Source organism: Macrotis lagotis, chromosome X (assembly GCF_037893015.1).
Source record: "Macrotis lagotis isolate mMagLag1 chromosome X, bilby.v1.9.chrom.fasta, whole genome shotgun sequence".
In the NCBI taxonomy this organism is placed as follows: Eukaryota; Metazoa; Chordata; class Mammalia; order Peramelemorphia; family Peramelidae; genus Macrotis; species Macrotis lagotis.
This window is the reverse complement of record NC_133666.1, coordinates 492,419,746-492,491,834: the sequence shown is the minus strand read 5'-3', so window position 1 is coordinate 492,491,834 and position 72,089 is coordinate 492,419,746.

The window sequence follows — 72,089 nt, the reverse complement described above, 5'->3', positions numbered from 1 at the left end:
AGATCCAAAAATACTGGCTCTCCTACAGAAGATTTATGGACTTGAGTTTGACAGGATCAGAAAGTCTGGATGAATTGTGATTATGCCCATTGGAGAGAATATTCAAATGGATTAACTCAAGAATCCATTAAAACATTCCATTTTCTAAATATTGTCTGAGGTCCTCAACATCACTTCAGAGAATCCATGAGGTCAAAACTCTTTTTATAATAGCATTAATATTTTAATAAGGAAATATTAATATTCCCCTCATAAACAAAAACTTTTGGGGGGAGATCCTTGGAAATTTTAAGGACATAAAATTTTCCTTAAATAGAAAAATGGTTGAACTATTACTCTATAAAGTATTAAGTATTAAAGTTTATCTGCAAATTTGCTGCACATGCCACTCATTAATGACTTCATCTATGATAAAAATGCTGGCCAAAATAGGATCAAGGGAAGTATCCAAACTAGACTCCCCTCAGAATTGTCATGTGTTCATTAATTATTCTTTCAGTTCTTCCAATCAACAAAGTCTGGTTTTATTTAACTGTGCCAGCTTCCATTCTATGTTGCTTCACTTTTTCCATAATAACCTCATGAGAAATATATTAAAATTCAGATATGGGGGCAGTTTAGTGACAGAATGGATAGCACACTGACTTTAGACAAGTAGAAGCTCAAATCTAACCTCAGACACTTACTAGCTGTGTGACTGGGCAAATCATTGAACCCCAATTACCAATGCCCCCTTCCCACCCTGCAAAAAATTCAGATACATTATGGCCAGAGAATTTCCTTGATTTTCTAAATTTGGTAATAAATATAAGAAATGAGGTTAGTCTGATATGACGTGTTCTTTTCTTTTTTGTTTTATTTATTTTACTTTGGGTTTTTGCAAAGCAATGGGATTATGATTTGCCCAAGGTCACAGAGCTATGTAATTCTTAAGTGTCTAAGGTCAGATTTGAAGTCAGGTCCTTCTGACTCCAAGTCTGGTGCTCTATCCACTGTACCCCCTAGCTGACCCAACATGACTTGTTTTTAATGAAAGCACATTGAATTTTATTGTTCTCTTGCACTATAAAATGTTCACAGATATTCCCTTAAATGATTGGTTGGTTGGTAGTTGTCCTTCATTCTAGAAGAGAACCAAAATGATATCACTAGTTTTGCGGTGTGGCTGCTTGTGATTGATCGGATCAATATAAGCTTAGAATGTTCTACCATGAGTTGGGCATAAATATTCCATGTAATGATGATGTTTGTCATTTGTTCTCAAAGAAACTCATGACATCAGGGAGGTGATACCATGACAAGTACATGAATTGGATTTGAGTGAGAGGGTGCTGTGGTAGGTCACCAACCTCATGTTCTCCTCTAGAGCCATATATGGATCAGGATGACTGGAGATGGCCCTGTATGAGAGGCAATCAGGGTTGAGTGACTTGCCCAAGATCACACAGCTAGTAAGTTTCTGAGCCAGTATTTGAACTCAGGTCCTCTTGACTTAGGGCTAGTGCTTAGGGCTACCACTACTGTGGTAGCTGCTATATAGTTAGTCCATGTGATTATCTGGGGTGAACACCTAGGATTCTCTTAAACTTATGCATCTTACATTTCCATTCAACTTTTTCTTCTCATGGAACCCAGAACCCTCTCTGATGAGGGTTCATCATGCTGGGAGGTCTAGTGTTAGTGTCTCCAATGTTACCTAATCAATTCCAATGTTCTTAAGAGAGATCGTAAGAGTTCTGAGTGCTCTATGGGTGTTGTCCCTGTGTGAGTTCTTTAAAGGCAAGTGTGCATTTTGCATTTAAACAATGTGACCAGCCTGCTATATTTGTGCTTTCTATAGAAGAGTTTGGATTCTTGACAGTTTAATTGATCTTCAGAATCTTCCTAAGACAATTCAAATACAAGTGATTCAGTTTCCTGGCAAGGCACTGGTAGACTGTACAGGTTCACAAGGAATACAACAATGAGATCAGCACAATGGCTCAGTATACCTTCAGTTTTGTAGTCTGCCTAACCTTTCTTCTATCTCACACTTTCCTGGCCTAGGTCTGGCAATGTATATGTCAACCTCATTATCAATGTGTACATCCTTGGCAAGTATACTGCCAAGGTAAGTGAACTTGTTCAAAATTGGTTTCACATATGATGATGTGGTGTTGACTGGTGGAGCATCTGTATTTTCTTGATGTTAATTATTAGGCCAAAATTCACATAAGTAACAGAGAATCAATCTGTACTTTGCTGTGTCTCAGCTTCAGAGGCTATACTGAGTGCACAATCATCTGTAAATTGAAAATCATACACCAATACTCCCTCCACTTTAGTCTTTGTAATCTTTTCAAGTTGAAGAATTCACCATCAATGATTGTAAAATAGTAGGGGTCCGATATCTTTTGATTCGTACATAAACTGGATTTAAATGAGGCAGACTTGAATGAAGTTGTCAACCTCACTTTCTCTTCCAGAGTCATCACAGGCCAGTGGCAAAAGAGAGTCAGGATAACTGTTGATGGTTTGAGATACAGTGGATGACTTTGGATTCTTCAATGTCTGATCAAGCTCTTGGCACTCTATAATGCTTTGGCTAATTTCATGACCATTGGAACAAATTGTTTTTATTCATCTATTCCACCAGGGGAATTCTTCACATGGTTAGGTTAGATATGCCCTACCCCAACTGCCCAACAGGTTCGAGACTTCTCACTTATCTCAACCCAGTTTAGCCCATATGCTAGGATGTTACTACTGTGCATGCTATAGATTCTTAGAACCACAGCTGAGAGTTGGGTGGTAATTTTCATACTAGAGGTACTAGTCTTCCCTGAACACACCCTGCACCCCATTCCTTAAATAATATTTTCTATAATATGGTCATGAATTGAAATGCCAGATTCCTGGAGTTGGAAGTTGCTTCATATATATATTACCTATTTCAATTTGGGCAGCTAAGTGGTTCAGTGGCATCAGTAGGACTGGAGTTCAAATCCAACCTCATAAATGTGACAATTACTAGATGTGTGACTTTGGGCAAATCACTTCACACTGATTGCCTCACATCATGGGCCATCTCTAGTTGTCCTGGTTCATATTGGGCCACTGAACCCAATTGGCTCTAGAGTAGAAGGTGATCCTGGTGACTTAGCACAATAGCCCCCTCGCTCAAATCTAATTCATGTGCTTGCCATGGTATCACTTCCTTAATTATTATTTCAGTTTCTAGTTGAACAGTAACCTTGTACATAATACCTCCAACAATGTGATGCAGTGATGGGTAGCCTACTACACCTTAAGGCATAAATAGTTTATGATTTTTAAACTGCCTTAATGGTGATGGCAATTTTCCTTTCTGATCAAAATTTATTTTCATGCAATGTTCATTGATTATTCTTAGTTCTGTCCTCTAGGTTTTAATGGAACATATCCAAAACTTTTGCATAGTGTTCTTCAAATACTTAAGGATAGAATTCATATTCCACTTTAAGTCTTCCTGTGTCTAAACTAACCATCTCAAATTATAGTCTTAAATCTTAAATAGTATGACTTAAATCTTAAATAGATTATGGGTAGCTTCTTGGAAAGTACTCCAGTTGATCATTGTCACTTGCACAATATGGCACCTCGACCTGAAAATAGCATGGCAGATGCTGTTTGACAAGTCAGAATATAGTAAGGCCATTGCATCCCTCACTGCGAACATAAAAGATTTCCACAGCATCCAATTTGCTGAGAAAATATGGTCTTCTAGCTCACCCTTCCCTTTCTCTTCCATCTTTTGCATCCCACTTTCACATGTGAAGAACCAAAGATTAAAAGCGGTTAAATCAATTACCCAAGTTCACAAAGCTGCTAAGTGCTAGCTAGAATCTATAGTCAGAAAATGGAGGTATGTTTTTGAATCTAATGTTCTTTCCACCACAGAACCTTATGTCTATTCATTACACACTTTTCCTTACTGTTCATTAGACTGACTGAACTCCCTACTATTTCCATTTACCATTGTTATCGAGGTATATCAGGTTAAGTTGTACTCTAGAATGTCTTTGAAATATTTCTTTGGCAAATTATGCTCACCTGATTCAATTTTATTGCTTGGATAAATTCTATACTGATAACGTATTGAGCAATAGAACCAAAGCAGTGGATTAAATATATAAATGGATAATGGATGAACACTCCAATGTAAATGAGCTTATCTTACTGTTTAAGCTGAAAGTGAATGAAATTGTCTGATGGATCTACAATTCTCAAAATAGCTTAGAAATTGGAAGGGATCACTAGGGCATGAAGTTAGTTTAACTTCTGAAGGTTGTATTGCCTTTGATTCTATGTGAATGACTGAGAACAAATCATTTAATCCCTTTGAGAATTACTTTTAAATAACTGAATTGAATTATATGGTTTCTGGTTCTTTCTAGTGCTAGACACATGACTCTATCATTATAGCATATTATTATTGTTGCTGTTTGTCCTTCATTCTTTTATTTTCATCCATATGCATATGTATAATTTTAAGTTACAGAATTTCCTTCCACCCTCCCTTCCCATCCCCCTCCCCTCAATGGTGGCCAGGTTAGCATTGTACGTCCATATTTTGACAAACATGTTTCCAAATTAGTAATTTTCAGTATGAGGAACTAGGATTAAAGGAAAGAGATGCATAGGAGATTATTTTTATAAAGTGTTCATCAGATTTTGAAGAATTGAGTTTATTTGTGTGTTTTGTTTTGTTTTTCTTCCTCTGGATGGGGATAATATAGTCCATAGCCAGTCAAGTAGAGTTGTCTTAGCTCAATGGACTGCTTCCATTAAGGTTATTCATCTCACAATGCTGTTATTAAGGGGTACATTGTTCTCTTGGTTCTGCTCCCTTTTTTTCAGCATCAGATCTGTAACTCATTCCATGCTTCTCTAGAGTCTGACCATTTATGGATTCTTATAGAACAATAGTATTCCACAGTATTCTTGTACCATTATCCTCTATTCTTGAGAAAGCCCATGACATCAGGGAGGTGAGTTGGATTTGAGTGAAGGGGTGCTGTCACCAGCTTCACTTTCTCCTCTAGAACCATCTGGGTCCAGTGGTCAGATATGGATTAGGATGACTGGAGATGGGCTTGGATGTGTTGAGGGAACTTGGCTTTTGAAAGCCAGGTCATAGTTTGACTGAAGTTGCCTCCATTCAGTCATTAATGATAGGGAAGATAAAGATGAGGCAAGGAGGCCAAGAATGACCACTCCAAGAAAATCACACTCTCCACGGACATACACAGAGACAACATATATGTAAGATGGGTAACTTTTAAAGAATAGAATAATGAGGGCAGAGAAAGAATAAACATTTATTTAGGCCTGACTTTCTGAGAGCTTTGAATTTTTTTTTTATCAAATATTCTCATCTGATCCTCACCACACCACAATGTATTACACGTCCCAATCTTTGGCTACATTCATTGAGCAACTAAAAGTATTTTGATCATCCACTTGCACTAATTTACTGACAAAACGCACGCTCCTAAGGATAATTTTGCTGTTAAAGATGTTTTAATTGTTAAATTTCCTCTTGGTTTGAGAAGGAATCTATATATCAATTTTGGTTGTAAAAAATTTTTCTGCAGAGGAGTTAAAACACTTAGAGTTTCTCCTGGAAACTGCAACCCAACCTTAACTATATAGCATGAATGAGTGACTGTAATAGTGATGCACGTGTTCTAACAAGAAGGGTATTTAAAATGAGATTTAATGTAGCTTGAGAAACTAGATTTAACCTTGCATAACAGACAGTTTTTAAAAGGGTATGAGGTAATGATGCTTATAAAAGCCTCTGGACAATAATAGACACAATGGGAAAGCTGAGATTCTAACAGGCGGTGAGGAAGTAATGTAATTCCATATTTCTCATGGTGGTTGTACAAGTTAATATCTAGCATTTTGCCAAAGGCTTTAATCATTGATAACTGAAATCTAGGAGAATCCCTTACTGCCTCATCAAAAGGAAAATTGAAGCGTTAGGACAATGTTTAAAAAAAAGTAGGAGTAGTGATCATCAGCAGAAGTAAATGATATTTATTTGAAAAACTGACTCTGCAAAATAACCAGGTAGTAGTAGATTGCCACTCCTTTTAGTATCCTTTTTTTGTGATCAACAACAAATTATTCAACTGACACCTTAGTCCCTATGTAAACAACATGAGACATCCTGAAAGACACTATTTCTTATTGCCTGTTCAGAAATAGCAGAAATGGACTGAATGTTCCTGTTGCTGTTTGCAATTGAGAAATAGGGAGAGAATGGCCCCTAATGACCCTGATGTTTCTTTGGTCCATTTCAAATCTATTAGACAAATGAAAACATAACAGTATGACCTTGCTGGGATATTTGATTGACATTGAACAATATAATTCTTCTTGATTTTTCTCTTCTTTTGTTAGTCTTTTAATTGCTTAGAATTTTTTTAAAGAAAAAATCCAACTTTATATTAATTTGCATAAACTCTAAATAAGGTTCATTTCTCTTCTTGGGGTCAAGATAAATGTAATGGTTGTGAAGAAAAACATGATAGGACTTTCAAAAAAGGAAATAGATTCCAAAGTTCCCTGTCCCTGACAGAGTGAAATTATGGGCAAATCCAATTCTTGAAATTAATGTTCTTCGCTCCTATGGTCAGCAATACTTAACATTAAGAATTTTTAAGAATTTCCCCTGTAACAGAAGAGAATGTTTCCCAAAAATCCTGATTTCTCTTGGAATATTCTTGCAGCTTTAATTAAATAGAAGTCAGCAAGATTGAGGCCAGGATGTACAGCAGATGTTCAGTCAGAAACACAAAAGAGTGAAAAGGACACTGAAAATTGTTACAAGAATGAATTCCTAAATTAGAGGAAAAGTATTGCCTGAATTTCTACCTGATAGGCTGAGGCTGGAATTGAGTTTGACATTCTTACTTCTTAGGTAATTGTAGAAGAATTAAGAAGCTGAATTAGTGGGAGACATTTTCTGGAGACATTGTTCTCAGCTCAGTGCATTACCTGTATTAGCAATAATGGGAGTTAAGTGTGAGCATTGAGGCAAGTCTATATTGCTGTACCTGTAGCAGCATTCGGATTTTGAGATGATTTTCATAAGCTCCTTTTCTCAAATAATGAAAGAACCTGTTTTTTTTTTTTTAATTCTTTGTTTTCATTTTTGTCTTTGTTTGTTACCTAGGGATCTGAGCTCTGACTATCCACATAATACTTGTTTTGTTTGTTTGCTTTCTCTGAATAGATTGTGAGCATATTCTGAGGATGAAGCATACTTTGTTATATATATTTTTAATTTCAATAATATGATTATCCAATATGTACAATTAATACAAAGGTCTACAAAGAAATTTTGTCCATTAAGACTTTACTAAACAAGTCAATTCAATTCCACTGATTTTTTTTAAAAATTAAGTTTGATAATTTAGATTGTAAATATTTATTTAGATTCAAATGAATGGCCCCATTTCCCTTTTCTGACAATGAATAAAGTGAAACATTGAATGTTTTGCAGAAAAATGAGCTTTACAAATGCACAAACAGAGATTGGTCTTAAATTCTCCTGTCTTTTAAGGATGTTGTATCTTCAGACACATAATTAATTACCATCATGAAATACAATATAAATAATGCACATTCACATCCTTCATTTTGTGAAATGCAAGTGGAGACATGTTTGACTCATTCTACCTGACAGCTCCAAACTGTCCAAATCAAATATAGTACTTTTATTATAGAGTAATCAAATCTCTAATTAGGACTGACATTTCACTCATCATTTTCCTATCATTACGATTGCAGCTTGTGCTTTTTGACAGCCTAAAAAAATCTGGATGAGAAAAATACCAGGAGAAAAAGTAGCTATTTTAAAACAATCTTCTGAGGTAGAAGAGTAAGTACCAAAGTTCTAATTCATACCAATAATATCCGTACAGGCACATACATTTGCTGAATAGCAGATATGTAAATTATATATGTACCATAAGACCATCTGATAATAGGACATCTGACAATATGTTGATTGACTTGAATAATATTTTAGTGTTGCAAAAGATTAGTAGGATAAATAAAAATGCCTCATACTTACATTTCAAATGGTTAAAATTGTGCTAATAGAAATATATTTATACATGTATGTACAACTCTATATGTTTAAATAGAACATTCTAAGTTCATATTGATCCGATCAGCCAGAGATGGACACACTGTAATTTGTCTCTAACAAAGTATGCCATTTTGGTCTTTTTTGATAATGAAAGAAATGAACCTACCATGTTTATATGAATGTATAACTATATACATATTGTACATGTGTATTTATACATAAATGTGTTAATAAACATCTATTGCTGTGTACTTGTCAGAATATGTGTATTAGGATCTATTAAGCAAAGATTAGAAATGGTGCTGAAATGAAATGGTTCCTATTTCTTTTCAGTTTAACACTGCTCTATTAATTTGCGTGTGTCACTTCACCTTGATGAGCCTCAGTTTCTTCCTTGAATGAAGGGAAAGATTAAGAAGGTTACCTGGTGCAGTGGAAAGACTGCCACTACTGGAGGTCAGAAGATCAGGATTCAAAGACCATCTCTGATTCAGATTCCCTGAGTGACCTTAGCCAAGCCACTTTTGCTTCCGAGACCTCAATTTTATTATCTAAAAATGAGACATTTGGACAAAATATCTTCTGAGGTCCCTTTTTCCTCTAGATACAAGATTTTTGTGGTTACATAACTTTTTGACTCCAGTCCAGTATTTTTTTTTTTACATCATGTATCAATTGTTATACTTCAAATCAAGACCTGAGGTTCAATGTGACCTGAAACACTTATTGGCGGTGCAATTCCAGTCAAGTCATTTTAAATTTAACCTCAGTTTCCTTATTTATAAAATGGGAAGAATAAAAAAAGAAACAAAAAATGAGATAATAAAAGTATGTTTTGCAAACCTTACCTTAGCATCTATATATATATATACTGTTGTTGTTACTGTTAGTATACTTTGCTTAGTTAATAGGTCTCCATCTTCTGTGAACAACACAGAGGAAAAATACTTTAAGGAAATTGAAGTGAATCCCACATTTTAATCTAAATTAGTTCACTTTATGTTGTGTTTATACTGTGTGAAGTTTCATAGATCATTGCGCTTCTCATTGCCTCAATTTCTCATTAATGTAATGCAGAGAATCTTTTAAGACTGTAAATAGATGCCATTTATTTTCTATGCATTATCATACCTAAATCTTTGTTAAACAGGGGAGGCTAAAGTGACAAGCTTTATGTTCTGTCTTGATTGACCATAGAAATTTATTCACTCTGTGTGGAGTAAGTTGGGCAGCTATTTTTGAAAGAATCTATTCTTTCCCCGACTTTCATTTTCAATATTTGCTAAATATATGAGCCATTACTAAAATTAAAGTTCCAGAGATTGCCTCTCAAGTGGTATAACTCTCCACCGTTTTTCTTGTCAATGCCATTAATATAGAGAGGGAGAGCCAAGCAGGCACTCAGTTGAACCCTGAGATTCCAAGCAATCCATCATCACACACAGAATGGACCTGATTGCTTTTCTGCATGAGACAGAATAGAACTGCAATCATTAGACCAACATTTACCAACCAGTAGGTAAAATCAATAAATCTTTTGATTGTTTATGACTTGTTTTTTTATATACATAGTGAGATGTGAAACAGAAAGAAGTTGGAACATGCTCTTAGCTTTTAGTAGTTGAAATTTAGTGTTGGCTAATATGAATCATAATGAATGTTTTAAATAACTCCTGAGTGAGGCTACATGGAAGCTACAAAGGTGCTATTTTCTACCATGAGGTACAGGATTCATAAGTATCAAACATCTGATGCTGGATTTAAATTAAGGTCCTTCTGACTCCAGGGCCACTGGCAACTGTCACAAAGTAGTTCCTTAATAAATGCTGATTGGCTTTATATGTCTAATGCAAAGAATTGACTAATGCAACCAGCTCATCGGGATCATCCCCAAGCATTGAGATGGTGAAGTGACAATTGGTGAATTAATGGGCATGCCAATACTCTTCATTAGGAGATGAACCTCTCAGTCACCTCACCTAGTTAATCAATGAGTTACTTCTCATATATACTTTCATTTACTTATCTGAGTTCATACTGTATCTAGAAGAATGTAAGATCATTAAGAGCAGGATTCATTTTGCTTTCCATCTATAGTCCTTAGCAGAGTATCCGACATAGTAGGGGCTTAATAAACAGTTGCTGAATTTAATAGGTTATTACTATTTCCTTATTGTCTTACTTTCTTCTGATTATTTTGTTATATGAGATGAAAATTGTGGGACCAGATGTTTTTTTTTGTAATTTGATATCATTTCAGAAGTTATTTTCCTCAACAAGATGAAGTATTCCCTTTTACTTCAAGTTTTCAAAAATTATTAAGCTAATTATATCCTAATCAAAGACCTCAGCAATTTCTTCTGTATCTCAACCAATCAATCAATAAAGATTTATTTTCCTAGAAACTTCTATTTTCTATCCCCTTGTTATTTATTGTGGTGACCTGACCCAATCTCTTTCCAAACACACACACACACACACACACACACACACACACACACACACACACATGCAAACAGACACACATACACATACATTTTACATGATATCAGAATTCTAGCAATCACAATTCAAGAAATTGTAAACAAATGGAGAAGACTTCTGAACATCAACCAATAGTGCAAAAGTCACTTCATTCAAGAAACATTTAAATGCAAGTCATTGAGTTCGGCATGAGGGATATACAAGGATAAATGAGATTCCTTTCTCATGAATCTTATAATCTAGAATGACCAAAACACATGCACATATTCTAATTCAAAATATAATTTCCTATAGATATAAAAGAGGCATGAGTATAGTGATCTTTTCTGAGAATGGAGATAAGAGTTAACTTTCAGGTTCTTTCGAGACAATTGTGTGAAAAATAAACAACAGATTTCTTATGTGAACACACAGACCATGGAGTAATAGCTGACAGCAATGGGAGTAAGTAGAATCAGAATTATGACACCCCAGCAATCTTGGGACATTAAACATAAAATCTAATTGCCCTACACACCTCAATTGCTCCTGATGACATAATTGTTTGTATATTATAATGATTTATTTTCCATATGATAGCTCTCAACTATCAAGAAAACCCTCAATTAGAAGTGGTCAAGACAGTACTGGAAGTAAGAGTCATGAGTTGAGCATTTTGTGGAGCTGCTATGGGAAAGGGCCTTAATATACAATTGTACCTGAGTTTCCCCATGTATAAAATAACAGAGCTGAAATACAGAATAATCCAGAAATCTTAGAGTAGTTTAAAAAAAACCTTTGGGAAACCCTATTATGTTTTCCATGAGATATATTCCAGATATATATAATGATTTTAATTGTAGTACTGAACACCCCTAGTGAGGGCAAGTACTCACAACTTCTTGACTTCTGAAATTTGGAGCCCTGAGAAATTTGGAGACTGAGAAACATTCAGGACTAAAGGAGAGAGAAAGCACTAGAGAGGGGGTGGTGGCAGAATTTCTTCTTTCCTTTAATTATTTGTACAAATATCTCAATGACAGCAACAATTCAGATAATCTGCATTTTCTTCCATCTTCCAAATCCATTGGTGGGGAGGAAGAGAAGGAGAGATGACAGCTAAACAAGCAATTAAAACTATGGCTGTTTTACTTTAATTAAAGTCATGTGACTGAAAGGCTTAGTTAAAGAAAAACAACAAATAAACAAAAATGGAACAGATACTTGTGGGAAATACTAAGGAAGAGGTGATCACATTCCCCTTCCTCTGCCTTACATCAGTTTCTATGTCCAAATCTATTTTATTCTGTTAAGAAGACAACTGTCTTTTGCCTCTTTTTGTATCCCCAGGACTTAGCAAATTCTCATTAAATGATGCTTTACTGATTAATCCAGTCTAAACTAATTTCTCATAAACAGGCATAGTTGTTGTGTCCTTTACATTTCCTTGTGTCTCTTTGTTCTGGAACTCAGAAAAAATATGCAAGGACACTCTTTGGAATTGATTATACGACATGGGAGATATTTGCACTGGTCTGCTCAGCATGACATGCCCTTCTTAGAAAAGGTACTGTACTCTATGAGCAAAGCCGAATTGAAATAACTCAAAAGAGACATGAGATATGCAATTTTAGAGAATCCACTCCAAATGTTCACATGAATTACTTCTGGCCAATCTGTGGAAGAGCATTCTCAACTCATATTGGTCTGAACAGTCACAGTAGGATACACTGTAACTTAACTCTAACATAGGGATATCATTTTCGTCCTCTTCAAAGGACCTGCAAAGGGCAACAACCACCACCATCTTTTGGGGATATGGGAGTGGGATAACTTCAGGAATCATACAAGGGGTAAGCTTCTCTATCAAGTGTAGAAGTGGGAACCTTGACCCACTAATTCATTGCTAGAGAGCTTTAGATCTCAATCTGGAGGCATAATCACAAGTCATTCATAACTTTCATAATCATTTCTTTTTTTAGGGTTTTTTTTTGCAAGGCAGGCAAATGGAGTTAAGTGGCTTGCCCAAGGCCACACAGCTAGCTAATTAAGTGTCTGAGGCCAGATTTGAACCGCGGTACTCCTGACTCCAGGGCTGGTGATTTATCCACTGCTCCACCTAGCTGCCCCTCATAATCATATTTCAAAGAGCAAAATGACTATGAACTTTGGTATTTCAATTTGCCCCAACAAGATGTATTCATTAAGTATTTTATTCTATAGTGATCATGCCAAATGCATTCCTTTACAAAGGAATATATTTACTTCTAAAAGTTATCACCACAAATAATATAAACAAATTCTCTCCATATATGGAAGTCATAATCTCTCTTCCTCCCTGTACCACCTCGGGAAGTAGAAGAGTATTAGCATCATAGCTTAGTTTGGTTCCTTTACAGCATATCCCCAGGTTCAAAACCTTTTTGGGATGGAAGTACAAGTTTCCTGGCTTTTCAGGGTTTCTATGTCTCATTGGCTACAATACCTCACTTATAATACTGTTTCCAGTGTCACCATAATTCTGTTTCTCAAGTATCATCTCTAGCTCCTGACACTGAGGAGAAATAGTAAAATAACAAAAACATATACCTTTAGTCTCATTTCTTAGAGCTTAGGTAAAACAAGAGGACCTATTAATTCCCGGAGTTCATGCTGGGAGCAGCAACTAAGAGGCCAGTCAAAAGCATGATAGAAAAGAGAGGGAAAGGACTCTAGCTAACCACTTTTAAAGACTCAAGACACCCTGATAAAGGAGGTAATTCTTATGTATTTTAGGAGAACATGGAAGCTCCATGGTAAGCAAACCAGGTGTTCTCAAAGGACAGTTACAGAAACAGAAAGATACTCCTTCATTTTATGGAGTTTACATTCTAGTGGGAAATGAAGCTGAAAAAGGGTTGAGGAAGAAGAGGAAGAGAACATGGAAGAGAAATCTGGAAGGCAAGGAGAGTCTGGAGAGGTGAAGGAGTCCTTTCGACCAAAGGAGTAATTTATTGTATCCACTATGCAATTAATTAAACACTTTGAAGTTACTATGTGCTTAATAACTTAATAACTTTTTTCTAAACTATGGGATACAAATAAGAAAAAAGAAAGAGTTCCACCCCTTAAGAGATTTATAATCTAATGGCCACAGATGAAAAACAAAAGCTGTGGGGAAGTGGGGGATACCTGATTTAGCATGCAAGATGAACTGCTGGTGGAACTTGGTTAGTTACCAGCAATCTTCTGAAAGTTCAGAGCCCTCTGCAAAAGAAGTTTTGTGGCATTTTCCACAATAACAAGTGATAGTTTATCCTAAGGGAAACATGATATTACATGAAATCAAAAGTAAGTAGAGTTGATGAAGGATGATGGAGTTGATACTGTTGTATCAAGATTTCCAAGAAAATTGAAAATACATCGTTACCTCATTTATTAAAGTGTCTATTGCTAATGGCACATAATTTTGGCAATCATGCCATTGAGTTCTTATTTCACTATCAGATTTGGTGCTTGGTGATCGATATGTTTGGGTAAATTGATTGACTTTTAATTAAAAGGAAACTTTTGCCAAGAGAAATTCTTCCCATTTTGCCTGAATATTAAATCACAAATACAAAATAATGTACTTAATTCAAAAAATGGTGGTTTTAGAGACAAAGAAGTTATGGTTTCACAAAGTAAAACTCTTTTTACAAATATTATTTATCTGTGTAAGCTACCTTCTTTTAACAAACATTAAGAGAGATCCAGATCTCTGATTCAGATCCATTTGAGTGAGGATACTTCACTAGAAGAGAGTATGTTCTTGCTTTCAGACTTACTACTTCATTGTTGTTTTTGAACCCAGGCACCACAAATATTTGACTGTTTCTCTCCAGAATTAATAAGATCAATAATAATACTATTTCATATTTACATAGTGTTTTGCATTGTTTTTGTTTTTATATATAATTTTACAAAAATTATCTCATCAATGTTATTTTATTATCACAACAGCCCTGGGACCCTTATTCTCATTTTATAGTTGAGGAAACTGAGGCAGCCAGCAGATTAGTGACATGCCAAGGGTCACACAACTAGTAAGTGTCTGAGACTGGATTTCTGCTCAGATCTTTCTGCTTTCTCTCCATTGTGTTACTTATGCTTCCTAGGTCATATTTTTCTTATGTTCCTGCAGTTTTTCTGGGGTTTGTGATCAGGGAGGCTAGTCAATTTGTGCTAATTGTTGGATGCCTCTTTCAAGTAGCATTTTGATTGTCTGTTAAATTCATGGGGACCATTCTGAGCTATATTTGATATAAGTGGTAGTAAACCCTAGGCTATAAGAATGTCATGAATCATGTTTCTCACTTCCCTTTACTTCTTTCCTCTCGGCCTTTATGATCTCCTATAATGCCAAAAGGGAGATAAATTGTGAGCTTTCTTGTTGTTGCAGGTGGAAGCAAAAATGATATAGAGTATGGAAAAATTATGAGATTACTCAGGGCACTGTGATCAACATTTATCTTGGTATGTTTTCTTCAGATGCAAGTTAGCAGGATCATAGGATTTAGAATTTGAAGGAGCTTTAGAAGTCATTTAATCTAGTGTTCATAGTTTAAAGATTTTGAAATATCAAATTATTTGCTCAATGTTGCTATTACAATAATACAATTATTATTATTATGTTATTATTTTTTAAGAAATATAACATGATCCGACAAATAATTAGAGCATTGTATCACAGATTTAGAGTTGGAAAGGACCTTAGAGGTCATCACGATCATCTAGGCCAACACTCTTATTTTGTAGATGATGAGACCTATCCAAAAGAAGTCAAGGGACTTGCTCAAAGTCACGCAGTTTATAAGTGACCGAGTCAGGATTTGAACTCAGTTCCTCTGATTTCAGCCAATATCATGATGTCTGTCATATTTTGTACAAAAATCTAGCATTCTTTCCACTACTGTTCACCAAGTTGCTCCCATGTGCATACATATCATGGTAAATTAATTACTCTCTTCACACTTAAATCCTTGAATGTGTCTTAATTTGATAAACTAATTTCAGTTTGAGAACATTTCCAAGATGAATATTAAAATGTATCCACAGGAAACAAAAGAGACACAGGTAAATGAAAAAGTATCTAAGATTTCAATCATTCCTAACAATCGGGCGATATGGATAGAGTTTCTGGCCTAGAGTCAGGAAAACCTGAATTCAAATGCTCCCTACCAAACTTACTGGGTGATCCTGGGCAAGTCACTTCATGTCAGTTTAACATTCTGAAAAATAAGGATAGTAATAGTATCTATCACTGGGATTGTTGTGAAGATCAAATAAGATAATTTAAAGTGCCTGGTCATAATAAATGATACACAAATGTTAGCTAGGAGCTATTACTAATATAAATACTTATGTAATTATTACTTATATTGTCCCAGGTATATTTCTGGAATTTATACTTAAAAGGGCAAACTATAAGAGAATTTTGATAATTTTTATTTGTTTTATTTCTTTAAACTCAAGAGAAAAATTATATCTACTATAAGTAGATATAATATAAGGAATACATGGCAAATCATGAAATGTTTCATGATGCAAATGAAAGACAACTCTTCTTTTTTATGAGATCTCAGTATCATTAATGATATAAGTCTGCAGAAAATCCTAGTAAATGTTGTGACTTTATCTAATATATAATATCTTGTTGAAGATAAAAGATCAACTTGTGATAATTGTGCACATGTAAGATGATTAGCTAACCAATTGAGATACTAGGGAGGAAGAAGAGAAAACTAGGGACAGACTATTAGGTGAAACTTAAAAGGCATGCTTTGAAGGAAGTTGCAGAAAAAGGGGACTGAGAAATTGTTAGGAAGAAAAATAAAACCAGAACATATGAACATCTAGAGAAGAAGGACAATATAAAGAAGAGGGTAATTATTGATGGTGTCAGTAGATATAGAGACCTCAAGAAGGAAGAAGATTAAGAAAGGGCCATTAAGTGTAATGATTTAGCAAAAAAAAAAATCATAGGTAAATTTGGATAGGGTAGTTTCAATTGAATGATGAAGTCAGAAACTAGAATGTAGAGAGTTTAAATGTAGGCAGTATGTGCAAATGGTCTTCTTCAAGTGCTTAGTCACTAAATGGAAGAAAGATAAAGGATGATAGCTAGTTGGGAGGGAAAGATCAAGTAAAGTTTTTTGTTTGTTGAATGAAAGAAACATAGATGTGTATACAAGCAGTAGGAAAACAAGTAGCAGCAATGGAAAGATTGAAGATTAGTGGAATAGTATTGATGCTTGAGGAGTTGAATTTCTGGAAAAGGCAAGTTGGAATAGGATCAAAGTCTCATCTTAAAGAGTTTTCCTGATAAAAGAAAAGGGCTCAAGTCTGTAAGACATGGATAAAGGAAGAAATAATGAGGAAAGGAATCTGAATGATGGGAAATGAAAAGGGAGAGTTCGGAAATAGTACATTTTGTGAAGGAAGGTTCTCAGGTTAGAAGCTTGGATGGAGGGGTGTCCTGGAGAATGGGAAAAAATTGAAAGATTTGGAATAGTTCCTATGGTAAAAGTGACTCTGTTTGCTAAAGGGAGATGCTTTGCTGCCATGAAGGTCCAAATGAAATTGTGTAAAATATTGGTAGCTGACATAGTCAGAATGGTTATGTAGGTAGGAATAACCTGATACTAGAAATTGGGATGAGAAGTGAAATCAAGAAATCATGATAAGGGAAGGAGTTGAGTCAGTCATATACTGAATAAAGGAGTTGCTCAGGTAACCAGAAAGATTAAATATTTTATTATATTGTATTATTATTATTTATTATTATTATTGTCATAAGAATGAGAAGATGGATTTAAATGTGTTGGTATTAGATCCTAAAAGTAAGCTTTTAAGAAAGTTATTGGGAAAGCTAGGTGGTATAGTAGATAGAGCATTGATCCTGGAGTCAGGAGGACCTAAGTTCAAATCTTATCTCAGACACTTGATACATGCTGGCTGTGTGATCTTGGGCAAGTCACTTTACCCCATTGCCCCACAACTCCCCCCCCAAATAACCCCAAAACAAACAAATAAAAAAGAGAAAGATATCTATATTCATACTTTCCGGGTTTCTAGCATTTGATCACTAGTCTGTATATTTGATTTCCAATTAAAAAAACCTCCAACAGCTTATAAACATTTATGGGTGTTTCTTCTTATCACATCATTTAATTCGTAAGTAGGAAATTTGGAAAGTTCCTTAAGAATTTTGTGAAGAAATGTAATATTAGAGATAAAATATTCCATGTATATTCTCAATTTTCATGTGATAAAATATAGCAATAGCATAAGAAGAGTATCAGAACTGACACACAAACTCAACTATTCAGAAGAGATACAGAGAAAAGAATCTAGCAATAAAACCCATGGCCACAGCCCTAGATGAAGAAGGGCAAATATACAGGTCATTTGATTTCCTAATGAACTGGAGCTCCAAATAAAAGAAAGCTCAGAGATATTACTGAGGCATAGTGTCATGGGGACCATTAATAGGAAGTGACACTGAAATGGTATATCTAATTAAAAAATATCCAGCTAGGTAAGCAGAGAGAAATGGAGATCTGTATATTGATATTTACTTATGTGCAAAATCCAGGAGCTGAGAATGGGGTAGGGATAGTAATGGCATAGGGATTAGGAAGCATCAGAAGAGGTAGAAATCAAGAAATAATGCTATCAAAATATACTACAGAATATACAACATAAAGAGAAAATAGATGAGGATTTGGGGAAGCATTGCAAACTTAGCATGAAAATAATAATACAAATAACAGGAGATTTTAATTGTTCAACCATCTGCCAAAACAAAGCATCTAATATTTTCTTGACTTGTCTTAATGAAATTCATCTGTCTAAAGGTAGATGAAAGGAAATTCTATTCTGCATTTGATTGTCAAAAAAATGAAGAGGGAGCTGTTGGAAAATGAGGGGAAAACTGAGAAAAAAGTGATCTATATAGTGTCCCATTTATACATGATTTAGATTTAGAGAAAGGACCGGCAAGATTCTATTGCCTATGTGCAGAAGTATTCAACTGAAGAAGGCTCAAGCAATGCCAATGTGGAAATTAATTTTGCCTGTTTGTTCATATTTTATAAGGGTTTTTCCTCATAATCATCATAATCATTTCTTTCTCTTATAAGGTGTGAAGGCAAGAAAAATAAATTATTTTTTACTTGAAACAAATTTAAAAGAATGAGATTCTTAAGACAAAGAAAGAGAAACAATTCCAATGAGAAAGAAAAGAGGGAGCTGGCTTTTCTTATTGAATGCTTTGGATGTATAGGGTATTTCTTTTGCTTTTTTCAGCAACATATTCCATTTGATAATAAGCAGATGATAACAAAAGTTCCAAAACTCACAAAAATGCTGAGAAAAATCAAAGAAAGCAATTTTTTTTGCTTAAGTTGTATTTGGAAAAAAATCAGTGATAGAAGAAGGGAACTGATTGCTTTTCAGGGTAGAGAGAACATGGAAATGGATGAAGATATAATATTTTTGCTTCTTTGCTAAGGAGAATGATTTTAGGACTGGAAAATGCAAAGCAAAAGTGGATTTAGGCAGTGACTAATATAAAATAGACTGCTGAAGAAAATTATCATGATAGTAAGAGTTTATTTAATAGCAGTTGAATTTAAGCCACTAAGCTCAGTGGAACTATATCCTACTGAAAAAAAAATTATTGCAGAATCACTGTCAGTAATCATTGAAAGATTATACAGATCAAGACAGATATTGCAAGATAGGAGAATTATTCTGGTTTTCAAAACGAAGTGAATGGAACTTCAGAGGGTTTGACTTTGTTGATAAAAGCCTAAATCAGGTAAATATTTGGAAAAACAAGCAGTGATCACGGAACCTAAATACTTTTATAAAGAACAGCTCATTCAAAATTAACTTAATTTCCTTTTTCAGAGAGATTACTAAACTGTCACAGTTTACTGAGATTTTGACTAAAGCATTTGTCTTTTATGTTATTTCTGTGTACAAGATGGAGAGGTATAAAAGTTAAATGGGGGTAAAGTTGAATTGTTTTAATAACTTGATGCAAATAATATTTTTGATAGACTGATATTAATAAGGAGAAAAATGAATACTGTAGTTCTTTGGGTATCTGTCCTTGGGCCTTTACTATTTCATATTATTATTATTATTATTAATTGCTCATATAAAACATAAATGATACACTAACCAAATTTGTAGAAGAAAGAGGTAGCATAGGGTGTTGGAAATATGCAGTGTCTGGTACATGATAGATTCCTCTTGATTAATTATGATCATATGTCTTATTTCATGAAATATGATGATATGTATGAATTGTTTAAATAATTATAATCATAATAATGATTCATTGATTATATTTGGAGTCAGAATTCTCAAGCTATAATCCTGACTTTACTACTTACAATCAGTTAGATAACAGGTAAGGCACATTATTTCTCTGGGCTTCTGTTCTTCATCTGTGAAATGAAGAGCCAAATTGCACTGCCTATAAGGACTCTTTCAGTTCAAAGTCTATGATATTTTTTAAAAGATGGGAGGGATTCCCAACACACTGGATGACAGATGCAGGATCTTAAGAGCTCTTGACTGACTAAATGAATGCAATCTGAGTCTTGAAGACCCTTGTATTGGTATTCTATTTCTTTTCATTTTTGGAAATTGATTTTTCAATGTTACTCATTTACATGAGGGGTGGTACTAGAGTTAGAGGAGAGATTTCCTGGTCTTTGGGTTTCCAAGTTAAGGTCAGAAGATGTAGTTCCAACCTCCATTTAGAATGAAGGGAGAGGAAAGCTGTGGAAAGAAGCCAACATGTAAAAGAACTGATACTTGGATCATGTTCTTCCTCACACTACTTTAAAAACATTGGAGAATTTCCCCTTGAGTGATATATAGGACTATTACTTTTAGGTGAGTTAAGTTATCTCCCTACCATAATGAAACTGATGTTTTATATTTAAAAAAAAAGTGCAAGGTGGGGGGGTGCTGCTAAAAGGTATTTAGTCTGAGGAAAATCACAACTGATTTATTGGAATATATGCTCAATATAAATTAACAGTATGGCATGGCACAAAACACTTCCCCCCACACCACCAATCGAATATGATCTTAGGCTATTCTGAAACTCATAGTATATAAAACTGGGATGAGATAGTAAGTGTTCCCTATCCTGGCTGGAGGGTGTCCTGGCTATTGTGCTCTTTTAGAAAGTACATTTTAAGAAGGGCGTTGATAATCTAGAAACCATCTAAAGGAAAGTAGCTAGGATAGCAAGGGACTAGAGGACAAAGCAGATGAGGATCATTTGAAGAATTGAGAATTTTAAGCTTTGAGAAAAAAAGACATTTTTTGTGAGGAGGGGAAATGCCTGCTGAGTTCAATGGAAGGATCATCATGTGGAAAAGGGAGTAGACTTATTTTATTTGTTTTTATAGGATAGAACTAGGAGCAAAAGGAAGAAGTTGTAATTATGCAAATTTGCTTGAATCAAAGCAAAAATTTTTCCTTTTCTTTTCTTTCTCTTTTTCTTTTTTTAAGCATTTAGAGCTATCCAGAGGTGTGATGTGCTTCCTTGGCAGGTATTAGGTTCCTCCTCCCTGAAGATATTCAAGCATAGGCTGGAAAAACACTAATCAAGTTTGTAGTATAGAGGATTTCTTTCTAAATGTTCCCTTAGATTAAATGACCACTACAGTCCTGGGTTCTATGAATATTAGTAGTGAATTTACAATCTATTTTATACAATATAAAGATGCATATAAGGCACCTTGCTGGGGGCAATGTCTAAGTGTTGTGAAGCACACCTCTGTATTCTTTAAAAATAAATACCGTAGCTAGGATGACTTGAACTTTATACATCTTTATAAAAGGTACAAGGAGGACCACCCATGAAAATGCTGGGCTGTGACCTTGCATAATAGGGACATGCCTGGTTTACTTTGTCAATGTAGCCTGAACTTCTGATCTGATTTCCTAATTTTTTTTCCCACTGAATGACCAGAGAATTAGGCCTAAAGATGCATGACAGGGAGTGTCCTTATTAAATGTCCAATTACATGCTAACCACACAGTCACATGAAATATGTGAAATATAAGTTGTTTTCTTTATCTTTGAATCTCTCCAATTTTTTTCAAATCATACAGTTGACAGAAGTGTAACAGATGCTGCTGCACTTTACTTGGCTCTTCTCAAAACCCAGGATGTGAGCCATTTTAAATGGTGAGCGCATGAGGGCAGCCCGTGGCTGCTACTGAGAGATTCAGGGGTTTTAAATTATTAACAAGAAAAATATTGTCATCTCTTTCTGGATCTAAACTTGCACAATAGTGCTTCTCCCTCTGGAGAAAGCATGGAAAGAATCACACACCTACATCAGCATAGCAGTCTAAGTAAAAACTGCTGAGTTTGGCTTGGCATAACCCAGCCATCACTTTGTTATTTTTCTCAGGGCAATGCTGAGTGTGCCTTCCCATCTTCTTTGCTGCATTGGCAATCTGTGTTTTGGCTTCCTTAACCCTTTCAAATAATTCCTTGGAAACCATGAATGTCTATAATTGGAATTTTGCCTATATTTTTTTATGTTCTGTCTTAAGTATCTATTAGTTATTTGCCCTTCCATTTGGGTTTATCTTGTGTTTATCACTGGCTGTTAAGTCCATAATACCCACTACACATTTGGTTAAAAATAATATTGCAAAACCTGTATAACTGATTGATTGACTAGGGTTCTCTAAATAGGGAAGTTCAAAGATAGTTTGCAGTCTAATGGGAGAGATAACATGAAAAACAAGCATGTGTAAATAAGATAAATAAAGGGTAAACTGGAAATAAGTGAATGAATAATGAATATAATTTTTGTGAATTGGAATTCTGGTACCAAGTATTTTAAAACAGATTTAAAGTAAATAATAGAGTTTCAATGAGTCTGATACTTATTATGCATACAAATAACATTTTTATCCATATGTCAAATTCTTAAACATTTTGAATTTATATTTCTTTTATGTTAATTTCCTGTGGCAGTTAGCTGGCACGATAGATAGAATTGAGTGATCCGGGACAAATTATTTAATTTTTGTCTGCCTCAGTTTCCTCTACCATAAAATGGTGATAGAATAGCACCTACTCTCCAGGATTGTTGTGATGATCAAATGAAATGATATTGGTAAAAGTGCTGGTACAAAGTTCGGCAGATAGAAGATGCATTATAAATACTTATTTCTGAACTTCATGTTCCTGAATTCATATATTTGAAGATAGAGAGATAGTCAGATGGATGGTAGATAATAGGTAGATAGATAGATAGATAGATAGATAGATAGATAGATAGATAGATAGATAGACATAGACAGAGAGATAGAAAGATAATGCTATGTTAGTAAAGTAAGGTAAATGCTTTCTGTTTTCTTGATGAACTAATTCAGCCTTTTAGGAAGTTGAAAACAATACCATTTGTCAAACTTTTATGAAGGCCTTCCCCTACTTAAAACTGCACGAATGTTGTTGCTTTTCATGACAGGTATCAGGAGAAATCTAAATTTTCATGCTGTTCTTCATTTCTATCACATTTTCTATTTTAATTAGAAGCCTTAGTCTTATGCTTAGCTGTAGTCTTGTTGCTAGCCTTGGGTTTCTTTAAGTCTTGACTAAATTCAATGCTTCCCTTTAATCTTGTTCTTGTCCAATCTATTGATTATTCTGCTCTCTCTTATACCTGCAGCAATCTTCTGAAATGACTGAACAACATTTTTTGTTATGTGCTGTGCCCTGGGACACTGACAGTCTCTACTATGTAATAAATGTAGATAGCTTAAAGGTTGAACTGTTTTTGACCATACTCTTTTACTTTGTAAACTCAGTCATTTCAAGCAAGAGAATATACTCTAAAAATCTCAAAGCATCTTATGAATTTTAGAGCAAATCTGTAAAGACTTTTTTTTTCCTTGGTTGATTCACAATAGTCCAAATGATAGTAGTGGGCTCTTAAATAATTTTTGGGTTCTTATTATGCTGCCAGGAGAATCTTTCTAAATCAAAATGCAATCATAATCTCTTCTCAAAAGTTTTTGGTGATAACCCATTGCCAGTCTTTTTAACTTGTCAATTCAAGACCTTCCCAATGTTCCTCTATCTTATCTTTCCTTCCTTATTTCTCACTGTCTCTCTATTCATGTATTTGCTTCTATAGAGAACTACACTATATTTCTGAACTGGCACATTGTGTTCCGGCTTTCATAGACATTTTTACTGAGATAAGGTATATGTAACTACTATGTTTGCAAAAATGTTACCTTCATTCCATTTGCTAAATACTTTGTTTATGTGTGAAACCTCAAGCTTCATCATCCCCATCCTCACATCATTAAAATGATACAATTATTTATCCTTCCAGTTCCAGTTAATTGTAAATATATTGAGAATATGGCAGGGCATAGCAAAAGATATTGTAGCTTGGGTAGGGGAAGAAGATTTGGGGTTAAATGCTGAATCAACCATACTACCTTGTTAACTTTGGTCAATTTACTTATTCCATCTGGGCTTCAGTTAGTCATTTGTATAAATGAATTGTATTAGATGACTTCTTAGATTGCTTCCAATTCTAATTTCATGATTTTTTGCTGGTCCCATCTCACTCCTCCCACAACTAGTTATGATTTCTTTCTTTTCTAATTCCATATGATATCAGTTTTATATCAGTCCAGAAATATGTATACAATTCTTGTTTAGTGCAAAGCTGTAGGAAAAAAAAAGGAAAGACAAAAACAGTCCCTGTCCCTAAATAAACTTACATGAAAATAATTACCCTTTTTTGTTGTTTGATTGTTTCATTTGTGAATGAGTTTTTGTGATCCCTTGGCAATGATATTCCATTTCCTTCTCGAACTCATTTTATAGATGAGGCAAATGAGACAAACAGGGTGAAGTGACTTGCCCGGTATTACACAAAGGACATGTTGCCTCAGGTCACATATGAAGTTCTTAGCTCCAGGCCCAGCATTCTATCATCTGTACCACCTACTTGCCCTATTTAGAAATAAAGAGCGTCAAATTACAAGATTTAGAATCTTAAGAATCATCATTTTCTGACATCTCTGCTTAACAGATGAGGAAACTAATCCATATCAAATATAAGCCACCCCCAATTCAAAATTTGTAAGTTAACTTCTTTGTTTCCAGCCTTTTTAAAAAAGTTACTTGTTTTTTTATTTGTTTGTTTATTTATTTGTTTGTTTGTTTATGGCAATGGGGTCAATTGACTAGCCCCATGGCAATTGTTAAGTGTCTGAGGCTGGATTTGAACTCAGGTCCTCCTGTTTCCAGAGCGAATACACTATTCATTGTGCCACCTAGCTATCCCTATGAGTTATTCTTATTCTTTAACCCTATGAACTGTCTGTAACCCAGTGAAATTAGCTTCTTTTTTGTTCCTCAAATAAGATGCTTCATTTGTGCATTTTCACTGACTATTCCAAGAGAATAAAAATGCCTTTCCCAAATCCCTTTAAAGATAATGCCTTTCCTTTGCTGATAATCTCCACTTTATCCTATCTTTAACCTTTAATATAGTTATTTGAATTTTGTGTCCTCCATTAGATTATGGGATCCCTGAGAAGAGGGACTGTATTTTTATTTTTATTCCCAGTGTCTGACTCAGTATCTGTTTTCACATAGTAGGTACTTTGAAATTGCTCATTAACTTATTTGGTGACAGAAACTTTCACTAAAATTGTGATAACTGAGTGTGTGAACCAAGGTCAAGCAGACAGTAAGCAAAAAACTGGAAATTTAAACTCTCTTCTTTTGCCTAGAAATATATTGTCCTTTCTGCTATAATACAACAGTCACTTTGAGTTGTACTGAATACTTGACATTAGAATTTGTTTTAGAACATTTTGCTTACAGTCAAGAAGGATTTATATACTCAGTTTTCTCCATAATCTTGATTTAAGAATAAAAGTAATTAACTTCAGACTAGGTAGTCACTGTAACCAGAGACAGAAACCTCACAATAACATTGACAGTGATAGAATTCTAATGACAATTGAGGCTGCCCTTCAAGATGGCACAGTAAAGCCACCACTCGTACATTGTCATGAATATTTCCAGTTCTTTGTTCTCAGTATAATTCTTTCAGTAAAGATAATCAGTTTCCTCAGTATTGTCAGAAGGGTTCCCTTATAAAAATGTAAGTGTATTTCACAAAATATTATGGAGGCCCAGTTTATATGGTAACCAAATGATATTTGGAGATACAAATACAAAGGAAAGTGATTGAGAGCAGATGAATGAATGAACACTTATTGAAGAAACTAATATTTAACCTAGAGAAGGGGAGATTTTGATAATATTTTCTTTACAAGAAAGTGAGTATTTGTTATTATTGTTGTTGAAGGAGCAGTAACAGCAATAGCTGTTGATGTTATTAAAATTAAGATTGGTATATACCTGTGGTTTCATTTATTGAGGGAACTCCTAGTGAAGAAATCCTCCTCTAATACTGCAGACTGGAAACTTTTCTACTATTTATCATCCTTTTTTTTAAGTTTTTTTCAAGGCAATGGGGTTAAGTGACTTGCTCAAGGTCACTTAGATAGGTAATTAGTAAATGTCTGGGACTGGATTTGAACTCAGGACCTCCTGACTCTAGGGAAGGTGCTCTATTCACTGCTCCACCTAGCTGCCCCACCCCAAATACATGTTATTCTTTTTTTTTTTTTTTTGCAAGGCAGTGGGATTAAGTGACTTGCCCAAGGTTACACAGCTAGGTAATTATTAAGTGTCTGAGGTCAAGTTTGAACTCCGGTCCTCCTGACTACAGGACCAGTGTTCTGCACCACCTAGCTATCCTACTATTTATCATCTTAAAGAATTTCCTATGACTTGTATATTTCAGAGGTAGTCATTGACCTATACTCCTGATTCTGTGGTAATAAATTGTAGAAATAGATGGTTTTTCTCTTTTTATCGCATCTCTTTAAATAATTGAAGAATTTTCATGTGGAAGAAGGGTTAAATTTGGTTTGCTTCCTCTCTGGAAAGAAGAGATAGGACCAATTGTTAGAAATGAAGATTCAGATTTGGACTTAAGGGCAAGAATTTCTATGACAGAAAACCACAATGGGTTTTCTCTTTCTTTTTTTTAAAATATTTTATCTATTTGTTTTCCAACTACATGCAACAGTCGTTTTTAGCCAATCATTTTTGCAAGTTTTCAGTTTTACAATTTTTCTCTCTCCCTCCCTTCTCTCTCCCCTTCCACTTACAGAAAACAATGTGATTGGGGCGGCTAGGTGGCACAGTGGATAGATCACTGGCCTTGGAGTCAGGAGTACCTGGCTTCAAATCCGACCTCAGACATTTAATAATTACCTAGCCATGTGACCTTGGGCAAGTCACTTAACCCCATTGTCTTGAAAAATCTAAAAAAAAACCACAATCTGATATAGGCTCTATATTTATCACCATGCTGAACATAGATCAAATTGAACATGTGAGATAAGAATTTGATTTAAATGGAAGAAAGAAAACATTAAAGAGGGAAAAAAGATAGTACATTAGATAACTTTTAAAAGTTGAAGATAATAAACTTTGTTTTTCATTCAAACTCCACAGTTCCTTCTCTGGATATGGATATGGATATGGATATTTTTCATCACAAGTCTTTCAAAATTGTCCTTGATTATTGTATGGCTGAAATGAACAAGTCCATCATTTTGATCATGACCCCATTTTGTTGTTAATGTGTATAATTTTCCTTGGTCTGCTCATTTTATTTAACATCAAATCATGCAAGTCTTTCCAGGTTTTTCTGAAATCCTGTCCCTCATGATTTCTTATAGAACAATAGTGTTCTATCACATACATTTCCCACAATTTGTTCAGTTATTCCACATTGATGAGCATCCCCTCAATTTCCAATTCTTTGCCATTACAAAAAGAATTGCTACTAATATTTTTGTGTGAATGGGATTTTTACCCTTTTTCATGATCTCTTCAGGATACAGACCCAGTAGTGGTATTGCTGCATTAAAGGTATGCTTATTTTTATTGTCTTTTGGGCATAATTCCAAATTGCTCTCCAGAAAGGTTGGATTAGTTCATAACTACACCAAAATGCATTAGTATCCCAGTTTTCCCACATCCCCTCCGACATTGATCATTTTCCGTTCTAGTCATATTGACCAATGTGAAAAGTGTGAGGTGGTACATCAGAGATGCTTTAATTTTCATTTCTCTGATCAATAATGATTTAAAGTAATTTTTCATATGACTATAGATAGGTTTGATTCCTCATCTGAGATTTGCCTTTCCTGGAATGGGTTTTCTTTCATGGTTTTCTAGTGACCAGCAGTAAAATTCTTTTAACAAAATCTGAATGATTAATTGATGATAGTATTATAGATGGTATTCATGATGTTAGACTAGAATTGATTGCATAATCTCTTCTATTTGTTTGCCTTTGTTCTCAAAGAGAACATCATGGAAGTGGTGCTATGACATGTTAATGAATTGGATTTAAGTGAGAGGGTTCTGTGCAGAGTTACCAGCTTAACTTCCTCCTCTAGAACCATCTGGATTCAGTGACTAGACATGGATCAGAACAACTGGAGATGACCCTGTATATAGTGAAAGACTGTATGTTTTTTTTTAAATTGAGGTCTTTCCCAGGTCACAAGGACTGAGACAACACTCATTCAATCATTAACATTGAGTAAGAGAGAAGTGAAGCAAAGAGGCAAAGAAAGACAACTTTGAAAAATTAAAAAAAAATGTTCATGGGAGGATAAGACAATTTCTCATCAATAGAGCAGATAAGAAGAAAAAGAAGTAGTTTAAAAATAAATCAATTTGGGTAAGACCTTCAGGATTTCTGGCCAGAATAGAAACAATTATTATTTGCATTTACTCTGAAACAAGCAGGACCCAAACTGATCCAATAAACCTTTATTAAGCAGCTACCGTGTCCATAAAAATGTACTAATCCAACTTGTGTTTCCATAATGAGCACGTAAATTGGATTTGAGTGAGGGGGTGCTGCACCATCTAGCAGGTACAGTAGATAGAACACTAGCCTTGGAGTCAGGAAGGTGGGAGTCAAATTCAGTCTTAGACACCTGCCCCTTACTAGCTATGTGTCCTTGGGCAAATCGTTTGTCTCTGACTGCCTCACATCCAGGGCCATCTCCAGTAGTCTTGATTCTTATCTGTCCACTAGACCCAGGACACTCTGGAAGAGAAAGTAAGGCTAGCGACTTAGAACAGCCCCTCTCACTCAAATCCAATTCGTGTATTTATCAAGGCATCACCTCCCTGATGTCATGGTCTTCTTTGAGAATGAAGGACAAACATCATCACTGGGCTCCAGAAGGAACATAGAAGGCAATGGGATGGCTTAGTGGATAGAGCACTGGGCTTGGAGTCAGAAAGTCCTGAGTTTAAATCTAGTCTCAGACACTTACTAGGCTGGATGACTGGGCAAATCATTTAACCTCTTTTTGTCTTAATCCTTGGAGAAGAAAATGGCAAACCACTGTAGTATCTTTGCTAAGAAAACCCTATGAACAGTATGATCCAAGAGATCATGAAGAGTCAGACATGCCAGAATGACTGAACTGCAATAGTGCTCTAGGAACTGTACAAAGCGCTGGGGATACAGTAAATAAGAAAAGAAAGCCCTCAAAGAGCATATAATCTAATGTCAGGAGCCAATTCACACAAGGAGTCAGGAAAGCAAGAAAATTAGGGGAGAAAGGTTCTATGGCACTGAAACCTGGCAGAACAGTAGATCCAGGATGGAGGGAGCTAAAAATTCTGTATCTTTCCTCTATATAATAAGGGTTTGGGAGGAGTTTGAAATTCTACCCTACAGCCCTCCAATTAGAGGAGAGAGGAGACAAAGGGAGGTGATGTAAGTTAACAAGTAATTTGGCTGTATAATAATAAGCTTAGAGGTAATGAGTTTAAGCTGAGAGGGAATACCTGCTTAGGATCTTCAAGTGAAGTTTGGATGATCACTTGTCAGAGTTATAGACAGTATTCCTAGCCTCTGCAGTTTCTGTAAATCTATGATTCTGAAATAGATTTTTTAGTCTATCACTGTCTATGCATGATTTTATATAAATATATCTATATACATATATATACATATATATGTATATATGTGTGTGTATGTGTGTGTGTTGTATAGATATGAATTTTATTATGGGCTAATAGTGCTCAACTTTGGAAATTACCAATCTGAATGTTGTGGGTCAACTGAACTCTGACCCAAACATCACAATTATAGCCATATTTTAAGGAATATATTACTCATAAATCTAATTGCTTCAGAAATATAAGCAGCAGCACATTCATTTCAGGACAAAATATTTGTCATATATTAAGGAAATAGAAAAATATGAGATAAATTTGACACCAAGAAAGATTTCTAGTTTTCTGGGTGTCAAATTTATCTCATATTTTTCTATTTCTTTAGTATCAATAGGAGGCTGATCCCCTCCTGGAATTATTTTCTCTAGCTTCTTCAAGTTGACTAATTCTAATAATAAGACCATACCACTTTAGAAGGCACTAATTTACAGCTTTCAAAACCATTTCACATTCTTTATCTCACTTAGTACTCACAACAGTCCTGTGAGGCAAGTAGGGCATCTATCATCATGCCCTATATATTCAAGGAAATGGAAATTCACAGAAGCTAATTTATTTGCCAAAGATGCCACAATACTATACAGCTAGTAAGTAGTAAAGTCTGGACTTCACTTGTATTTTCCGATTTCAGATCAGTGTTCTTTACTGAAGTACCTTATAATTCTACCTTTTTTAAAAGAAGTCTTTTTTTTTGTTGTTTAACATTTAATATTTTTGTATTTCTTCAAGTTTATTTAGTATTTTGCTTTTCCCCCAGTAACAAGTAAAAACAAATTTTAATCATTTGTTTTTTAAAATTCTGAGCTCTGAATTCTCTCTTTACATGCCCCTCCCTCTTTGATAATGCCAGCAATTTGTTATAGGCTATATATCTCTTCAATCTATATTTAGACACCTTCAGTTCTTTTTCTGAGGTTGGAGAGCATGTTTCATCAATCCCAGTTGTCTTGGATCATTGCATTGCTGGGAAGGGCTAAAGTACTAACTTGCTATTGTTGCTACTTTATACATAGACTTTTTAGTTTGCATCATCAGTTCTTATTGCAGAACAATATTCCAATATAATCACATACCACAATTTTTTCAGTCATTCCTCAATGAAAGTTATGCCCTCAGTTTCCAATATTTTATCACAATGAAAACAGTTGCTACAAATATTTTTTATATATGTAGGTCCTTTTCCCCTTTTTATGGTCTCTTTGGGATACTGACCTGGTAGTGGATTGCTGGATCAAAATGTATGCTGTTTGGTTGGCCTTTGGTCATACTTCCAAATGTCTCTGAAGAATGTTTGAATCAGGAAACAACTTCACCAACAGTGCATTAATGTCTCATTTTCCTCACATTCCCTCCTACATTTGTCATTTTCTTATTCTGTCCTATTGGCAAATCAAATAACTATGAGCTAAGTACTTTGGAATTGTTTTTATTTGCATTTTTCCAATCAACAGTGAGCTAAAACAATTTTATTTTCATTTGACTGTAAATTGCCTTGATAACTTCATTGGAAAGCTGTTCATTTCTTTTCATCATTTATTAGCTGGGGAATGGTTCTTATTTTTATAACTTTGACTCAGTTTTCTATGTCTGAGAAATGAAGCCTTTATCAGAGAAAGCTGATTCAAATTTTTTAGTTACTTTTGCTAACTAGAGTTCCTGTTCTGTTCTCTTCTTCAATTTATTCTATTATCTCTCTTCTCAAAAGTGTTTTGATTCAGAATTTCCTATCCCCTTATCTGCCCTCCCTTTTATCACCTCTCCTTCCTTAGCTTTCAGATAACATAGATTTCTATATCTAATTGAGTGTGCCTGTTAATCCTTCTTTGAGCTAATTCCAATGAGAGTAAGTTTCATGGACTCCCTACCACCCCCCTCTTTCCCCCTCCACTGTAAAACTTTTGCTTGCTTCTTTTATGACAAATAATTTATATTCTAACTCTCATTTTTCCAATCCCTTTGTACATCCCTCTGTCCCTTTAATTTTATTTTAGATATTATCCCTTTATATTCAACTCGTACATGTGCCATCTGTCATCATATATTCCATCTAACTGCCCTAATAAAGAGAAAGGTCTTAACAGTTACCAGTATCATCCTCCTATGCAGGAACGTAAAGTTTAGCATTATTAAGTCCATTATAAGTTCCCCTTTTTGATCATTTCTTATGTTACTCTTGAGTTTTATATTTGCACATCAAATTTTCTATTCAGCTCTGGTCTTTCCATCAAAAAAGTTTGAAATTCTTCTATTTATTGAATGTTCATCTTCTCCCCTTTAAGATTATACTAAATTTTGCTATGTAACCAATTCTTGGTTGTAATCCAAGCTCTTTTGTCTTCCAAAATAGCATATTCCAAAATTTCGTTATGATACTCCTGGGAGTTTTTCTTTTGGGATTTCTTTATCAGGTTATCAGTGGATTCTTTCAATATGTATTTTACCCTTTGGTTCTAGAATATCAGAGAAATTTTTTTTCTTGATAATTTCTTGAAGGATGATATCTAGTGTCTAATTATGATTAACTTTTAGGTGGTCCAATAATTTTAAAATTATCTCTCCTGGATATATTTTCTAGGTTAGTTGTTTTTCCAATGAGATGCTTCACATTGTTTTTTAATTTTTTTCAATCCTTTTTTTCTCTTGATTTCTCATTAACTCATTAGCTCCCACTTGCTCAATTCTGGTTTTTAAGGAATTATTTTTTTTCAGTGAGTTTTTGTATTGCTTTTTCCATTTGACTAATTCTGATTTTTAAGACATTCTTTTCCACATTGACTTTTTTCACTCTGTTATCATTTGACCTAATCAATTTTAAGATGTTAGTTTCATCAGGATTTTTTGTGTCTCCTTTACTAATCTATTGCCTCATTTTTAAATGATTTTCTTTTTTTGCAAGGCGAATGGGGCGAATTGACTTGCCCAAAGCCACACAGCTAGGTAATGATTAAGTGTCTGAGGTCAGATTTGAACTCAGGTACTCCTGACTCCAGGGCCAGTGCTCTATCCACTGTGCCACCTAGCCGCCCCCTTAAATGATTTTCTTGCATCACTCTTATTTCTCTTTCCAATTTTTCCTCTATCTTTCTTACTTGATTTTCAGAATTCTTTCGATTTCTTCCATGGCCTGAGGTCAATTCAATTTTTTTGAAGTCTTTTGGCTGTAGTAGCTTTGATTTTGTGATCTTCTGAGTTTGTATTTTGATCTTTCTTGTCACCAAAGTAACTTTTTTGTGGTCAGTTTTTTTTTCCTGTTGTTTGCTCATTTTTTCAGTCTGTTACTTGACTTCTGACTCTTTGGGTGATTTGTTTGTTTTTTTTTTTTTGCATTGGCAATGGGGTTAAGTGACTTGCCCAAGATCACACAAGTGTCTGAGGTGGATTTTAACTCAGGTCCTGACTTCAGGGCTGGTGCTCTATCCACTGCACCACCTACCTGCCACTTCAATCTTTGTTGAAGTCAAATTCTACTTCCAAGTTTGAGGACACACTGTCTCAAGCACCAGAGGTTTGTGGAACTGTTTTCAGAGATACTTCCAGGGACCTGTAAGTTTCAGTTATTCGAAGATGGTATCATCTAAAGAGAGGCATTTACCACTTTCCTTGTCTGTGCTCTGAACTGTGAGCAAAGACAAACATCCTTTTCCCTGTTAACTTGTACCCACAAATTCTGGCAAACTTCTCTATTCCTCCTCACCCTGGAACTGCCAGCCAGGAATGTGACTAGGATCTTGACTATGGGAAAAGCAACAGAGTTCTGCTTCAGTATCAGCAAAAAGACCTCTATAATCTCCTTCTGATCAGTTGTTGGATTGCTTGTGATCTGTAGGTTGAGAACTCTAGAAACACCTGTTGCCATTGCAAATTCAGGCATCCAGTGCCTATTTCTGGTTTGCTGGGGCCAGGGCTGTACTGGTGAGAACTGTACTTCACCCAGGTGGGACAGACCTTTCCTGCTAACTTTTCACATTGTCTTTTCACAGAAAGTTGTTTCATTTCACCTTTTTGTGGGTTCTGATTCTCTATAATTTGTTTAGAGACATTATTCAAAGGTATTTGGAGCAGTTTGAAGAGAGCTCAAGAAAGTCCTTGCCTTGATTTTGCCATCTTAGCTACTCCTCCTAAATGAAGACTTAATATATCCATTCTTGACTATGTAGCCTCTAGCCTTTTCTCTGAATTCCTATAGAATTATTGACTATATTGCCTATTTGGGCTTTACTTCTCTCCTGCTTTGTATTCTTTCTTCATTCTTTTATGTCGAGTTTTTATTATCTGAGGAGAGATCATAAATTTCTTGAGGGCAAGATCTATGGAAGACATATCTTACTTATCCTTTTATCAAAAAGCATGGAAATTGTATTATAGGGTTTCAAAAATATTTTTCAAATTACCATTTGTCTATAGAAAGGGATCAATAGAAGAAATAAATGTTTAAAACCTCTACTTCTTTGAAATGGGCTAAAATACTGTGTGGTGTTATTTAATGCTATTTGGTTGTCTATAAGAAAACTCAAAATTTCTCAACAAATTAACCCAGCTTATATTATTTTAGATATTTGTTTTCTTTTAAATTGTGCATTTTTTCAAACTATATGCATCTAATTTTCCTTGTGGATTTTTTCCAAGTATCTCTAAAAAGTCCTTCACTTTTTTTTCCACTTTTAAACTTCATTTCTTTAATTCATGTGGCTACTTTTTGCTTCTGCTGAATCCTATTAAAAACTAATGAAGCTCCTCTAGACTTAATTTTAGGAGCCAGTGACTATCTAGATTCCCTTGTATCAGCACTCAATTTTGTCAGCACAAGCCTCAGTGATTTTCACCTCTCACAGCAGCAAATTATCATAAATAACAATTGCCAAAAGGCTTCCTCCATCCATGGATTCCTGTCAAAAGCTCAGAAGTCACAGGAGAATACTTTTTGTAAGCCTCTCAAGCATTGTTTTTCCATCCTGGAGAATACAGGGTCAGTAAATACCCTACTCAGATTTCTACTATTACTTATCAGAAATGTAAATAAGAGAATGGGTACCCTGAATTTTGGAGGTTCATATATATATATATATATATATATATATATATATATTTAAGAATTTTTTTAGAAAATTTTAGATTCCTTAATTCCTTAATGCTGGAGTTTAACACTATTTCTATTCTTGACAATAATAACAATGAATAATAGCCATAGTGATTGTAAATAATTGTCATCAAGTGTCTTAAGAGTTGTGATAAGGGAATAGGATTAGATTAATGCTATGCTTGAGCACTGGAGGTTTAGCAAGGACCAATTTGGAATTTATTGGGATACTAGAGAGCAAGATTGGATTAAGAAAAATTATCTAAATGAATTTTTTTTCAATAATTATATGAGCTCCCCCTCAAGATGATTTAGTTCTCCATTACTAGAACTCTGTGTCAAGATTTAAAAAAATACTCAACAAGGATAGTACAGATAGACTTCATGCTCCTAGTAGAAATTACCAAATGATTGGTAATGCACTTTGCAACTCTGAGATGTTAGGATTCTGTTATTCTGTGATTGCTACTCTTCACAGCAGTAATTTCTTTTATGCTCACACTACCATAGCATCTTGTATCTTTTATAGTTGTTTTATATTTTATCTTGCATTATCATTTCTTTGTATGTATTCTTACCTATTATAGAATATTTTTTTTTGGTTTTTGCAAGGTAATGGGGTTAAGTGACTTGCCCGAGGTCACAGAAGTAGGTAATTATTAAGTTTCTGAGGTCTAGTAGTATGTCTACTCATTGATCATTTGAAAAGTTTCTGACATTTTGAGAAACAATTCCACTAACTTCCATGATTAATCTAAATAATATGCATATAATTTCCCTTTTCCCCTTTTCACTTCAATTAAGGAAATAGAAGAAAAGGAAGAAAACTTCAAAGGAATAAGAGTCCTTATGTATTTTACTTCATTCCATTCTTTGTCACAGACAATGAATTGACCACCAAATGACTAATTTATTAGTGATGAACTTCTCTATATTTAGCTAGGTAGGTCCTATGAAAGAAAATACAAAGAAAATACACTGAATATACTGGAAGAGTTTCTAGCATGTTGTATCTGCCATGATAAGTAGTATGCTGACACAACTTTTGAGAATCAGGTGTGATTAATCTCTTAGTCATATGATAAGCTTTGGGATAAAACTTTATAGAAGATTGAGATAGATTATATAACTAGAGGGAAAATAATTCATAAACAAGTGGATATTTTCTACCAGAACATTACATTGGGAATAGATATAGTATATTCTGAACTATCATAAACATTTGTATTCTATTTTTGCAACTTTGCATTTTTGTCATTGTATCTTTTAAGAAATATAATCTACATTATATTTTAATTACCTCATCATTCAAATGTGAACTTAAAAGGAACAAAAATATTTGTTTTGATATGTTTGTATATATGAAACAGATTATTGGCATTGTGAATGAATAAATGAAAACACTTATTTAGTATTTGCCAAACACCAAGTATTGTCCTAAGACAGTATGGTACAGTACAGACCAATACAAAAAGAGGCAGTCCCTATCCCCACAGAAGTTATACTTTAATAGTATAAATAGGTCATATAAGGAAGTTGTGACTAGGTAAGTTAGTTATGTCCTGCGAAGTCACAAAGATTTTAAGTGAAACATTCATAAAAGATCTAATTGATGTCCTTTTTGATTTGATATTTAATACAGGAAAGAAAAAAATAGCCTCATTTTAAAATGATACTAAGGTGAGTCATAGAATTAGCCATCAGTTTGATTTAACTCATAAAGGAATCCATATAATTCCTCTATATTCTTTCATATTGAGTCACCTAAGTCAAGAACTAAAAATCAATACTGTTTTATATGTATCATTAATGAGTTCACAAAATTATATTAATTTAGAAAGTGATATCAATTTGGCCATGACATTAATTTTATCAGTTTAGTTGTGACATTGCCCCTACTTATTTACATTTCCTATTGACAAAAGTCCTTGGGAAAATATCAGCTCATATGGGTCAGAAGAGATTTCACAAAAAATTCCACTTAATTTAAAAATGTGTTAATATGTCAGTTATTGTTGGGAAATGAAATTAAATAACAAAAAGTGAATCCACAACTCTATGATATTTGTTTGCATATTTTAAAAAGGGGAAAGAGATTAAACCTTGATTTTTGGGGTTGTGGATGTTAATCCTTGATCTTGAATAAACAATTTTCTTATCTGTGATCCTTTAGAAAATGTAATATATTTTTCTTTAAATGTGATTTTGCAAAATGACAAAACATTAAGGTAAAAGAAAAGTATTTAGTTAATTATCCAATTGATGTCAAATTCCCATATTCTGCAAGGTGAAATATTGCCTGAATTGAATTAGTGAAGGGGCTAATGTATTTTTAATGTCTAAAAGCTTAGTGAAAAGTAGAACCTGAGGAAAGGATTTAATAGATGAATTTTGCCAGAATCAGCCAATTATTGGCATGAGTTCATATAAAAATATAATTTACTACTGATTGAAGCATCCCATTCCATTTCTGTATAGTCTCAGTTATTATGACCACTATTTTCTGTCACTCAATTTTATCTTTAATCAGAGGGCTGCATTTTTCTTTTGATCTTTTTTAGGAAAAAAAGTTTTAAGCCATGTTTGTATATTAGTATTGTGTGTAAGAGAAAATTTACAGTTCCAGAAAATGGTATTTGGAGGTAAAAGAGACTTTGGATAATATCAATTTTAATGATAAACCATTTTAAGCCCTGGTTTTCTTCCATTTATAGCACTTAGTATTATCTGGCACTTTGATTAAACATTTGTTTGGTAATTGATTGATTGATCCCATGTTTCATCCATAGAAGAAGGTCCTTTGCTAATGGATTTTTTTTTGTCAATCACTGTGACTGGGGATTATTTTGAAAATGATGAGTGACTGAGTTCATAAATTCAGACCCTTTCAACAGAGTACCATGGGTTGGGCAAAAACTGTTTTCTTCCCTTGGTAGATCAACACTCTTTTGGAACACTCTTTCCCAGGCAAGCACTCCCAAGGTCCTAGCTAGACATACGTGATTAAGCACATGCTTAAGCACATTAAGTGGTGATCAGAATGTGTTTACCTAGGCGAGCCTGAGACATCAAGGTCCTGGTTACCTTATCTATTTTATGTTTCTTTCAGTACATGTGTCTGAGATGAATAGCACTCTTGAGCTATAGATATTTCTAACTTTGATGCTACCTCATGAATTCAACAGATAGTGAGCACCTTCTTTTGGATATTCTTCACCCAGTAGGAAGTTATTTCCACAAGATTTTTTTAGAAGAGAAGAAGACCATCATCAACAGGATGTCATTATTGAAAGGACCGAGAAAACCAAATCCATCCCCAGAACAAGGAATTTGAATTGTGATTATAATATAGATCAGAGGTAAAAGTGAAATATCTATTCTTCCCTTCTTTTAAAAAGTCTTTAACTACCAGTGTTTTGTGTTTTTGTCTTCTTTGAGAATTAAGGGCAAGCAGCAGCAGCAGCAGCAGCAGCAGCATCATCATTGTGGATTAGGAAACAAAGCTGCTTATACTAGATATTTGCTTGGCCGATTGAGTATCATTTTCATAAGATAACCTGTTAATCCAGCATTTTTTTAAGGAATGTGGTTACAGTCTTTTCTACATAAAACTGGAATAGAGGCAATAAGCTAGATTATTGAAGAAAACTGTAATGATAACAACAAAACTATTTCCATTCTCTACAGGCCCACCTGCAGGTTGATTCTGACTGAGTGAGATTCCCTTGTGAGAGCACTTCCTGTTCCTGAGAGAATAGGTAATATTTGTAAAATATTAAGAATAATTGCTATAGTACTTGTGTGAGGATCAAATGAATTAATAATGTATATAAAGTACATTTTACATTTTAATGCATTATATATGGGACATCAACCCCTCTCTAACATCTACTCACACCTCCAGCTCTCCCCACACTCACACACTCACACCATATAGGTCCCAGGATGTTACCTCGGTTTCCAGGTAATTCAATCAATGTAAGTCCACATAACATTTAAACCATAGCTCATGAATGCTCATCAGTGAATTTCTTTTACCAGACAACAAAAGGACATAATGGTTCAAGATGAAATACTTTAATTGAACAGAATATTAAGCTAAATGACAAGAAAGGCTTTCCATATTATTACAGAGGATTAATTTCTCCCAGTGCTTAAAATCAATAAGAGAGAAGATATATTCATGGAATATTCATGACCTGATTTCCTTTTTTTTACTTAAATCAGTGTCACTTCTGAGTGATGAGCATCTTTCCTCCATAAACCTCTCTAATGTTATAAATAAGAGCAGTTAAGCAAAACAAATCAACATACTGATCATGTCTAAAAATTTATTTTTCATTCTGAACTGAGGGTCCATTATTTCCCCACTGAAAGGTGGGAGGCATACTTTATCATCAGTTTTCTGAAGTCATCATTGGTTGTTCAAGTCTTTTAGTATTATTTTCCCTTATATTATTGTGGTCATTGTCTAAAACATTTTCTTGCTTACTTAATGCCAATTTAGTTCATAAAATCATTGCAAAATTCTCTGAAATTTTCTCATTTAAATATACATGTGTATACATATAATTTCTTAATAGAAAAATATTATTATATTACATTAATTTATAATAATTTATAAATTCTACAGTATATAGGTACTCATTTCTTTACACTTTATAACTTCAAAAAAGTACTTCCAATCACATTTTTATAAATATAGAAACTTTTTGTTTGTCTTTGATCTCAGTACTTGAATGTCCTATGACTGGATCAAAGGATATCATCAGTTTAGCATCATTACTAGTACAATTCCATATTTTCTAGACTAGTTGGACAATTCATAGCTCTCACAATGGTACATTAGTATACTTATCTTCCCCACAGATCTTCCAATACCATTTTTATTTTGTCATTTTCCCCAACCTTATGGGTGTGAATTGAGACAATTTATATTGATATTTATTTTATATTTAGATATTTGGAAAATTTTTTTCGCAGATAATTGCTGTTAGCTTATAGTTCTCCTTTTAGAAAATTACTTGTATATATCCTTTGACTAATAGTTCACTGGGGAATGGTGTACAAACTTATGTATTTATTTCAATTCTTTAGGTAACAACAATATGTTACAGTATATTTCTCTGTTGGCTCTGCATTAGAGATACGAGAGCCTCTTTGAGTCCTTAACAAGGTTTTGAATAGCACTTAAATGAGGAATATAGAAGATTACACAATTACAAGGGAAATAAGAGAGGAAGTAGCAACATACCTGAGATGTAAATTGATATTCTTCTTCTAAAAAGTTGGAAGTGTGGGTTTAAAAATAAATTCACCAAGCAGATGAATTATGGCTTACATTTACAGGGCTTGGGGATATGTTAAGTGAGAAATCATTTTATATATGAGTTGGACTCTTCCTATTCTGCAATTCTCTGAATTTATAAATTCTTTATCTATTCAAAAATTTAAAATTTTTCAAAATATTTTTCACAACGATGAAGCATTAAAATAATAATGAATACTTTATAAAATACCATTTTTCTTATTTTGTAGATAAGGAAACAGTTTCTGAGACATGCCTAAGGACAATTGATAAATGTTGGGCTATGGTTAAAACTTGGTGTTTTGAGTTTAAATTTACTATTCCACATTGCCTTCTATATATTTCTACATATAAGCTATATATTGTCTATATTAATATATTCTTATTCACATATATATGTATTCTTCTGTATAAAGAACAACAATTTCCTACTATTATATGTAATTCTCTGATGGCCAGTGTTAGTGTTCATATTTTGCTTGTGATTAGTCAGCAATCCTAACTTAAATATGAAAACTATCTACCTAGACTTTAACTCATTTATCTTAAATTAAATATTCAAATTTTAATATAGTTTTGGGAAAAATCAATTCGCAAGGGAAATAATGAGCTATACTGTGCAGAATGGAAATGAAATATGCCCAAGTTAATAACTGTATGTTCAGAAGACACTTTCTTCTGAGGTTCTTATCAAAGCTCATTTTTATATTGCTTTAATGGCCTGATTTTCTCCTAGTTTTTTAAAACTAAATTTTTACTGATGCCATTTTTAGGCACACAATTTCCTCTTGTATTAGAGAAACTCTAGATGCCTTCTCTCTGAGAGAACAATTTCATATAATACCAAAAATGAGAGAAACAAGGGACATATAGTTTAACTGATCAATATATAAAAAAGATCTCAAAATGTGATCAATGTGCATCTCTTGCAGACATTCCAGTTCTGCAAAGAAGTTCAGTGGAAATAGCATATTTCTCCTTTTAAACCATTCTTAAAATATTCTTTATAACTTTGCAACATTTACTTTTGAATTTTTTGATGTTTTTACTTTTTGATTAGTAGTAGTCAATGTGTATGTTCACCAAATTCATAATTTCTTAAAGTATAATAATATCCCATTACACCCACTTATACAATGTATTTAGGCATTCTTCACCTAATAGGCATTCACTCTGTTTGCACTTCTTTGTTATTACAAAAAAAAACCACAATAAAATTTTAAAGCATAAGGAGACTTTCTTCTTATCAATTATCTTTTTGCAGTATCAGCCAAGTACTGGGATCACTTGGTCAAAATATGTGGATGTTTTGGTTGCTTTATTTGCATAATTTCAAATTACTTTTCAAAATGGTTGTGTAGATCCATAGAATCATCAGCAATGTACCAGTGTGCCTAACTCTCCAACATTAACTATTTACTATCTTTTGCCATCTTTACAGATTTGTAGGGTTGGGGTTTGTTTCAAATTTTTCTTATTAATAATGAATAGGAACATTCTTGAATATGGTTGCCAATAATTAGCCATTTTTCCAAATCTATTTGCTTATCTATTAGAGAATGCCTTTCGGGTTGCTATTGTTCTGATTTTATACTATTTTCCATTTTAATTTTTCCATATTTTCTATAATATATTTCTTTATTTTCTATATTCATTCTTAAGAAAGTAAATTTGATACAAAATTCTTTTTTATAGTTGATCCTTATGTTAGATGTATTTATTTTCTTCAGAATATTTTCAGTTTAAGGTAATCAAAGGTATCCATTATATCTTCTGTATTTACCTCTAACCCTAGTTTAAGAAGATGCATCTGATCCATGATTGTGAATTGTATAAAAACTACTTCTCTTCTTACTTTTTTTAATATTAAGATTCTCATTATTAAAAACTTATTCAATTTGTATTTTGGAATATGGCATAAGATTTTTGTTTAAGCCTAATTTCTATCAGATTGCTTTTCAGTTTCCCAGGAGATTTCATCCAATAATGAATTGCTTTCTAAGCTATGTTTTTCAGTTTATAAAATAATGGATTACTGAGCTTAATTATTTCTTATTCTCTCTTGTCTAGACTGTTTCTGAATCTACCTTCCTATATTTAACCAATACCAATCATCTTTGATTTAATACTTCTTTACAATATAATTTTAGCTATGCAAGTGCTTTTTTCCCTTCATCCCTTCTTCTTTTCATATTTTCCTTGATATTCTAGATCTTTTATTTTATATGAATTTTGCAACTACATTATTAAATTTTGTACAAAATTCTTTTGATAGCTTGATAGGTATAGCATTAAAACTGTAAATTAGTTTTGGTATTGTTGTCACTTTTATTATATTTATATTTATTTTTATATTATCATTAATTATCATATATATTATATTTATATTTTTATTATATTGGAATGGTCCAGCCTAAATATATGAATATTCTTTGAGCCATTTCTTTATGTTTTTAAGGACCATTTTTAAATTAAATCTGCAAATATGTTCTATACTTTTCTAGATTGACTCCCAGATATTTGATAACATTCTGTAGTTATTTGGAATGAAAATTCTCCTTTCCATTAGTGCTTCTTGGGTTTTGTTATATTACAAGAAAACACTAATGATTTCTTTTGTTGTATATAAATTATGATCATCTCATCAGTTGATAAGATAATTTCATTTTTCCTTACTTTTCTTTACATTTTAACTTTCTCTTGTTTTTATTAATGTTGCTACCATTTCTAGAACTATATCAAATATTAGTGGGTAAACCTCTCTTGTTCTATATTTAATTGGAAAAGATTCTAGTGCAATTGCATATGATTCTTCCTTTTGGTTTTGGATAATTTTTATATTAAGGATACCGGCATGAAAAATATTTATATTAAAGATATGATATTAAAAAGGATCATTAAAATTAAGATTTATAGATTTTGTTAGTACTTTGTTTGTACTCTTAAAAATTTGCCTGCATCTATTGAGTCAATCATGTCCTTTTTATTATTTTTCAATTTCTTTTCCATTTGATTATTTGATATTAATTTTCCTAATTTCAAATGAACTTTGCATCCTCAGTAAAAAGTCATATTGGTCATGATCAATGGTTTCTTCTTCTGTTTAAAAACATTTTATTCAAACTTTGAAATTATATTATTAATGATATTAGTCTAGATTTTCCCTATGCCTTATTCTTTACTAAGTTACATTTTAGGACATTTGCCTTATAGGAGGATTATTATGGGTTGCTTTCTCACTTTTTGATAATAATTTATTTTGCATAGGTTCTAATTGCTCTTTACAAATTTGATAGAATCCTCTTATAAATCACTAGGACAAGGAGGTTATCCTAACCCTCTTCCTCCCTACTCCCCTTTGATTCCTTTAGAACTGGTTTAATCTATTTTTCTTAGATAATTCAAGAACTCTTCTTTTTTCTGTTTTCTATTAGTTTGGATAAATTTCAGGTACTTCTCTACTGATTTTATGTCCCTAGTTTTGTTAGCACATAGGAATGTATATTATTTACTGACTACAGATTATTATTTTTGCTTATTTGTGATTTCAGCTGGTTCATTGTTTTGTTTCTTTAGATTTTCCCTACTTTAATCATATTGCTAAAGGTGTATCAATCTTTTCAAAGAAATAGATTTCAGATTATTTCTTTTCTAATTTTAAAGTATCTTCTTTTTTATTATTTTTGTCTTGTTAAAAATAAAATTGAAAATCCATTTCAAGTATATTAATGAATCCTTTTCCTATTTTTTCAATGCATATTTTTCAGTTGGGAATTATTCTCTTAATTTTTAGCTGGTTTTCAGAAATTTTGATATGCTGTCACTTCATCATAATTTTCTTTTTCATAATTAACAAATTTTTATATGATTTCTTATTTTTCATTCATTAATGCTAATTTACTATTTGCATCTTTTGTTTGGGATCTCTGAACTGATTACTCTTTTTTATCATTTTATATTCTATAAAGAGTTTCTCTAAAATTAGATGGCACACTCAATAGAGAATATGATTAAATATATATATATATATGATCATATGAAAAAATGCTCAAAATCATTACTGATTAGAGAAATGAAAATTTAAACAACTCAGAGGTAATACCTCACACCTATCAGATAGGCTAAGATGAGAAAAAGGGGGAAATGATCAATATTGGAGAGATTTATTGAGGATTATTGGGGAATTAATGCATTGTTGGTGGAATTGTGACCTGATCAAAGCATTCTGGAGATCAGTATGAAACTATGCCCCCAAAGCAATAAAAATGTTCATTCCCTTTGACCTAGCAATTCCAATTCTAGGTCTATATCCATAAGAAATCATGAAAAAATGGGAAAAGTCATACATGTTCCAAAATATTCATAGTAGCTCATTTTGTAGTGTCAAAGAATTGGAAATCTAGAGCATGCCTATTAATTGGGGAATGGCTGAAAATGTTATGGTACATGAATACAATGGAATACAATTATTCTATAGGAAACCATAAATAGTCGGTCTCTAGAGATGTACGGAATGACTTACAAGATCATATGCTGAGTGAATGAAGCAGAACCAAGAGAACAATGTACACTTTAACAACAACAATGTGAGATGATCAACCCTGATGGAAGCAGCTCCTCTCAGCAATTCAGAGAGCTAGGACAACTTTATTAAACCAACTATGGACAATGTTTTCTCTATCCAGAGGAAGAAAAACAAAACAAAAGAAAAAAACAAAAAAAAAAACCCTTCAGAATCTGATGAATGCTTTATAAAAATATCTTTAATAAATCTTCCTTAATCCTAATTCCCCACACTGAAAATTACTAACCTGTAAACATGCTTAACACAAATATGTGTATATATGATATTAACAGGATTGTTGGTAGTTGAGGGCAGGGACTGGGAAGGGAGGGTGGAAGAAAATTTTGTTGCTTAAAAGTATACATATGCATGTGGATGAATGTTGAAAGACTTTTATAACATATTTAGAACAAAAAAATCAATAAAATAAGAGTTTACAAAGACTGGAGGAAATATCTTATCCTAAATCTTTTGTTCACACAATCTGAAAGTATTCTATTTAATTCTCTTTTCTTCATCATCTATTACTTTAAAATTAGCATGAATAACTCCATTTTGCCTTTATCCACTATTTTGTGAAACTGTTTCAACTGCTTGTGAGTTGCCTGAATTTGGAGAAGTCACAAGATTACTTCCATTTTCCAAAGTTATCTGAATTAAGGAAAATCACAGAACTTCCCATCTCCATCTCACCCCATTGTCCCCTTACCCCATCCATCAATCAGAAACCAGGTGTCTCAATTCCTGTCATCTTTTCCCCGTCTTTAGTTTTTCCTGTTTCTCCTCCTTCTAAATGGTCTATTGTTAATTGAGTAAATAATTCATTTCTTAATTTACCAAGAGTCTTGGACTTAGGTTGTTTTGTAAACACTTGCATTATTAAATAAACAATTCACTTTTTCATTATACTATAGCAGATCAGGGAAAAAAAACCCTCTGATTTTTTTTTCCTATGAAATGTCATTGGGCGGCTAGGTGGTGCAGTGGATAAAGCACCGGCCCTTGGAGTCAGGAGTAGTACCTGGGTTCAAATCCAGTCTCAGAAACTTAATAATGACCTAGCTGTGTGGCCTTGGGCAAGCCACTTAACCACATTTGCCTCGCAAAAAAAAAAAAACAAAACTAAAAAAAAAAGAAATGTCATCTCAGAGACTTCATGTGTATATTTATATTCTATTTTCCACAATAGTCATGTGAGAGGCTCTGGTAAATATGAATTGTACTGAGATTCCAAGATATTAAGAAGGCTTATTTGAGGTCAAACAGTTGTTCTCATATGAATTAAATATCTACTAAAATAGTAATTTTATACTTCACAAGGAATTTTCATCCATGTATATTTCTCATTTGATTCACAACAATTTGAATTATTGTATACTTTTTATATAAATAAAAAAATCCCTGACAGTAAGGGAGACAACTGAAAGAAAAATCTTGTAGCTATACCTGTTCATTGTTGGCATGGGCTACTGAACAGAATTGTATATCAAGAGATTTGAATTCTACACTAGTTTCATTGCTTACTGCATGACTTTAGGTAGTTTCATATAATCTTTATTTTCTTGTTCAGTCATTTCAGTCTTGTCTTTGTGACTCCATTTGGATTTTCTTGGCAATGATGCTAAAGTGATTTGACATTTCCTTCTCCAGTTTTTTTTTTTTTTTTACAGATAAGAAAACCAAGGCAATCAGGCTTAAGTGACTTGCCCAGAGTCACACAATTAGTAAATATCTTAGTTTAGATTTGAACTCAGGGTTTCCTAATTCTAGGTCTGGCACTATATTCACTGTGGCACATAGCTGCCCTAGAAAGTGAGTAGGTATGGTGTGGAGTCTATTTTCATATCTATTTATGGGGGTGGGGGCACAAGGTAAATATTAAAAACATTGAGACCTTAAAGGAAATGATAATGAGAGTTCAGATTTCACTTTTTTTTCTGGATTTATTTAGAAATGATCTGAGATTTGTTTATTGAAATCATCTTTTGTCAATTCCCCCTAATCATGAAGGGGAAAGAAAAAGAGGAAGCAAAGTGAATAAGCATCTATAAGCAGGTACTGGATTAAGCACTTTTCACAAACATTACCTCCAATGAGATAATGCAAACAACTTTTTGAGGTACATGTTGTTATTATCTTCTTTTATAATTGAAGAAATTGAGACAAACAGAGGTTAAGTAATTTTCCCAGGGTCAGACAGCTAGCAAATATGTGAGACTGGATTTGAACTCTGGTTTTTCTGACTCTATTGTCTGTGCTCTATTCACTGCTCTATCAAGGTACCTCATGAATTGACAATATGCATGGAATGCTAGAAAGTAAATCTACATAAATCAATGGGAAATAGAAATTTTGAACTAATGGTATTATGGAAACAATTTGTCTTTTGTCCCATTTCTCCAAAGCTTAAGTAAGACAATTTGTTAATCTCATAAAGTATATCTCTTGGGACCCAGTACTAACCCAATGTAGGGATTTCAGAATGAGCCTTTTAGCCATTCTCAAATTATGCCTATAAATAGTGTGAACCATTGTCACTTGAAAGACAGAGTGTAAATATTGTTCTAAGAAAATTAATTTGTCTATAGGCAAAAATGACAAACCATAATATTTCAATAAGGCTTTCTTCTATTTACTTAATTGCAGGCAGGAAGGGGATAAGGGAAGTTTTAATTACTTTACTCATATTCTATAATATCTTTTTATTAAATTAATTTCAAAAGTATAATTTTGGAACAGAATCAAGCTGTTCCATTTGGTCTATAAAGAATTTTTTCTGGCTATATTAATTGCTAACCTTGTTTTCTATACTTTATTGGACCAATACAGATTGGTTTGGAGGAGATCCAAAACAGCAAATTTTTAAAATTGTTAGTGACAAATTTTTTTCTGATTTTGAAATATTGTAGAAGTTCAAAAATGATATCCATTCTCTTATCTTGAACTAATGAATAGAGATATCAGAAAATACCCTATACATTTATAGACTTAACTTACCTGCATATAGTGCTACATATTTAAGAAGCACTTTCTTAATTTTTTCTCATTTGAGCTTGACAGTATGTCTCTAATTTCTATGACTGAAATATTTTTATGCCCATTTTTCAAAAAGAAAAATGAAGGTTTGTGTGAAAATGGTGGATAGAATCTAAGATGCTCCCAAAGCTTCTTCCAGTTTTGTTTAGAACCAATTTTTAATGATGCCTTTAAACAAATCTAACTGAAAGTATTCAAGAAGAGACAGTGAAACAATTGTTTAGCTCAAGCTATCTTGGAGAAACTTCAGGAAAAGTCTCTCTCACTTGGTTAAAAGAGGAGTGCAGTCTAGAATATGGGAAAACCAGCAAAAGGTTTATAACCAAAGCACAGATCCAAGCTCGATAGCCTTTGATTTCATAGGCCCAGTATGAAGGCCAAACTGTGAGAGTAGAAACACTAGTACAAAAGGCAGGACTGAGTTGAGCTACGCTAATATAGAGAACAAGCTGTCAGCATGTGAGGTCCCAGTGACTGAAAGCCAGTGACCAGACCGCTGACCCGCCCCCCCCAGGACAAAAATATTGAAACTGTGCTCCCCCCAGGAAGAGGGCTTAATTTCTAAATCAGCAAAAAGCCAAATAGAGCTCTAACCATAGAAATCTATTCTGGCAGCAAGGAAGATCAAAAGCCCATCTCAGAAGAAGAAAGCATTTGAAACTGAAAAAGATTATGAATTGATCTCAAATCCAAAAAAAAAATCCTCTTGGAAGAGATCAAAAATCATTTTAGAAGCCAAATAATGAGAGGTAGGATAAAATTGGGAAAAGAAATGAGAGTCATGAAGTAGAATTATGAAAAATTGCAAAAGGAAAGCAATAGTTCTAAAGATAGAGTTGACTAAGTGGAAAAGGAGATACAAAAGCTTAATGAAGAAAATAAATCATTAAGTATTAGAATTGGGCAAGTGGAAACTAATGATGATATACTATATCAAAAATCTATTAAATAAAAAACTGAAAAAAAAGAAAAATGACTGAACTGGAAAATAGATCCAGAATGATTAAGAATAATTGGACCAGATAAAAAAAAGAGCCTCAACAATATCTTTCAGGAAATTATCAAGGTAAGCTTACCTAATAACTAAAACAAGAGGATAAAATAATCATTGAAAGAATTCACTTAGTAGTTTGTAAAAAAGTTCCCCAAAATGAAAACGCTAAGAAATATTGTAGTGAAATTTCAGAATTATAAACTAAAGGATGAAATATTATTAGCCAAAAGAGAAACAATAAAAATGCCAGAGGCACAAGTGAGGATCACATAGGACTTAACCACTTTAACATTAAAGAATCAGAGGGCCTAGAATATGATATTCTAGAGAGAAAAGAAGCTTGAATTATAACTAAGAAACAATTGCCCTGCAAATTTAGTATATTATATCATAGGAAAAGAGGGATATCGAAGGAAATAGAACACCTTCCGACTTAGCTGAACAAAAAAACTCTGATATTCAAATACAAGACTCATGAGATACATAAAAAGGTAAACAGAAAGAAAAATATATTATCCAATAATACTCATCCCAACACTGGAAGATACTATATTATAACTCTTGAGAATTATATTTCTATAAGTATAGTCATAAGAAGTATACTTAGACAGTGTGGATATAGATTGATTATGGTGAGATGATACTTGTAATTCATGAGAGCTATATAATTATTTGGATGGTTAAAATTGGTATTCTTAGAAGGTGTAGATATGAGTTTATTATGATGTATTAATATTTTTTAAATTTATTTTTATTCTCATTTTATACAAATGTTTTTTTACATTAATAAAATATACTTGTTTACAAGTAAACAAAATACCCCTCCCACCATGAATATAGATAGACTTGCTTGGGCGAAAAAGTAAAGGAGAGAGAAAAAAATTAAAATTAAAAAAAAATAATAATAATTGTAGGTATGGCCAGGTGGCACAATGGACGAAGCACCAGCCCTTGAGCCACGAGCACCCAAGTCCATATCCAGCCTTGTAAACCCAATAATCACCCAGCCATGTGACATGCAAGCCACCCAATCCCCATTGCCCTGCAAAAACCAAAAGGAAGAAAAAAAAAGACCCAAACTAAAATAAAATAGTAATAATAGTAGGGGTGGTTGGGTGGCAGACAGAGCATTGCCCCTGGAGCCAGGAGCACCTGGGTCCGAATCCGGCCCCAGACACCCAAAGATCACCCTGCTATGTGGCTCCAGGCAGGCCATCCAGCCCCACTTGCCCTGCACCCTCCCCCAAATAATAATAACAAAAAATGTGCTTCAGTCTTTGTTCCAACACCATCAACTCTGTCGTGGGTGGATCACATTCTTTAAGATAAGTCCATCACAAAAGTCACTTCCATATTTTTCCAACGTTGCCATTGCTGATCGCATCTCCCTCCTTTCTTATTTCTCCACTACTATGTACTATATTTTCTCTCTTCTTTCACTCTGACTGTTCTGTAGGGTCGCTGAGTGGCACAGCAGACAGATCCCTGGTCCTAGGGCCAAGAAGCCCCGAGCCCCCATACCACCCCCTAGGCCCAGAATCCACCTGCCCCTATGGTCCTGAGCAGGCCTTCTAATCCCAGCCCCTTGCAAGAAGTAAAAAAAGAAAATGTGTTATATCTGACCACTGTCCCCCCATGGTCCATCCTCTCCTACTTTATTCACATCCCCACCCCTTCCCCCTGCTCCCCCTCCTTCTTACTCCAGATGTCTATACCCCATTGAGTATATTTGCTGTTTCCTCTCCTAGCCATCTCTGATGAGAGCCAAGGTTCCCTCATTCCCCCCTGCCTCCCCACTTCCATATCATTGCAATAGCTCATTGCAATAAAAAAAATCTTATCATGTGAAATATCTTGGACTATTCCCCCTCTCCCTCCTCCCTCTCCCATTCCATTTCCCCTTCTTTCCTATTGACTCCATTTTTACACCACACTTCATCCCCGAATTCAGCTTTCTCCTGGGCTTCAACTACAAAAGCTCCCTCTACCTGTTCTATTAACTGAGATGGTTCATATGAATATTATCAGTATCATTTTTCTATACATGCAGTTCATCCTCATTAAGTCCCTCATATTTCCCCCCTCTCCTCCAATCTCCATGCTTCACCTGAGTCCTGTATCTGAAGATCAAACCTTCTGTTCAGCTCTGGCCATTCCAAAAGGAACCTTTGAAATTCCCCTGGTTCATTGAAAGTCCATCTTTTTCCCTGGAAGAGGACATTCAGCCTTGCTGGGTAGTTCATTCTTGCCTGCATTCTAAGCTCTTTTGCCTTCCGGTATATTATATTCCAAGCCCTATGAGCTTCCACTGTAGTTGCTGCTAAGTCCTGTGTGATCCTGACTGCAGCTCCATGATATTTGAACTGTGTCCTTCTGGCTGCTTGTAATATTTCTCTTTGACTTGGGAGTTCTGGAACTAGGCTATAATATGCCTGGGGCTTGGTTTTGGGGGATCTCTTTCTTGCGGGGATCGTTGGATTTTCTCCATTTCTATTTTGCCCTCTGCTTCTAGAATATCAGGGCAATTTTCCTGTAGTAATTCTTTGAAAATGATGTCAAGGCTCTTTTCCTGATCATGACTTTCAGGCATTCCAGTAATTTCCAAATTATCTTTCCTATGACTGTTTTCCATATCAGTTGTTTTTTCAATGAGATATTTCACATTTTCTTCTAATTTTTCATTTTTTTGGTTTTGAAGTATTGATTCCTGATTTCTGGTAAATTCATCAATCTCCCTGAATTCTATTCTTTGTCTGAAGGATTTGTTCTCCTCTGAGAGTTTTCTTATCTCTTTTTCCATCTGGCCAATTTTGCTTTTTAAAGCATTCTTCTCAATAACTTTTTTGAACTGTTTTATCCATTTGACCCAAGCTGTTTTTAGCATGCTATTTTCTTCAGCATTTTTTTGGATTTCCTTGACTAAGCTGCTGACTTCATTTTCATGTTTTTCCTGCATCTCTCTCCTTACTTTTCCCAGTTTTTCTTCCAACTCCCTCATTTGATTTTCAAAGTCTTTTCTGAGCTCTATCATAGCCTGAGCCCAATTTCTGTTTTTCCTGGAGTCTTTAGATGCAGGAGCTTGTGCTTCCTCATCTTCAGACTGAGTATTTTGATCCTTCTTGGGCTCATTTGCAAAATATTTCTCAATGGTCTTCCTCTTGTTTCTTTGCTTGTTCATTTTCCCAGCCTAAGCCTGTTTTTGGGGTGCTTCCTGAGCTTTTGGGAACACTCACACAAGGGTCTCAGTGTGTGAGGTTCTGACCTCCCTCCTGGTCTGTGAATGACAATAAGCGCCCCCCTCTGCCACGGGGCCAAGGTGGGGGGGGGCCTGTTGTTCTATGGGGGGTCCTAGACTGGGATCAGGATCTGAATGTGGTCAGAGACCTAGAGTCCTCTTCCAGAGGCAGAGGACAGAGCTCTGCAGTCTCTCTCTCTTCACTCCCCTCCCTCAGCTCAATGGGCTCATGCCCTGGGGGCTCCTGCTTACAGGTTCAGCCTGCTTCTGTTTCCTGGTCTAGGCTGTGGAAAGACCAAGCTGCTTGCTGTGTGCCCTGAGGGCTGGGCTCCATGTGCTCGCTCTGGCAGAGGTCCCCTGCTGTTCCCCCACTTTGTGCCCGGTGCTCCCCAGGGTACAGTTCAGGAGACTCCCCCGCTGCTGTGAGCCGTGGCTCCCAGCACCCTGGGGCTGCCTCCGGGAGGCTGAAGTTCTTTGGCTCTGGCAGGCCACCCCTCTTGTGGGCTGTCCCTCCGACCCCAGGGAACAGAGCCTTTCTGCTCTTTTCCAGGTTACCGTGAGTAGGAGAACTGCCTCACTGGGTCTCTTTGTGGGTTCTGTCTATTGAAAGTTTAGTTAGAGTCCTTAGCTTATGAGTTTTCATCAGAGAGCTTCTAAGACTCGATCCCTTCATGTCACCATCTTGGCTCCGTCCCCATGATGTATTAATATTAAAAGAAACAATAAAATATAAAAAGAATATACTGGGAGAAGAAGGAGAAGCAAGAGACGATAAATCACATTACATGAAGAGGCATCTAGTAGAAGAAAAGAAGTGAGAATATGAGCATTGATTGAATCTTATATTCAACAGATTTCCTCAAAAGTGGAAATAATACATACTACTAGTTGGATTTAGAAATTTATCTCACCCTATAGGGAAATAGGAGGAGAAAGGAGAAAGAAATGGGAAAAGGGGGTTGATAGGAGGGAGGACCAACATAGAAGTGGGAAAAGGGAAAGTAATAGGGGGAATTTACTAGAAGGGCCAGTAGACAGAAGAAGGCAGTGGTCAAAAACAAAATACTGATTAAGAGGGATAGGGTGTGAGAAAAAAAAAGCATAAATGGAGAAAATAGGATTGACAGAAATACAGAGTTAGTAAACCTGATGGTGAATGGGAATGGGATGAACTCTCCCATAAAATAGAAGTGGATATTAGAGTGGATTAAAAAAAGCAGAATTCTACAATATGGTTTTTATAAGAAACACACCTTAAATAGAGATGCCCAAAGAATAAACATAAAAGACTGGAACAGAATATATTATGTTTTAGGTGAAGTAAAAAAAAAAAAAAAAGAATGGGTCCCAATCCTGATCTCAGAGGAAGCAAAAGCACAAATAGATCTAATTAAAAGAGATAAGGAACTGCATCTTGCTAAAGACAACCTAGGCAATAAAGTAATATCAGTATTAAATATATATTCACCAAGTGATATAGCATTATTAGAGAAGTTACAGGAAAAAATAGACAATCAGTACTATTAGAGGGCTTCAACCCTCTTTTCTTAGAATTAGTAACAACATAAACAATAATGAAATTAAAGTAGTGAACAGATTCTAAAAAAATGATAGACCTCTGAAGAAAATTGAATGGAAATAGAAAGGAATGTATCTTTTGTGTAACTAAGTATCTTCACAAAATTTTATTATGTATTAGGGCACAAAAACCTCACAATTAACTATGAAAAGGCAGAAGTATTAAATGAATCTTTTTCAATTGATGATGTATTACAAATTGCATGTAACAAGGGACCATAGAATGATTGATTAAAATTAATTGGAAACTAAATATCCTAAAACCAAAAGAATAAAAAACTGATTGGGTTAAAGGACAAATGGGTCAAACAATAAATCATAGAAACTATCAAAATTTTTATTCAAGAGAATTTTACAATGAGATTTCATACCAAAATTTGGGGGATGCAGACAAAACACTCCATAATGGAATTTTTATATCTCTAAAAAGTTACATGAATATAATAAAGATGAAGTCAATGAATTGGGCATTTAACTAAAAAAAGCTAGAAAAAGAAAAAATTAAAAATCTCCAATAAGTTACCAAATTAAAAATCCAAAAATTCGAAGAAGAAATGAACTAAACTGAAAGTTAGAGATCTATTTAATTAGCATTTCAAGCCAAGCTGGTTTTAAGGAAGAAAATAAAATTGACGAACCTTTGGTTAATATTTGGGGGGAGATTTACTTTTTCTTAATATTTTTTTTAATTTTAATTATTTATTTTCTAATTATTACAATAACCTTGTGAAAGTAAACATAACCCCCCTACTCCCACCAAAAGATAGAGAAACTTCAAGAGAAATGAAGTGAGAGAATGCATGGTACTTCAGTCACTGTTCAAATACCATTGGTTCTTTCTCTGGATTGCATTCTTTATTATAAGTCCATCAGAGAACCTGCTTTAATAGTTTTCCCAAGTTGCTATTTTATTACTCTTTGTTCTGTCCCTCCCCACTCCCATCTAGTCTATTTTCTCTCTCCTTTCACCCTGTCCCTCCTCAGAAGTGTGTTATATCTAATTACCCTCTCTTCTGTCACCTACTCCTCTCTCTTCCCCCTGTTCCCCTTCTCTCATCACTTTCCTCTCATTTTTCCTCTAGGGTAAGATAGATTTCTATACCCTATTGAGTGTACATATTACTTCCTCTCTGAGTCATTTCTTATGAGAATGAAAACTTACTCATTTCCCTTCACCACACCACTTTTCCACTCCATTGTAAAAGCTTATTCTTGACTCTTTTATGTAAAATATCTTAGCTCCTTCCACCCCTCTTTTCCCTTTCTCTCAGTAATTTCCTTTATCACCCATTGATTCCATATTTATACTATATTATGCCATTACTTTCAGCTTCCTCCTGTGCCTTGTCTATATATGCTCCTTCTAACTGCTCTTATAAATAAGAAGGTTCATATGAGTATTATCAATATTTTCTTGCCATGTAGGAATATACACAGTTCAACATCATTAAGTGTCTCATAATTAATCCTTCCCATCTGCATTCTCTAAGCTTCGACTGAGTCTTATACTTAAGGATCAAATTTCTGTTCAGATCTAGTTATTTCTTTTTTTTAATTTATTTTTATTAAAGATATTATTTGAGTTTTACAATTTTCTCCCCAATCTTGCTTCCCTCCCCATCCCCATGGAAAGCACTCTGTCAGTCTTTACTCTGTTTCTATGTTGTACCTTGATCCAAAGTGGGTGTGATGAGAGAGAAATCATATCCTTAAAGAAGAGAAGTCTGAGGTAACAAGATCAGAAAATAAGATATCTATTTTTTTTTCTAAATTAAAGGGAACAGTCCTTGCACTTTGTTCAAACTCCACAGCTCCTTATCTGGTTACAGATGGCACTCTCCTTTGCAGACAGCCCCAAATTGTTCCCGATTGTTGCACTGATGGAATGAGCAAGTTCTTCAAGGTTGAACATCACTCCCATGTTGCTGTTAGGGTGTAAAGTGTTTTTCTGCTTCTGCTCATCTCACTCAGCATCACTTCATGCAAATCCCTCCAGACTTCCCTGAATTCCCATCCCTCCTGGTTTCTAATAGAACAATAGTGTTCCATGACATACATATACCACAGGTTACTAAGCCATTCCCCAACTGAAGGACATTTACTTGACTTCCATTTCTTTGCCACCACAAACAGGGATGCAATAAATATTTTTGTGCAAGTAATGTTTTTACCCTTTTTCATCTTCTCTTCAGGGTATAGACCCAGTAGTGGTATTGCTGGGTCAAAGGGTATGCACATTTTTGTTGCCCTTTGGGCATAGTTCCAAATAGCTCTCCAGAAGGGTTGGATGAGTTCACAGGTCCATCAACAGTGTAATAGTGTCCCAGATTTCCCACATCCCTTCCAACAATGATCATTATCCTTCCTGGTCATATTGGCCAATCTGAGAGGTGTGAGGTGGTACCTCAGAGAAGTTTTAATTTGCATTTCTCTAATAATTAATGATTTAAAGCATTTTTTCATATCCCTATGGATTGCTTTGATCTCCTCATCTGTAAATTGCCTTTGCATATCCTTTGACCATTTCTCAATTGGGGAATGGCTTTTTCTTTTAAAAATATGACTCAATTCTCTGTATATTTTAGAAATGAGTCCTTTGTCAAAATAATTAGTTGTAAAGATTGTTTCCCAATTTACTATATTTCTTTTGATCTTGGTTACATTGGTATTAGCTGTGCAAAAGCTTTTTAATTTAATGTAATCAAAATCATCTAATTGGTTTTTGGTGATGTTCTCCAACTCTTCCTTTTTTATAAACTGCTCCCCTTTCCATAGATCTGACAGGTAAACTAGTCCTTGATCTTCTAATTTGCTTATAGTATTGTTTTTTTATGTCTAAGTCCTGTAACCATTTGGATCTTATCTTGGTAAAGGGTGTTAGGTGTTGATCTACTCTAAGGTTCTTACATACTAACTTCCAATTATACCAGCAATTTTTATCAAAGATGGAATTTTTATGCCAATTGCTGGACTCTTTGGGTTTATCAAACAGGAGATTACTATAACCATCTCCTACTTTTACACCTAGTCTATTCCACTGGTGCACCACTCCATTTCTTAGCCAATACCAAACAGTTTTGATGACTGATGCTTTTTAATATAATTTTAGATCAGGTAGGGCTAAGCCACCTTCCTTTGCACTTTTTTCATTAAGCTCCTGGCAATTCTTGACTATTTATTTCTCAATATGAATTTACTTGCAATTTTTTCTAACTCATTAAAGTAATTTTTTTGGAATTTTGATTCGTAGGGAGCTAAACAGATAGTTCAGTTTTGGTAGAATTGGCATTTTTATTATATCAGCTCTACCTATCTATGAGCAGTTGATATTTGCCCAGTTATTTATATCTGATTTAATTTATGTGAGAAGTGTTTTACGATTGTGTTCAAAAAGATTCTGATTCTGTCTTGGCAAATATACTCCCAAGTATTTTATATTGTCTGATGTTACTTTGAATGGGATTTCTCTTTCTTGCTCTTCCTGCTGTATCTTGCTAGACATATATAGAAAAGTTTAGGATTTATGAGTGTTTATTTTATAACCTGCAACTTTGATAAAATTGCTAATTGTTTCCAGTAGTTTTTTGGATGATTTCTTGGGATTCTCTATATAGACGATCATGTCATCTGCAAAGAGTGTGAGTTTTGTCTCTTCCTTTCCCAATTCTAATTCCTTCAGTTTCTTTTTCTTCTCTAATTGCTGATGCTAACACTACTAATACAATATTGAATAGTAGTGGTGATAATGGGCACCCTTGTTTCACCCTTGATCTAATTGGGAATGCCTCTAGCCTCTCCCCATTGATTATGATGCATGTTGATGGTTTCAGATAGATACTGTTAATTATTTTAAGGAAAAGTCCATTTATTCCTACACTCTCTAGTGTTTTTAATAGGAATGGATGCTGTATTTTGTCAAAAGCTTTTTCAGCATCTATGATCATATGGTTTCTGATGGGTTTGTTGTTGATATAATTGAGTATATAAACAGTTTTCCTAATACTAAATCAACCCTCCATTCCTGGAATAAATCCTACTTGATCATAATGTATTATCCTAGTGATCACTTGTTGTAATCATTTCCCTAAGATTTTATTTAGGATTTTTGCATCTATATTCATCAGGGAAATAGGTCTGTAATTTCCTTTTTCTCTTTTAACTCTTCCTGATTTAGGTAACAGCACCACATTCGTTTCATAGAAAGAGTTAGGCAGAGTTCCATCTTTCCAAAGAGTTTATATAGAATTGGAACAAATTGTTCGTTAAATGTTTGGTAGAATTCACTTGTGAATCCATCAGGCCCTGGAGATTTTTTCTTAGGGAATTCAATAATGGCTTGTTGAATTTCTTTTTCTGAGATAGGGTTGTTTAGGTATTTAATCTTTTCTTCACTTAACCTGGGCAACTTACATTTTTGTAAATATTCATCCATTTCACTTAGATTGTCAAATTTATTGGCATAGAGTTGGGCAAAATAATTTCCAATTATTACTTTAATTTCCTCCTCATTGATAGTGAGTTCACCTTTTTCATTTATGATACTAGCAATTGGTTGTCTTTTTTCTGTTTTTTAATCAAATTGACCAGAGGTTTATGATTTTTATTGGTTTTGTCATAATACCAAGTTTTGGTTTTATTTATTAATTCAATAGTTTTATTTGCTTTCAATTTTATTTATTTCTCCTTTAATTTTTAGAATTTCTAATTTGGTATTTAATTGGGGATTTCTGATTTGTTCTTTCTTTAATTTTTTTAGTTGCATGTTTAGTTCATTGGTTTCCTCTTTCTTCAATTAATTCACATAAGCATTTAGAGCTATAATATATCCCCTGAGGGTCTCTTTGAATGAATCCCATAGGTTTTGGTATGTTGTTTTGTTATTATCATTATCTAGGATAAAATGGTTAATTCTTTCTATGATTTGATTTTGGTCCACTTATTTTTTTAAAATGAGGTTATTCAGTTTCCAATTTGTTCTGGGTCTGTATCTCCTTAGCCCAATATTGCATATGACTTTTATTGCATTGTGATCTGAGAAAGATGTATTCACTATTTCTGCATTTCTGCAGTTGATCATTAGGTTTTTATGTCCTAGTACATGGTCAATTTTTGCATAAGTTTCATGTACTGCAGAGAAAAAGGTTTATTCCTTTCTATCCCCATTCAGTTTACTCCATAAGTCTACCATATCTAATTTTTCTAACAATCTATTTACCTCCTTAACTTCTTTCTTGTTTATTTTATGATTTGATTTATCTAGATCTGAGAGTGGGAGGTTGAGGTCTCCCACTAGTAGAGATTTGCAGTCTATGTTTGCCTCTAGTTCTTTCAGCTTCTCCTCTAAGAATCTGGGTGTTGTCCCAGTGGGTACATATATATTCAGTACTGAAATGATTTTATTGTCTATGGTACCTTTTAGGAGGATAAAGTTTGCTTCCTTATCTCTTCTAACACTATCTATTTATGCTGCTGCTTTGTCTGAGATAAGGATTGGTACCTGTGCTTTTTGTACTTCAGTTGAAACAAAATATACTTAGGTCCAACCTTTTACCTTTACTCTATATGTATCTCTCTGCTTCAAATGAGTTTTTTGTAAGCAGCATATTGTAGGATTATGGTTTTTAATCCACTCTGCTATTTGCTTACATTTTAAGGGAGAGTTCGTCCCATTCACATTCAAGGTTATGATTACTAATTCTTTATTACCCTCTGTGCTATCTTCCCTCTCTTTGTATTTTCCCCCTCCCCCCCTTTATCCATATTCCTCAGTATTTTGCTTCTGAATACCACCCCCTTCTGTGTGCTTGCCCTCCTATATCACACCCTCCCCTTTCTTTCCCCTTTCCCTTTTTCCCTTTTCCCTTCCCTTCCTTTTGTTATTTCCCTTTATTTCCCTACTCCCCTTCCCTTTCTCCACCCCCCCTACCTTTTTCCACTTTTAATACTTGAAAGGTTAGATGTTTTATAAGTTAACAGAGTATGTGTAGGTTGACTTTAAGCCAAGTCTGATGAGAAGAAGACTCAGGTGTTTCTCACTTGCTCCCTTTTTCCCCTCTATTACCATAGGTGTTTTGTACCTCTTAGTGTAATGAGATTTACCCCATTCAATCCCCTCCCTCCTCCTACCTCTTTCCTGTACCCCTTTTTAAGGAGGTAGTGTTTCTGAGATCATTCTATCTAAGTCATAGAAAATTCTGAGTGTCTGTCTCATCTAGTTCAGTATATTCTATTGAATAGAGTCAAAATTCCTGAGCGTTATCAAGAGTCTTTCTCCCAAGTGGTGTTAAAGTCAGTTACATCTCTTTAGACAGCAGTATCATGGATAGGTCATGAATGTCCATCATTTCTGGCTAGGTATATTCTCTCCATTAGAGTTACATTTCTCAAGAGAATCTTTTTCCCCCCATGCTGGGATATAGACAGTTTCAACCTACTGGATTGCATTTTTTTGTCATTTTATTGCCCTCCATTTTTTTTTATTTTTACCTTTTCATGTGTCTCTTGAACCTCCTGTTCAATGTGCAAATTTTCTGTTTAGCTCTGGTCTTTTCATCAGAAACTTTTGGAATTCTTCCATTTCGTTAAATGTCCTTCTTTTTCCCTGGAAGAGAAGGCTCAGCTTTGCAGGATAGTAGATTCTTGGCTGCATTCCAAGCTTCCTTGCACTTCGAAATATCTCCTTCCAGGCCCTTTGATGCCATAATGTTGATGCAGCCAGGTCCTATGTGATCCTTACTGTGGCTCCTTGATATCTAACTTGTTAATTTCTGGCTGCTGGTAGGATTTTCTCTTTTATCTGATAGTTCTGGAGTTTGGCCACAACATTCCTTGGTGTTTTCATTTTAGAATTTTTTTTCTGGTGGGGATCGATGTACTCTTTCAATAATTACTTTGCCCTCCGATTCCATGATGATACCAAGGCAGTTTTTCATCACTAGATTCTGTAATATTAAGTCCAGGCTTTTTTCCTCTTCAATGTTTTCAGGAAGTCCTATAATATTCAGTTTGCTCCTCCTTGATCTATTCTTGAGGTCAGTGCTTTTGTTGATGAGGTATTTTACATTTGCTTCTATTTTTTTTATTTTTTTATTTTTTTTAACTGACTCTTGCTGTCTCATGGAGTCATTAGTTTCTGTAGACTCTATTCTTTTTTGGGGGGGAGGAGTTTTCTTCATTAACTTTTTGCAACTCCTTTTCCAATTGATGAATTCTACTTTTGAAAGAGCTTTCCATTTGACCAGTTGAGGTTTTGAGAGAATTAATTTCTTTTTGTATTTGCCCATTTGAGGATCTGAGAGAATTATTTTCATTTTGTATTTGTCCAATTGAGGTTCTGAGAGATTTATTCTCATTTTGTAATTGTCCAATTGATGATCTGAGAGATTTATTCTTCTTTTGCATTTGTCCAATTGTACTTTATAAGGTTTTGTTTTCTTGTTTCAAGGTTTTAATTGTCTCTCTCAAATTTTTAAGCTCCCTCCTTATTTCTTCAATCTTTCTGTGCTGAAGACCAGATTGTATTCTCCTCAGAGTTTCTAGGTCTCTCTGAGTTAGGGTCTTTCCCTTCCAAGAATTTTTCTATGGATCCACCTTTCTGCTGACCCTTCTTCATTTTGCTAAGACCTGAGTTGGGGAGGAGCTGATTCACAGGGCCTTGGGATAGCTAAAGGTTTTACTCACTGAGTGCAGTTTCTCTGGCTGGCCAGTAGGAGGTTTTGGTTGCTTTCTCTGGAGTGTCTGTGACCTTGATTGAGGCCTTCTCCCTTTTCTTGAAGGGAGGAGTTGGAGCTATTGAATTCTTTTGCCTTCAATCCATGGTGGGCTTTACCCTGGCCTGAGGTCATTCCTCAGCTGGGCTGGTTCTTCTGCTTACACACCTGGGCCTGAGGCAGAAGTAGTTTGCATTTGTTTGCTCCCAGAAGTCTGAGCTGTAATGGGCCTCAGAGTTCCTCACACCAGAGGAGACCATGGATGCTGTTTGCAGCTCTCCTGCACCAGAATTCTGCCCCAGCCCTGTCCACAAGCTCCCAGGGGACAGCACCAACACCAGCGCCTCTGCTCCGTCTTCTAGCCCATCTGCTGATCCAGCAGGTCCAGCTCTAGGGCCCTCAGACTCCTGGTTCCAATTCAGCTGCAAATCTTGCTGATTGGGGCTGATCCACCCTATAAGCCCAGACTCACAGGCCAGTATTTGGCCAAAGCTGCTACTGGAGACAAATACTGAGGTAGATGTTCTTTCTTCTAGCTTTTCTTTCTGGGTTTTGTGGGTCGGATTTCTTTTAAGACCTTTGTTTCATGTTATAGATGGGGAAGAAATCAGGAGACTTTAGAATTGTGCCTGTCTCTCTCTGCCATCTTGGCTGGAAGTCCCAGTTCTAGTTATTTCAACAGGAATGTTTCAAAGTCCCCTGTTTTACTGAAAGTCCATCTTTTCCCCTGAAAGAGGATGTTTGGTTTTTCTGGGTAGTTGACTCTTGGCCATAATCCAAACTCTGTTGCCTTCTGGAATATCATATTCCAATGCCTATAAGCCCTTAATATAGATGCTGCCAAATCTTGTGTAATCCTGATTGTAGCACCATAGTAGTTGAATTGTTTGTTTCTGGCAGCTTGTAGAATTTTCTTTTTGAATTGGGAGTTCAGGAATTTGGCTATTATATTCCTGGAAGTTTTATTTCTGGGGAATCAGGAGCTGATTGGTGGATTCCCTCAATTTTTACTTTAACCTCTGCTTCTAGGATCTCAGGGCAATTTTGTTGGTTTATTTCTTGAAAAATGAAGTCTAGCATCTTTCCTGGTCATGACTTTCAGGTAACATAAAAATTTTTTTCTTCTTCTTAGAATGTGTTTTGTTCTGTTTTTAAGTTTGTTTTTATTTCAAGATAGATTTTATTTATTTTTATTTACACAAAATAGTCTTGTTTAAGAGTAAACATAATCCTCCTCCCCCCCAAAAATATAAAATCACATGAGAAATAAAGTAAAAGAAAGAGAAAAAACTGTGTTTCAGTCTGTGCTCTGATACCATCAGATCTGTCTTCTGTGGATCACATTCTTATCATAAGTCCATCACAGAAATTACTTCCATATTTTTCCACAGCTGCTGTTGCTGATTGTAGTTCTTTCCATCCATTCCTCCTCACTACCATCTAATATATTTTCTCTCTCCTTTCACTCTGTCCCTTTTCAAAATGTGCTGTGGGGCAGCTGAGTGGCATAGTAGATAGAGTATCAGCCCTGAGGCCAAGAAGCCCCAAGCCCACATCCCACCCTAGAGCCCAGCCACCACCTGGCCTTGTGGTCCTGGACAGGCCATCCAATCCCAGTACCTTGCAAAAAGTAAAAAAGAAAATGTGTCATATCTGGCTATCCTCTCCCATGAGTTATACTCTCCTCTAACACCCACATGCCCCCTTCCCCTGTCCCCTTTTCTACTTTTTCCTCGAGATGTCTATACCATATTGAGTGTGTGTGCCCTTTCCTCTCTGAGCCATTTCTTATGAGAATGAGGGTTCCCTCATGCCCTCTCACCTTCCCCATTTCCATACCATTGCAAAAGATACGTGAAATATCTTTTATATGAAATATCATAGCCTATTCTACTTCTCCTTTCTTTTATTCCCAGTACATTTCCCTTTCACCCATTGACTTCATTTTTACAATATATTATATCTTCAAATTCAGCTCTCTCCTGTGCTTCATCAAAGAAAGCTCCTTATACCTGCTTTATTAAATGAGAAGGTTCTTATGAATATTATAAGTATCATTTTTCTATGCTGGGAAAACACACAGTTCATCATCATTAAGTCCCTCATAATTTACCCTTCTCCTCCACTCTCTGTGTTTCACTTGAGTACTGTATTTGAAGGTTAAACTGTTTAGCTCTGGTCATTTCAACAGGAACATTGGAAGTTCCCATTTCATTGAAAGTCCATCTTTTCCCCTGGAAGAAGATGTTCAGTTTTGCTGGGTAGTTGATTCTCGGGTACATTCCAAGCTCTTTTGCCTTTGGTAATATTATATTCCAAGCCCTGTGAGCACTTATTGTAGATACTGGTAAGTCCTGGGTAATCCTTACTGCAGCTCCACCATATTTGAATTGTGTTTTTCTGGCTGCTTGTAATATTTTCTCTTTTACTTGGGAATTCTGGAATTTACTCTGGAATTCCTGGGGATTTTTTTGGGGGGGGTCTCTTTCTGGGGGAGACTGGGGTATTCTCTTAGTTTCTAGTTTGCCCTTTTCTTCTAAGATATCAGGGCAATTTTCCTGTAGGACTTCTTTAATAATGAGGTCAAGGCTCTTTTCCTGATCATGACTTTTAGGAGCACAATAATTTTTAAATTATCTTTCTTGAATCTGATTTCCCAATCAGTTGTTTTTTTCAATGAGATGGTTCACATTTTCTTCTAATTTTTCATTCTTTTGGTGTTGAATTATTATGTCTTGATTTCTCACAAAGTCATCAGCTTTCTTTAGCTCCATTCTTCATCTTAAGGATTTGCTTTCATTAGAAAGCTTTTTTTTCCTCCTTTTCCATCTGGCTAGTACTGCTTTTTAAAGCATTCTTCTTCTCAATAACATTTTGAACTGTTTTATCCATTTGACCTAAGCTGATTTTTAACATGTTATTTTCTTCAGCATTTTTTTTTTTTGGATCTCCTTGACTAAGCTGCTGACTTAGTTTTTTTTTTTTAGGTTTTTTCAAGGCAAATGGGGTTAAGTGGCTTGCCCAAGGCCACACAGCTAGGTAATTATTAAGTGTCTGAGACCATATTTCAACCCAGGTACTCCTGACTCCAAGGCCGATGATTTATCCACTATGCCACTTAGCTGCCCCCCTGACTTCGTTTTCATGTTTTTCTTGCATCTCTCTCATTTCTTTTCCAAATTTTTCTTCTATTTCCCTTATTTGATTTTCAAAATCTTTTTTTAAGCTCTGTCATAGCCTGATCCCAACTTCTATATTTCTTGGAGTCTTTAGAGGCAGAAGCTTGGACTTTCTTATTATCAGATTGAATATTTTGGTCCTCCATGGGACCAAAGTAATTGTCTAAAATCAGGTTTTTTTTTTTTCAAATTACTCATTTCCCCAGCCCGTGTCTGGTTTTGGAGTGCTTCCTGAGCTCTTGAGTATTATTGGGACACTCCCATAAGGATCTCAGTGTGTGAGGCTCTGACTGCTCTCCTGGTATGTGAATGGCCACAAGCTCAACTCCCCCCCCCCCCCCCCCCCCCCCCCCAGCTCTAAAGAGTGCCTAGACTGAGACCAGGATCAGAATGTGGTCAAAGTCACAGAGTCCTGTTTCAGGGAGAGAGGACAGACCTTGGCAGTCTCCCTCCACTCCCTTACCTTTGATGGGCTGAGCACTCAGGGCACAGTTGCCTGGAGGCTCCTGCTGAGTCACTCCACAGGCGGGCTTTCATTTCTTGAATCTGGGCTGTGCTGAGTCCCAGCCTTGCTGAAAGCCTGGGCTCCACTTTGAGCCTGGGCTGTACTGAGTGCTTCGGCTGCACTGAGGGTCTTGGCTTCATCTTTGCTCTGGCCATGGTCTCCCGGCTGATCTTCCAAGTTGTGCTTGGTGCTCCCTGTGGTGTGGATCAGGAAACTTCTTCTGCTACTGGGAGCCAATGCCCTGTGGCTGTTCCCCAGGAAACTGAAATTCCTTAGCTCTGCCATGGCTGCCTCTCCAACACCATGGAACACAGTTTTTCCCACTATTTTCCAGGTTACCTTGGGCTGGAGAACTGCTTTACTGAATCCTCATATGGGTTCTATCTCTTGAAAATTTAGTTAGAGTCATAATTTAAAGCTTTTTGAAATATTTTGGAGAGATCACCTAAGAGAAGTTTTTACTTTCCAACATCTTGGCTCCCCCTCAAAACATGATTTTCAAAAATTATCTCTCTAGGATATGTTTTCCAGGGCAGTTGTTTTTCCAATGAGATATTTCACATTTTCTTCTATTTTTTTTTATTCTTTTGGTTTTGTTTTGTTTTGTTTTTTCTAGATTTCTCACAAAGTCATCAGCTTTCTTTTTCTCCAAAGGAATTATTTTCTGGAGAGAGATTTTTTTTATCTCCTTTTCCAACAGCCCAATTTTGCTTTTTAAGACATTTTTCTCCTCAGTTGCCTTTTAGACTACTTTTTTCATTTGACCTAAACTGGTTTTTAACATTTTATTTTCAATATTCTTTAGACTTCACCAAGTTGTTGACTTGATTTTCATGATTTTCCTGCATTGCTGTCATTTCTTTTCTCAATTTTTCCTCTACCTCCCTTACTTGCTTTTCAAAGTTCATTTTGAGCTGTTCCATAGCCTGGGACTACTTCCCATTTCCTTTTGGAGGATTTGAATACAAAAGCTTCAACTTTGACATCTTTTGTGTGTGTATTTTGATCCTCCGTGGAACAAACTTTATTCTTTTTCTTTTATTTGCTCATTTCCTCAGCCCATGAATTATTCACCATACTTCCAAAGCTTTAGAGGTTTTTTGGAACACCCCACAGGGACCTTAATTCTTCCAAGATCTCATCAGAGGCTCTGACCCCACTATTGCCTGTATTCTGGTCTGTGGATGACCACAAGCACATTGAGAAGGATCCCTGCTCCTCTATGGTAGTGTGCGGGCCCAGACTGTGACCTGGATTTGAATATGTCAAAAGCAACAGAGTCTTTCCCCAAGGAGAGCAGAGATACCTCTGCAGTCTCCCCCCATCCTTTTACCATCTGTGGACTGAGTGCTCTGGAAGCAGTTGCTAAGTGGCTTTGTAGGTTCCCATGGTTACCCTGAAGTTGATACTGGCCTGGGTTCCGTGTTCACTCTGGTGCAGCAGAGTTCTCCCACTGACTCTCCAAGCATTCCCTAGAGATCCCTTGGCCAAGAGGTCTAGAAACTGCTCCTGCTGATAGAAACCCAAGCACCCTCAGGGACCCAGGCATCTTGCAGGCTGTTTCTGGAAGACTGGAGCTGGTTTTCTGCATTACAGCTTTAGCCCAGTTCGGCTGAGCCTTTTTCCAACCTCAATTCAGGTGGAACTGACCTTTCCTGCAGATCTATCGATTTGCTTTGGGCTGGAAAAGTATTTCCCTCGGTGTTTCCCGTAAATTCTGCCCCACTTAAATTTGGTTAGAGTCATAATTTTATGATTTTTGGAGCTTTTTGGAATAGTTTCTGGGAATTTCAGCTCTGATGCTCCCATCTTGGTTCCACTTCCACTTTTGGTTATTTTGATTAAAAGAAAGAAAGAAAGAAGAAAACCAAATTGCCAGTATCAAAAATGAAAAGGTTGAGCTCATCACCAGTGAAGGAGTTAAAGCAATGGTTCAGAGTTATTTTGCCCAACTATAATGCAATAAATTTGACAATCTAAGTGAAATGGATGAATATTTACAAAAATGCAAATTGTGCAGATTAACCAAAGAGGAAATACATACTTAACTGCATTTTAGATAAAGAAACTAAACCAACCATCAATGAGTTTTCTAAGAAAAAATCTCCAGGGACAGATGGATTCACAAATGAACCCTACCAAACATTTAAAGAATAATTAATTCCAATATTATCTAGATTTTTTTTGGAAAATAGGTGAAAAAGTTCTTCCAAATACCTTTTGTTATACAAATTTAGTGCTGATACCAAAACCAAGAAAAAAAATAGATGCTTTGTGACCCTGGAGAAAGTCTCTTTAACCTTACATGAATTGTAAAGTTTTCTAAAATTGTAATTTGCCTAACATTTGGCATTTACAGTACTAGCAAAACTTTTCTCACCTGGAATTATATGTGCTGACAAAAACAAAATGACAAACAAAAAACGATTAATAATTATGCCTCACTCATTATTTAGTACTTTATAGTTCCCATAGACTCTCTGACAGTCGCATCAAGATATGATATCTTCTTTGTATATCTTCAGTTACCCTTTACAGCTAGACATTTTGCAATTACAAGATACTTGATGAATCTTTTAACTCAGTCTCTATCATTTTTAATATCTGGACCATTTAGCAGTTTGTTTTCTTTTGTTGTGTTCATGGATAGATAATAAGATAAATTTTATATTGAGAACTCCCTAAATTTCTATAAAATAGATAATGGCACAAACACTTCTAAATATGCAAGCATCTAATATATTTAACATGGGCACATTCTATTTATATTTTGGACTTATATAATCCTATCCTTTGACTTCTAATGAGATAATTTTGTCTCTCTGTAATCATTTTATCATTCACAGCTAAAAATGGAAGTTTTTAAGAGACCTTTTCCCCTCTGAAACATGATAGTTGATGTATATAGGGACTGAGTTTTTGTTGTTCCCTTTTATATTATCCAATATATTCAGAAAGTTTAAACAATGTTGACTTTGTATGAACAACTAATAAAGATTTCATTTTGATTTGTGACTATAAGAATATGAAAAAAATGCCTTACTGAATTCTTCTAGTCAAAAGTTCTTCTTATCAGTGATGTCAAGAGGATTTTCTTTTTCTTTTTTCTTTTTTTGAAAAGGAAGGGAAATGGAGGACATAGGATGAGTATTCCCTTCCACACTGGAAATTATGGGTTTATTTATAAGCTATGGGTATACTCCAAACACCTCTAACTTTGAGTCAAGTACTTGCCATAATCCCATTGTTTATTTACCTTGAAATTTTGAGCCTATTTATAAAAATTCCACCAGTAGAAAATATATAGTGTAGTGTAATATTTGTATAGACATATATATATAGTTCATACATTTATCTACATATATGTAATTATATTATACATACATACATATATATATTTAAATGTGTGTATGTTTTTGTGATTCCCTTTGTCATTTTCTTTGTAAAGTTCCTGGAGAGGTTTGCCATTTCCTCCTCTTGCTCATTTTACAGATGAGGAACTGAGGCCAACAGGGTTACGTGACGCACACAATGCCACCCAGCTAGTAAGTGGTAAGTGTCTGAACCTAATTTAAACTTCCTGATTGTACTCTACCACTGCACCACTGCACCACTTAGCATATAACTATATATATATATATATATATATATATATATATATATATATATGTTTCAATATCTATATTTATAGAGATATATAAATATGACATGAAAAATAGTTTTGAAGTAAGAAATCCATTTTATTGACCAAAATGATGGTAAATAAAATTATATAAATTAATTGCTACTACTTTTTAAGATGCTTATTATTTTTGTAAACTTAAAATATGCCCTTCTTCTGGATTTCATCAGAATTTCAGAGTGAAATAATATTTCTTCCTCTTCAAATCAAATACTAATTACAAAGAGATTTTATGAGACTCTTTTTACGTCAAGATAACAGATAGTTATGGAATTTCTTGAAAAATTCCAAGAAGTCAAATCTAACTAAGCATGGAAACGGGACCCAACACTTTCATTTGTTTTGAATGGGATTGAATTATTTGTTCACTTTTGTCATCAAATTAAGCAACCTGCTTATAGCTTTTAGTTGAAGGAAATGAATAATCCTAAAATTCCCAGCATAGGATTGTCTCAATGAGCAGTCAGGTGTTTCCTTGAAAGCTTATAGGTCATTCTATGCTTTTATGGAGAGAATGAGGAGAAAGTAAAGGTGAGAAGAAAATAGTTTTACTTTCCTCAAAGGATCTATTTCAGACTCATTCCAAGTCACTCTAACTAATGATATAAAATTACCAAATAGCAGGTCACCAATTCAGAATCTGACTTGAAAATATTGCCCCCTGAAACTTTTATATATTCTGACAGGATTTCAATTTTCTTAACCTCTTTGATAGCTTAGTCTGATCTTTCTGACGTCTGTGGGTGATAGATGCCATGTTTGTGTGAAGATGGATCCTGTTGAGAAAGCTATCTTATTATATGAGTATAATTGCAATAATTTCACTGGTATAGTTCCAACACTGAAATAAAAATATTGTCTCTGAATGGTAAATTTGATTAGTTGGAAAGAGTTTTCATATCAGTACTGATATTTTTGTCTTAAAATTCAAGCTAATCTAAAAAATACTTGGCATTACTTTTGTCTTGCCAGGTAATAGAGATTTGAGATTGGTGAAATAAATCATGCTTTATTTTCTCTAATTATCAGTATAATATGAGTTATAGATGGTCACAGTGATATAATACGCCAATACCTCATTGGAATAGAGGTAAATGTAGGAGATCCTGTCAGTAATACTTTGAGTTTTGGTTCAATTATGAGTTTTGTATATTTTTGACCAAGGATCATTTTCATTAAGTTGCAAAAGGCTATTGTCAATTATATTGTCCTTCATTCTTTCACTTACTCATTCATTCATCCATCAATTTAATCATTTATTTATCCATCTGTTTAATTTACAGCAACACTTGAGCAACATTGTATAGATTGTAGAGACATGATAATCTATATGATTGAGGAAAATTCCAGCAATGATGAAATTATAGATGCTTATAAACATATATATATATGTATATATATATATATATATATATATATATATATGTATGAGAGAGAGAGATACATCTCTGTATACATACATACGTATATCTTTTTTTTAATTTTTTTAGCAATCCTTAACTTAGGAATTAGTTCCTTCAAAATTGATTAATTATACCCATGGCTCTCAACAATTTACCTGTTCCAGATTGCCAAGAGGATATAGAAGACAGGATACTTTGAAAATTTCCTAAAGAATTTCCACATATTCTATCATATAGGACGTTTTTCTTATCTACCTTGTTTCAGGTAGAGTGTACAGAGACCTGGTAATATAATGTGCTTGTAAGTTGCTTACATTCTAATAAGAAGTATATAAGTATAATATAAATATAGAGTAAATACTGAGAATGAGGGCCCTAGTAATCAGAGTTAATTAGGTCAGCTTTCATATAGGACATTATGCTTGAATTGAGGTTGATCAAATGAATATAAGCTTGGAATGTCATTTGGGATGGGTTCTCTGAATTTGCCATATTGTGTTTCTTTTGGGTTACTTCAACACTTCTTTGCTCATAGAGGACAACACCCTTTCTGATGAGGCCTCACCATACTGGGCATTCCTGTGCCCTCACATCATATCTCACAATCAATTTCAAAGTTCTTAAGAGAGACCTTACAAATGTTCTTATATCTTTTTCTCATCACCAATTGATCATTTGCTCTTTGTAAGTTCTCCATAAAATATTCTTTTTTGCAAGCATACAATGTGGCCAACTCATCAGAATTGCACTCTCTGTAGTAGAATTTGAATGCTTGGCAGTTTAGTTCTAAAAAGGTCCTTAGTATTTTATCCTGAAGGTGATCTTCAGAATGGTCCTAAGATTATTCAAATGAAAGCAATTAAATTTCCTAACATGGTGTTGATATAGTGCCCAGGTTTCATATGAATATAACAATGAAGTCAGTATAATGGCTCTGATGACTTCAATTTGGTCTAATACTTCTCTCTCACACTTTCCTTCAGAACCTATGAAATATTGCACTAGCTATGGCAATGCATTCATCAAACTCATCATCAATGTGTATAGCCCTGAAAAATATACTGCTGAAGTAAATGAACTTATATGCAATTTTCAAAACTTTTCCATTTGCTTGTTAACCACTGGTCCCCAAATATGGTTGATATGGTGACAATTTTCTTGGTGTCAATTATTAAGACAAAATTAGCATAAGCAGTAGAAAATCAATCCATACTTTGTAGCATCTCAGCTTTAGAGGCTTCATTGAGTGAAAAGATCATCTGCAAATGGAAAATCATGCACCAACACTTCGTTCACTTTAATCCTGGCTTGTAGTCTTTTAAAGTTGAAGAATTTACCCTCAAGGAGCTAGTTGACTTTGATGTCATATTCATTCTCATTGATGCCCTTTGACAACATGGGTTTCCATATCATGCTATAAAGTAAGCACAAAACCTTATTTCATTCCCTTGGTGACTGAGAAAGCACAAGAGTGTCATCAACTATCCAGAACCCAGGCAAACATGTCATCATGAAATTGACCTACAATAACTTCTCCAGGAAACCAAATTTAGATATGATTTTCTTCACAACTGACAATGTCAAGCATCTTGATCATATCTACAAATGTTGAATACAGACCTCTGTTCTGCTCCTGGTGAAATACAATATAAATATTTGTGAAATTCCTGCATAGAAAAGGGTCCCTGACATCCTTCTGGGCCCTGAGAAACTCCTTAGAAATATAACTTTGGCTAGGCACCTTTGAGTCTGAAAATAACCAGACAGGACCCAAATGTTTAACCCTGTGGGTCACAGATATTCCATAAATTTGCAATATCAATATTGTTCTAATGCATGTATGAAAGGAGTCCTTGACATCCTCCTGGGCCCTGAGAAACTCCTCAGAAATAAAACTCTGGCTGGGAGCCTTTGGGTCTGAAAGTAGTCTGACAGGACCCCAGTGCTTGATCCTGGGGGCCACGTATGTACCATGAATTTGTATAAGATTCAAAAAACACCCTTGTTAGCCTAATTATCTTGCTGTATTTGTAAAATATTTGCTTCCTCCCAGGACT